We start from the raw sequence: 72,089 nt of genomic DNA, 5'->3' as shown, positions 1-72,089 counted from the left end.
CTATTATTATCTATTTGGGCCCACAAGTTTATATTTTCATCTACATTTTCTGTAACCAGTGTGTTCACTGCATTCTGTGCTATTGTTAGAACTGCAGTAGACACCAGGTCAAGAAGAAATTCAACACTGTTTGATATTTTGCTTTTTGTCCCTCCTTTAAACTCCATAGTTTTAAAAATATATAATTGAATATATATGTGTATGCACACACTCATATATATGAATGATTTAATAATAGGTTTTAAGGGAAAATAAGCAATATTTTTTAAGTCAATATAGTCTTTCAATTCCTAAACTAAGGGTATATATTAATCATAAATTCCACACAACTTTCTTCTTCAAGCATGTTTCAAGTTTGTAACAATTCCTTTTTTTATTTAAAAAAAAATCAGAGAATTCTGAATCCAATCTGGATATCTGTGTTTATGCAAGCAGCATAGTGACAGGCTACATTTCATTATCCTTGCTCAAAACTTTAACAGCTTTTCTGCATTTAGGATTGATAGTGTACATTTGACACGTTTTGAAAATTATTGGGATTTCTTCTACTGTCTCCTTTGAGTTAACCTCATAGCTTCTTACTTAAATGAATTTTATATTGTTCACATTTAGACAAACTTTCCTTAAAAGTAAGTTGGATGAATGGGGATGTGACTGAAAATGGTAGTCTAGTTATGTAAATGCCAATTGACAGCAGCACAGAGCTCCTAGGAAGCCTAGAATTCAAATTCAAACTTGGTCTTGCAGGTGGTTATAAAGTTGTACTTGTCAAGGTAGGAGGCTGGAACACATTTTTATTATAAGACTTTGTGAGTTTGATGTATGGCTTTAAATATTTACACATAGGGCGTATAGACATCCACTTATATAATCCTGGCTGAGGTCTTGAAGATATCAGGGGTCATTCAGGCATAGGCGTCCTTATTCTGAAATTTTAATTTAAATTAACTTTTCATATCAATTAACAAGTTGACATCTCTAAAAATAAATGCCACTTTCTTGACAGAGACTACAATGTGTCTAATTTCTTTCACCTTAATTCAAATTAGTCTCAGAGACTATCAAAGTTTGTTAAATCCAGTGTTTCAAAGATCTGAATATTTTGGCTTCTTTTTCTTCTTACTGCAAGAGGAAGCCATTAGTATTTCATTATTCATGTATATGTCTGTATAAATAAGAGCTGCAGGTTGGTTTATTTATAGTGCGAAGCTGGGACAAACCATGAGAACCCTGGAGATTTAGGATAACCTGAGCATAAAGATTCAATACAGAGAAGCTAAGAAAAGGAAAGATAATTGTGGCTACTCCAGGTAAAGATAATATGTTTTTGTCATTGTTTCAACAATAAAATGATGAAACAAAATCTGCCAAATCCATGAAACTTCAAATTGAAATTCATATTTACTTATGTAGTGAATGAAAAAACTTTAATTTTGGCAAAACGGATTTCCAAAAATACAAACTCAAGACCTTCTTTATAAAATATGAGTCTGAAAAGTCATGGGGTCTTAACTGGGATATAATTACCAAGGGCAAATCTACCCAAGGTTGGTCCCACAGACTACATCATCCCTGATAAATGTGAATTAATCTCAAATTGAAGATAAATCTTGGTTTTGATATACCACTTAATTTTAAGTACATTGTTAGCTACTTGTGTTATTGAAAACAAAGAGAATAATTTCAAGTTGTTTAGCTGCATCCATCCTCTCTTTGGAAAGGAGCTCTGGAAAGAACAATCATATTTCTAATTTCTTATTGATTATGACTTCTACGGGTCATGGATAACAATTATACAAATTTGACAAAGGTTCATCCCTGTTCGTCTGAGCCATTAATAATCAATATATATAATAGTTTTTTATAAGATTATTTGATTGTGTCTTCCGCCAAAGAATGGAGGGTATTTAATTATCATCGAAAAATTATTAATCTTAGGAAGTATTTTACAAAATGCCATTCTTTACTTCATAAAGGGCAAGGACCATATTTTATAAATTTCCATTCATCCGATAGAACTCTAGTGTTTGTAATTGTGTATATAAAGCCATCAGTCTTCTAGAGCCATCTTTAGCTGAGCAAGCCCCAAAGCATCGTCCATTCTGCTCAGATCTGATCAGCATCTTTATAGCTTATCAGCCTTGGGGTTCAATTTTGTTTTGGATGCTTTTATAAATGAGCACAATCACTGGTGAATCTGTTCTTCCAGATTGCAAAGAGAAAAATCGAGAGAGGAACTTTAGCAGATTACTGTGTCATTGAGAGTAAAGTACAAGCACAAATGCACCTAACGTAGTCGCAAGAATGATTTTGTTGGCTGTACATTTTCAGTTTTATTTCAGTAAAATTAGATGATCATCTTAGTTATTATTGTTTGTGAAGTTATGCTCTAACCTCAGGCTAGGGGTACAATCAATGCTCAAACTAAATAAATTTTTTCCAAAGTACTATTTTTTTCTTAAAAGGAAGGAAAGATAAAAAGAAAAGAGGAGTAGCAATAGACAGGAGGTGTAAGAATTGTTTCAGGATTTTCTTCTTCTGGTCAGCTGTATGATGCATTTTATACTTTTTAATAGCTAGATTCAATAGCATGGTTGTCCATATGACCCAAAAGAACTAACAAAAACAGAAGCCAAGAGGAAAAAAATTTTTGATGGAAAATATTTATTCCAACTTAGTTATTTTATGCAGTAGTTTTCCCCTCATAACAGACTTGTGATAACCACATCTTTTAAATCTGTAAATAATGTTATCAAAATAATCTTAACCTTTGAAATCTCACAAAAATTTATATTTTACCATCTACCCTGAATATCAAGGCTGCAAGAATAACACAACATTTCCTATATCCAAATATTTTACAGCTGTACCCAAAAATGGGGAAAAAACCCACATATGCTTGGTTAAGGGCTAAGGTTACCCAGCAGCCAAAAATAAAATAAAATATCCAAATTATTAACACTAATTTAATACAATTATAACTTCAATAGTCACTTTGTCATTGACAATGATTGCTTGAGCACAGAGGTGAGTGCCCCAAGGGCTGATAAAAACTGTTGCTGCAGACCAGTATCTCCTCCTCTGCACTGCCAGCTCCCACCTGTGCATCGCCCCATATATTGTGTGTGTATTCAAAAAAAAAATCTTTCCCACCAAGAGGAAATTTTAATCATATTAATGGCTTACGCTAATTTCTCCAAAAAAAAAGAGTTCAAAATAATACTTAACACAACAGGTGACTTTTTAAGTCTCTAGAACAATTAAAACATAATGTTTAGAGAAATGTTTTGTTTCTTATATTATGTGCATGAAGATATTTTGTTAAATTCAAAGAAGATCGATTAAAATATTGTATCATTTTATATTTTAATAGAAGAAATAAAATTTCAAAAGGTCAGTATATCAAAGCAAGAGCATATTTGTAAATTTGTTAAGCACAAGAAAGACTGTAAGGTAGTAAAAGTAATCCCAGTGTCTGGCCAACAGATAATGTCCCCTTTTATGTGAGAAACTCAGAGGAGCAATAGCAGTGTCAAAAAATCTGAGTCAATACTCTGATTTCTGAAGTTTAAGCCTCAGTCATTATAAACTATGCCTTTATCCTAGAGATTGTTCTCTGCACTGTCAGAGCAACTACTGGCATGATGAGCCTCAAAGAACATTTACTTTTCACACATTTTATCTACTCATTCTATGGCAGGCATCTTTCTTAGAAACATTTACTGCACAGACCTGAAAAATTAAGCATATATTTGTCCTCAACAGAGCCTCTTTCAGAGGTTACCACGGTATACATAAACATTTTGGCTGCCTCTACATTTGAAAGTCACTTTGGTTTAATTATGGACCAGTCAGCTGTAGAGTCAAAAATACCAGATCCACCATCAAGAAGCCTGGTACCCCAGCCCATCCTCTTGTCAATTTTATTAATATATCCAACAGATATCACAAAAGAACTTCTTAGAACTTTGAATGATAAACTAATTTTTAATACCCTTTTTCCTAAATAAGACAAAACTACTTCTGATGTTTCTCTCAAAATTTAATACATTCCATCCCTGCCCCTTCTTTCCTCTTCCTTTGTGAATTCCAAATTCATGGAACCAAGTACGGTTTATTGTAATTAATATGAAAAATACTGAACTCAAAAATAGCCATCATCTTAGGCCAACCACACTGTAGTCAGAAGTTTGCAAAAAAATTTGGCTTTAAGGTAAAATCAGACTATTTTGGGATAGCCAGGAAGATGAAAGGTAAAAAAGAAGGGAGCTTCTAAGAATGCTAGATTTCTGCAAATATCTGAATGAGATAAGGTAATTTATTATCAACATTTGACTAGATGACAAAACAACACCCTTGAAAGAAGGAATTACAGAAATTTACTTTCTAGCTAGTAGATAATCCAACCAATCCTCTCACCCTTGGAGGCAGCGAGTTGGGAGCTTTAAGAGCAACAGTAAGTGGATAAGAAAAACTAAAACTAAAAAGAGGAGTATCTGAGAGGCAAAGCCACAAACAGTGATAGCATCTCCAAGAGGAGATTCTGGGTTAACACAGTAGCAGGCTCATGGATGGAGAGGGACCCCTGATCACTTCTGAGTGAGTCAGGGTGGCTGTCGAGAATGAGGCACAGCTAAGCTCACCAGCCCATCAGTGAACAGTACCGTGAAAACAATAGTGGGTGCCTTGTTTGAGGTCTGAAATAGGTGTGTTGAGAGAAATAAACTAGAAACATCAGCAACTCTGTGGAAACTAAAACAGAAATGTGAGGGTAAATATTGTTAAGGAAGGACTTTTTTTTAAGCTTCTGTAAGCTGTTCTTGATCTGGAACAAGATATTTTTTTAAGATTTATTTAATTTATTTCTCCCCACCCCCCTCGTTGTTTACACTTGCTGTCTGCTCTCTGTGTCTGTTTGTTGTGTGCTCTCTGTGACTGCTCGTCTCTTTTTTTTTTTTTTTAGGAGGCACTGGGAACTGAACCTGGGACCTCCCGTGTGGTAGACTGGCACCCAACTGCTTGAGCCACTTCTGCTACCTTGGTAAGGACTTTTTAATGGCATCAGTACTATCCATTGCTTGTTTGGCCTTTTGGAGAGGTCTAGGATCAAAAAAAAAAATTGTAAATGAAGATCTAAATGGAAGAAAATAACTCCCAGTCTCTATGATAGCCAGAGTTGGAAAACAGATACAAGTTAAAGCCAACGGGGTGAAGTTGCTTGAAGCAGGAGCATGTGGAAATTTGCTTTTAAAATTCAGGTCCAGGTCCAAAGTGTGGATAGATGCTGGCTTGAGGGAACATTGCTAGTGCAGAAGAATAGGATAAGATTAAAGTGCTCATACTCAGGATATCCATTTTTTAGGATAAATGTAAGCAAAGATTAAAAACTCAAAACCCTTCCGTATGCAGCTTATAAGAGACATACCTATTACAATATCAAAAAGAAAGACTGGAGATAATACATAGATTAAAGGTTACCAGAGAATGAGGGAAGAGGATGGGGAGCTGATGCTTAATTTGTGCAGAGTTTTAAATAAGTATGATTGTAAATTTTTGGAATGGATAGAGGTGATGCTAGCACAAGTTGCTTTCTCTTTCCTGTACACAAGGTAAGAAGTGACAAGATAAAAATGGGATTCTCAAATTCTAAAAGCTTTGATTCTCTACCCTCTGGAAACCTGAGGCTAGAAGCTGTGCCTATCTAACGAAGCGGTAAAATCTCACCAAAGAAAACTTAGAGTTGCTATGGACATTATGAGGAAGTTCTAATTAGATGAACTTATTCATCTCAGAGGTGCACTCAAGAAAAAGGCTCCAGAATTAATCAGATTGAATGGTATGCCCATTTAATTGGTACTCAGAGTCTACAAAGAAATTACAAGGCCCTAAATTAGCTTCATTAAAGAATTCTTTACAAAAGGCAAATGAGAAATTAAAAGCTTATGAGAAATCTAGACTTGATGATGGTTCCAAATCCTTGAATGATACTACTCCTAACAAAAAGTCAATGAAACACTTAAGAAATGAGAAGCTGAGACAACTCATGAGGAATGTACAGAAAGTGACTTCCCTTCAACTGTGTCTTCAGTCTAATTACCCTGATTCTACTAACCCTCTTTCCCATTTACCCTTGTACTTGGAAAATGAGGAAGGAAAGGAAACAAGACAGATGTCTTATAAAGGTAAGCCTCCACTGATTCTGGCATTCTGACCACCACCACCTTTAACTTGTGCTCAAAGACAGATTTTAGAGGCATAGTTATTCATAGAGGAATTGAGAATTCTTTTGGATGCACGTGATCTGGGGTTGTCTGACTTTTGTCAGCATATGCACATGTTGTTCTGAATGTCAGTTGCTGAATCCTGGAAGGCAAAATCAGATTGGACTGATGCCTCTTTCCACAATAAATCTGAGGGACAAATAAGCCTAAGGAATAGGACAAAACTTCTATAAGATTACGTATCAGGACAGCAATCTTAAAAGTGTCCACAAATATCGATGGGAAAGTTTTAGGACTCATATTAAGCAAAGAACCAACTTGTCCCAACTGCCAAGAACAACATTCTGATAGAAATGTTGGGGCAAGGACAGAAAGTCAGCTCTTTTATATAAAATAGTCAGTTTCATACTTCTATGTTTTCTATGTTTCTGTGGTTTTACATGACTCATGGTTGAAAATTTTTTTGATAGAAATTATAAACTATATGTGTCTGTACATTTGATGTATGATAGCTTCCTACCCCTGGATGGTATTACCAAATTCACTTGTAAAATTTCTTAAAACACTATTCAAGTTGACTGAAAGATAGATAAGTGTTTAAATATAATTCAATACTGCTACATTCTGAGAAATCAAAGAAACCAAACTTCCAATATTTCCAATGAATAAAGAGTATATGTAGAACCAAACTCAAACGTTTAAAAAAATTCAAGTTCACGTAATTCAGATAAACCTTTGACAAACAGGACTAGTTTAATATTGTTATCTATATTTTTTAAGTTATCAATGTTAAGTAAAATAAAAGCATGCAATTTAATTCTACTTGGGCATCCTCTTCTTAAATTTATATAAGTTTACTGATCAAATAAGCTACCATGATATCTACTAGACCTTTAAGATAATGAAAAATGTAAATTTGTGTTTAACCAAACTGAGTTATTATTCTGACCAAGTTTATTTCAAGAGCAATTGTCTTTTGTAGGTTTTTTTTGGTAACTTAATACTTATGGGATGCAGAATTTTTTTTTTTTAAGGAAAAAGATAGTAGTTTTGTCCTAAAGTGAAATGACTGGTTGTTGCAAAATGAGGAACAGGAATGTGTTAGACAAAATTTGAATGGCTATAGAAAGTAGGAGAAGATTGGCAGAAAAAGAATTTCATTTATCATGATCAAGGTTGGCTAAGATTTTATAGGTTTATAAGATTTTTAAGAGTTTTCTTATAAGACAGTATCTTCATAAAGAGCTAAAATTTGGTTTTCACTCTGTTAAAATGACAAATTTTGAATCAGGATCCAAGGTGGCATTGGAGTAGCTCAAGCAGGACACAATTCTCTTGCAAAATAGGGAAGAAGACATAGAAGTTATCCCAGGGAGCTGCTTTAGAGACCTCTTCAGGCCAGGACAGTGCTGCATGCATCATTCAGAGGGACTGGGAACAAAGAGATGTAAAGGCTACAGTAAAACCATGAGTTAATACTGCTGCAGCTGGGAGAACCCACCCACACCCCCCACTCCCAAAGCAAAAAGCTTTGGTAAAACCTGTGGCTGAGTGGCCAATGGAGAGGGGAAAAGACAGAATCCTCCCCTGGAAGAGGAAAGGTGTGGCAGAGGGCTGAGTGTGGTTTGTCTTTAGTAAAGTTAACTACCATAATTAGCTAGTTCAGAAGAGTTAGTGGAAATTGAAGGATTCATCTCCGTGGAAGGGTTTGCCAGGGAGCGCCATTTGCTGGCCAGCTGGGAAAGTGAAGGAAGACAGGCTGGTTTCTCCCAATTCTTTCCCAGGAATGGTAGACCTAGGCTCCCTAACCCAGTTTTTACTACTTAAACAGGGTAATATTAAAGTTTTAGAAATAATTAATATTAAAAGAAAAGAAAAGCTGTGAAATAAAACCACTAGGCAAGAGAGGAATTGATCAACAGAGCAAAATCACCAATAAAAACAGATGCTTAGGTATGAATAAAAGATAACAACCCATACTAAGAAACAAAGATATGGCCCACTCAAAGGAAAAACGAAGAATCTAGATGAGATTTGGGATTTAAGACAACTAATAAATGATATTTATATAAAGTTCCTTAATCAATTTAAGGATGTAAAGGATGATATGACTAAAGAAATAAAGGATATTAAGCTGACACTGTGTGAACATAAAGAACAATTTGAAAGCCTGCAAAAAAGTATCAGAGCTTATGGTAATAAAAGACAAAATGGATGAGATTAAAACTACATTAGAGGTATATAACAGCAGATCTGAAATGTTAAAAGAACAAATACATTAATTTGAAAACAGAACATGAACTTGAAAAGATAGGAGAACAGAGATAGAAAAGAATGCAAAAAATTGAATAGGGTCTCAGGAAATTGAATGATAACATAAAACACAAAAACATACATGATATAGGTGTCCCAGAAGGAGAAGAGAATAGAAAAGAGTTAGAAAAAATATCTGAGAAAGTCCTGATTGAAAATTTACAGCTCTTATGAAAGACATGAATATCAATATTCAAGGACAATGTACCCCAAACTGAATAAATCCTAGTAGACCTACTCCAGCACATGTACTATTCAAACTGTCAAAGGCCAAAGAGAAAGAGAGGAGTTTGAGAGCAACAAGAGAAAAGCAAAGTACTACTCACAAGGGAGTCTCAATAAGGCTAAGTGCCAACCTCTCATCAGAAACCATGGAGGCAAGAAGGTACAGTATATTTAAGGTACTGAGAGAGAAAACTGTCAGTCAAGAATGCTTTGCCCAGCAAAACTATCCTTCAGAAATGAAGGTGAGTGTAAAGTCTTTACAGACAAACAAAAACTGAGAGAGTATGTTACCAAGAGACTGAATCTACAAGAGATATTAAAGAGTGTGTTACACAGGCCCTGAGCCTCAACAGACTCCAGCTCCTACAATCTGATTTATTGGACTCACCTCACTCAGCTAAGATGGAGTTGAAGAAGGACAACCACCACACCATGGAGCCTAGAGTGCCTACAACTGAAATCAGGAGGATTGCATCCAGTATCCATGTGGAATCTGGGCCTCCTCTTGACATAGAGGTGCAACGGACACAACCAATCCAAGGTCCACAGAGAAAAGGTGGCATTGGAGTGGGAAAAGTGGACATGGTGGCTGATGGGTATGGGGAATGGCAGGAAGAGATGAGATGTGGAGGCGCCTTCGGGACTTGTAGTTGCCCTAGATCGTGCTTCAGGGGCAATCACCAGACATTGTAAATCCTCCCAGGGCCCACGGGATGGAATGGGAGAGAGTATGGGCCATGATGTGGACCATTGACCATGAGGTGCAGAGATGCCCAGAGATGTACTTACCAAATGCAATGAATGTGTCATGATGATGGGAGTGAATGTTGCTGGTGGGGGGAGTGGTGGGGTGGAGGTGGTGGGGTTGAATGGGACCTCATATATATATATATATTTTTTTAATGTAATATTTTTACAAAATCAATAAAAAATAAATAAAAAATAAAGTAATTGTGAAAAATAAATAAATAAATAAAGAGTGTGTTACAGCCTAAAAGTAAAAAACAAGGTAGAGAGCTCTGGAGAAGAGTATAGAAATGAAGAAAATAAGTAAGAGAAACTGAAAGGGTTAAAAGATGGACAATAGTAAGATGATTTATGACCAAAGAAAGCCAAGGGAAAAAATGGATGAAGTAAGCAATACCTTTCTAGTAGTAACACTGAATGTTAATGGATTAAACTCCACAATTAAAAGACAAAGACTGCTAGAATGGATAAAGAAACCAGGAGTCATCTATTTATTGTCTATAAAAGACTCACCTTAGACACAAGAGAACAAGCTGAAAGTGAAAGGCTGGAAAAGATATTCCACATTAATAGCAATTTTTTAAAAAAAGAGTGGATATAATGATACCAGAAAAACTGGTTTGTAAATGCAAAACTCTTATAAGAGATTAAGAAGGCTACTATATATTAAATAAAAGGGACAATTCACCAAGAAGAGATAACTCTAATATATTTATGTACCTAACAGAGATGAAAAAAAAAAACAAAAACATGAGACACACACTGGTAAAACTGAAGGGAGAAATAGATGTCTTTCCAATAATAGTTGTGGACTTTAACCCTCCACTCTAAGAATTATATAGAACATCTGGACATAGGATAAATAAATAAACAGAACTTGAATAATATGATAAGTGAACTAGAATAGGCAGTTATAGAGCATTATACCTCAAAACAGCAGGATGAAAAATTCTTTGGAAGTGCTCATGGATCTTTCTCCAGAATATACCATATGTTGGGACATAAGTCAGATCTTAATTGAAATTATACAAAACATTTTCTGTAAGCATAATGGAATAAAGGTGTAAATAATAAAAGGTAGAAATAGGGAAAATTTACAAATATATAGAGATTAAAAAATACACTCTTAAATAATCAGTGGATCAAAGAAAAAATTGCAGGAGAAATCAGTATATATATAGAGAGAGAGAGAGACAATGAAAATGAAAATACAACATATCAAAACCTATGGGATACAGCAAAGGTAGTGCTGAGAGGGACATTTATAGCCTTCAATGTTTAAATTTTTTTTTAAAAGAAGAAAGAGCTAAAATCAAAAACTTAATTGCATCCCTGGAGGAATTAGGGAAAGAACAACAAAGCAATTCCAAATCCAGCAGAAGAAAACATATAATAAAGATTAAAGCAGAGATAAATGAAATGGGGAATAAAAAAAACAACAGAGAAAATCAACAGAATTAAAGTTTGTTCTTTGAGAAGATCAACAAAATCAATAAACCCTTAGCTAGATTAACAAAGAAAAAAAGAGAAAAGAGGCAAATAAATAAAATCAGAAATGAGAGGAGTGACATTATCACTGACCCAAAAGAAATAAAAGAGATTATAAGAGTATAGGATGAACAACTGTATGTGAACAAACTAGACAATGTTGATAAAATGGACAGATTTCTGGAAACACAGGAACAAACCACAGTGACCCTAGAAGAAATGGAAGATCTCAACAAACCAATCACACATAATGAGAATGAAGCAGTCATCAAAAACCTCTTCAAAATGAAAATCCAGGACCAGATGGCTTCACAGGTGAATTCTTTCAATCACATAAAGAAGATCTAATACCAATCTTGCTCAAACTCTTCTGAAAAATTGAACAGGAAGGAAAGCTACCAAACTCATTCTACAAAGCTCACGTGGCCTTAACACCAAAGCCAAATGCAGATATTATGAAAAAAGAAAATTACAGAACAATTTCTCTAGTAAATATAGATGCAAAAATCCTTCAACAAAATACTTGCTAACAGAAACCAAAAACACATTTAAAAAATTATACACCATGATCAAGTGGGCTTAATATCAGGTATGCAAGGGTGGCTCAACATAAAAAGTCAATCAGTGTAATACAAACATTAATAAAATGAAGAAGAAAACTCACTTGATTATTTCAATTGATGAAGAAAAGGCATTTAACAAAATACAACACCCTTTCTTGATAAAAAAAAAAACTTTTATTTCTGATAGGAATAAAAGGAAACTTTCTAAAGTGCACATATTAAACACCCATAGCTAACATTGTATTCAATGGAGAAAGACTGAAAGCTTTCCCCCTGAGATCTGGAATCCTTACAGGAAGATAAAGATGTCCACTCTCCCCATTGTTATTTAATATGGTGCTAGAAGTTCTAGATAGAGCAATTAGGCAAGAAAAAGAAATAAAAGGCACACAAATATGAAAGGAAGAAGTAAAACTTTAGTTACTCACCAATGATATGATTCAATGCTTAGAAAAAAATCCCAAAAAATCCACAACAAAACTATTAGAACTTATAGATTGCTTCAGGAAAGTGGTGGGATATAAGATTAATAAGCAAAAATCAATAACATTCTATACACTACTAATGAGCAATCTGAGGAGGAAGTCAGAAAAAAATTCCATTTACAATAGCATCTAAAATAATCAAATATTTAGTTGCTAAAAGAAACCAATGATGATCTAAGTAAATGGAAAGCTGCTCCACATTCATGGTTTGGAAGACCAAATATCATTAAGATGTCAATTCTACTCAAAACTGTTTTATAAATTTAACCTAATCCCAACAAAAATCCAACATCCTTCTTTGTATAATTGGAAAAGTTAATTATCAAATATATTTGGAAGGGTAAGTGTCCCTGAGTAGTCAAAAATGTCTTTAAAAAAAAACAATAACAAAGTTGGAGGACTCTCACTTCCAGACTTCAAAGCATATTATCTAGCCACAGATGTAAAAAAAAAACATGGTCTTGGCATGCTGACCATGAAATTGACAAATGGAATAGAATAGTGTGTTCACAAATAGACCTCACGTCTATGGTCAAACCCACTCAGCTCGATCAGAGCAGCCTATTCAACAAATGGTCCTGGGAAGACTGGATATCCATACCTAAAATAAATAAAGGGGACCCTTATCTCATACCTTATACAAAAATTAATTTAAAAAATGTGTCAAGGACCTAAATATAAAAATTAGAACCATGAAACTCCTAGAAGAAAATGTAGGGAAACATCTTCAAGATTGCGGGGTTGGTGGTAATTTCTTGGGCCTTACACCCAAAGCACAAGCAACAAATGAAAAAATAGATAAATTGGATTGCCTCAAAATGAACGCTTTTGTGCTTAAAAATATTTTGTCAAGAAAGTAAAAAGGTAGTTTACTCAATAGGAAAAAATCTTCAGAAACCAATTATCCAATAAAATTTGATCTCAATGTAATATAAAGAGATCACACAACTTAACAACAAAATGACAAGCAACCCAATTTTAAAATGGGCAAAAGAATTGAAAAGATATTTTTCTGAAGAGGAAATACAAATACCCAAAAGACACATGAAAAGATATTGAACATCTAGCTATTAGGGAAATGCAGTTCAATACCACAATGAGATATCATTTCACACCTTATAGAATGGGCATCATTAAAAAAAAAAAAAACAGAAAACTACAAATGCTGCAAAGGATGTGAAGAAACAGGTACACTCCTTCACTGTTGGTGGGAGTATCAAATGGCACATCCTCTGTAGAGAATGATCTGGCAGCTCCTTAGGAAACTAAATACAGAACTTCTGAATGATCCAGCAATTCCACTGCTAGGAATATATTCAGAAGAACTGAAAGCAACAATGTGAACAGATATTTGCACACTGATGTGACATTATTCACAATTGCTAAAAGTTGGAAAACAACCTAAGTGTCCATCGACCAATGAATGGATAAACAAAATGTGGTGTATTCATATGAGGGAATATTATTCAGCTATAATAAGAATTCAATTGGGAAAGCACATGACAAAAAGGGGGAACCTTGCGCATATTATTTTAAGTGAAATAAGCCTAAAAGAAAAGCATGACTAGTGTATGATCTCACTGATATGAAGTAAATACGATGAGTAGATTTATGGAGTTGGACTATGAAGTGTAGGTTGGTAGGAGATGGACTGTGGGGCTAGAAGGTGAGATGATGCTGGATGTAGGTAGAATGTTCAATAAGATCAATTTAAATACGTGGCAATGGTTGAACTTGATGGTAACACATTATAATTCATGTAACAAACACTGTTGATTTATGGATGTGATTGTGGATGAAACCATTAGTCTAGGAAGATTAATGTTAGTTGGAGGACAGCTGGAGGATAATATTGGGAATGTATAACAATACTTTTGGTAGTCGATGAGGATTGTGGTTAATAATATAAATACAGGAATGTTCTGCTACAAGGTATTGTAGCCCAGCTCCTGAAGGGAGGGGCAAGAGCAAAGGATACACTCAGCAAAGTGTCAGATACGAGCTTTATTTATTGGGACTTAGGGACAGGAGAGAGTTTTTGGTGGTGATAGGCTGAAGAATGAAAGTAGCTCTCTGTAAAGAGACTGGAAAATGAGAAGCAATATATAGGGTCTCAGAACAAGGACATTTCCTAGAAGAGTTGCTGTTAGAGTCACATGAAGCACAGGAGTGGGGCGTAATGATGTCATTGTAGGAAGGATTGAACAATCTGGAGAAAATGACAGTCTGTAATACCATACCACCTGTACATTTTTCTCCTGTGAGGAGGTTTGTTACATTTTAACTTGTGTCCTGAGACATGCAGGTAGCTAGGTACAGTGTGCTGAGTTTCCCCTAGGGAGGAGGAGCCAGGACTGGGGGAGCACTGGAACCCCACACAGGGTGTTAAGAATGCGGTAATACATGAGAAAATTATAACTAATCTAAGTTATGAACTATAGTTAAAACAACATTGTAATTTTTTTGTAGCAAAAGCAGAGTTGGTTCCATCCATATTAAGGCTAAAGGTAAAAAAAAAGAATATGGGGTTTGGTTTTTCAAGATATGAATAGGATTAAATATTTTTTCTCTTCATTTGTTGCACTAATAAGGAGATCTTTTTTTTTTTTAAGATTTATTTATTTATTTAATTCCACCCCCCCGCCACCCCCCCACCCCCACCCCCGTTGTCTGTTCTCTGTGTCTATTTGCTGCGTCTTGTTTCTTTGTCCGCTTCTGTTGTCGTCAGGGGCATGGGAAGTGTGGGCGGCGCCATTCCTGGGCAGGCTGCACTTTTAGTAAGGAGATCTTGACTATGTCATTTAACTAATCTGTGTTCATCTGTGTATCTTTCTGAACACTAGAGGAACAATTGAATTAGTAGTTGCAATTAGCCGAGATAAAACTTCCTGGACAGAACTTGTTTTCTTTTTTTTGTTTTCTTAATCTTATTTTTTTTTCTTTCTTTCTTTTTTTAGTTTTTTCCCATAACTTGTTGAGCTTCCTTTTTGTTATTTTATTTTTGAACGTGAAATAAAGTTATTAAGAAATAATAATAAAATGACAAATTTTCTTGGATTATTGGTATGCTTTTTGTAAACTTTTTAAAAAATATATTTTCCTTCCCCCTCCCCCACCCTTGTGTTTTTGCTGTCTGTGTCCATTTGCTGTGTGATGTTCTGTATCTATTTCTCTTTCTGTCTTCTCTTCTTGTCTTTCTCCTCTAGGATTCATCAGGATTTGACCCTGGGATTCCAGTTTCCTGTCAATTGCACCACCTCAGTTCCTGGTCTCTGCTGCCTTCACCTTGACTCTCCCCTTGTCTCTCTTTGGTTGCGTCATCATCTTGCTGCATGACTCACTTGCGTGGGCATGGCTCACTACACAGGCACTCAGCTTGCTGCATGGGCACTTGACTCACCACACGGGCACTCGGCTTGCCACGCGGGCACTTGCACAGGCACTCAGCTCACCACACAGGCACTGGATCACCATGTGGGCACTCACATGGGAACTTGACTTGCCACATGGGCACTCGTGCAGGCACTCAGCTCACCGTGCAGGCTCTTGGCTCACAGCACAGGCACTGGCTTGCCATGCAGGCACACTTCTCTTCTTTTTCACCAGGAAGGCCCAGGGATGGAACCCAGGTCCTCCCTTATGGTAGGTGGAGGCCTTATCACTTGAGCCACATCTGCTTCCCTAATGGTATGCTTTTAATTGGAAATTGTAAAAGGATTTTCTTAGCCATCTGAGATACCTGCCTAGAAAGCAAAGATTCTATGTCTGATCAGAATAATCTCCTCTGCTTTAAACTGAATTTATCAGCCTTTTTTTTAATTTAGAGAAGACTTCTTTGAAAGAACTCTTCCTCTATTTTCTTTTGTTTTACAAATATGTTAACTCCCCTATTTACTTTTGAAATCTCTTATTGTCATTTTGATTAAATAGGGAACCAAATATAGCTTCACAGTGACCCATTTTCTTTTTTAACAAAATGCTCAAACCTGACAACTTTTTGACATTTCAGTTTCACAAAATCAAACTGTAAATGATGTCTTCTTGTCTCAGTCTTTGGGATTAACCAAAGGGTCCCTGAAAAATCACATAGGAATTTTTTCTTTCACCTTGTAAAAAGAGGTGATAAAAATAGTTAGGTTTATTGCCATGGCATGAGTTACATGGGAAGCGTTGTCAAATTCAAAAGAATTTTCTAACTTTCTGTTGGTTAAATTTGTATAGGTAAAATGTTATTAATATAAACATTTCAGAAATTGCATAAAATTCCTAGAGATCTCTAAATGCCTTTCTGTCCATGAGATATCCTAGTACTGTCTGATATTAGACAACTGTATAATGTTATTGGTCATAATTTAACTTATTCTTCAAAAAAAGTGTCACATGTCACAGAAACAACTAAATTTCTTTCTCAATTGGATTAGTTTTGTAATGAAGTTTCATTAGAACTTTCACTTTTGTAAAACAGTTATAATTTAACCATGGCCATTTTAAGTCTTTTTTCATTTACTGCTAGTTTTTATACTGATGCAAACCTGAAAACACTTGCAATCAGCTCCCAGCTGGAGTACTTTGTCTTCAACAAAAAAGTCTGTCTCAGAGATATAGAAAGGAATAAGCCAGGTATTCTAGGGTACGGGCTTTTTTTCATTAATAAGAAGACCTTGACTAATGACTAATCACATTGCTTAAATAAGTGACACCATACCATTGGAGTGAGTCAAGATCTCCAGAATTCTAGTGAAGAAGTAAATGGATTCATGAGATTGCTAACACAAAATTGAGTGGGATAAGGATTAATTATCTAAGACTGAATGATCTAATAAAACATGATTATAGTTTTGCTTGGATTATTGCTGATGTTTAAATTACCTATTTTCTAGATACAAGGAATCCCTTACTCTTTTCCATTAAGCTATGTATAATTCATAAAATATTCATCATTTTCTCCCTGCCTAAGTTTTTCTCCATGCCACAATTTGGAAACTGCTCTTGAATATTCTTATTTTTATGTCAATATATTTATCTGCATAGAGTCGATCAGAATCTGTACTCCTGGTTAATAGGACATAATTGGATACACTGTTTATATAACCAGGGCTTTGCCTGGGATGTCATATTTGAGAATGATGCTCATTTAAGCAGATGACCAGAGATTTTTAAGGAGCTACGGTTGACTTTATGGAGCCAATGCTTACAAAACCCTACTGGAAAAAGCAGCCTGGCACCTGGCTCCAAGGCTCCCAGCCTTACAGGACAGTAATGAAGATTACTTTCTGGCAAGCAAAGGAACCCTATGATACTCAGGGGACCTTGAGAAACAGAAATTCACCCAAAGCTATAGGTATTACAGGGGAAATGTTGTGTCCAGTTCTTGGCTTGGCTTCCTTGCCTCAAGAGGCTTTCAAAAGTAAAATCAATGTTCCTTATGAAGACTATCAGCAAATCAAACTTTAAAAAGGCCTATTTGATAAATTACCATTTGTGCTGCCTCTTTGTAAATAATCAGGCCAAATCTAATGAAACCAGCTTTATTTTATGATCAAGAATAGTGTTTTTAAGGTTATCTGCCATCAAAAAGAGGATGACTACAGAGAAATGTTCTATTTCAATAGAAAACTATAGCACACTCCTGTGGGTGAACAGATTCTGCTCTGGTTCATTATCTGAGCTATTTTGCATCCTTTTGTAAACTGCAGATGACTACATGGTTTTGTTACCTACTTGTAAATTGGACTGGATCCTCTGATCTTGCAAATATCGACTACCCTAAATGCCAGTCTGCAAGCTGACTTAGGATCTTTTTGTACATCAGTCTTCAGCCCCTTGACACACTGTAATACAGGGTTTCGTCTACTTAGGAGCACTTACCCAGGAGCATATGACCTGGAAAGAGCAGTTCTAGCTATGCCCAAGGTTACACAGCACAGTCTTAACTCTCAGTGCTCTTCAGGCCTTCTGGGATGAAGTGGACAGCTCTGTATCAACAGTCTTGAGAAACAGACAGGTTCTAGATACCCTGACCGCCCATGAAGAGTGTTGATTTTATGTTAATAAGTCTGGTATAGTGATAAACAACCAAAATATTTCAAAGGACCTAGTTAAGGCATTTCATGATACTAGTCAGATTCATGTATTTCCTGGCCTAGGTTCCTGGTTTAATAGAATATGAGGATAAATTAGTATGCTTTGGAGTTACATGTTTAACTATGATTATAAGTCCATTTGTTTTTACTTCTTTTTTTAAATATATTTTTTATTTATTTTTTTTAAAAAACTTAGATTACATAAAATGTTACATTAAAAAATATAAGGTGTGTAGAGAGCCGAGTACCCACACTGCAAGCCAGTACCCATGCAAGTGAGTCATGCAGCAAGATGACGACACAACAAAAAAGAGACAAAGGGGAGAGTCAAGGCAAGGCGCAACAGAAATCAGGAAGTGAGGTGGTGCAAGCGGCAGGGAGCCTCTTTCCACATCAGAGGTCCCCAGGATCAAATCCCGGTGAATCCTAGAGGAGAAAAACGAGAAGAGAAGACAAAAAGAGAAACAGATATAGAAGATCACACAATTAATGGACACAGACAGCAAAAAATACAAAGTTGGGGGCAGGGGGAGGGGAAAAATATGTATATAAAGGATTCCCATATGCCCCACTCCCCACACCTCCCACCCTTCCCCACATTAACAACTTCTTTCATTAGTGTGGTACATTCATTGCAATTGATGAACACATTTTGAAACATTACTGCTAAGTACGGATTATAGTTTACATTGTAGCTTACACTCTCTCCCACTCCATTCCGTAGGTTATGGCTGTATATATAATGACACTTATCCATTGTTGCAATGTCACTCAGGACAATTCCAAGTCCTGAAAATGCCCCCGTATTACACCTCTTTGTCCCTCTCCCTGACTTCAGTAGTTCCAGTGGCCACTATTTCCATATCAACAATATAATGTTTTTATTTCTGCTTGTACAAACTTTGTTTCTTGGTTCTGTTCAAATTTCTTGTGACTCTCAAGACAGACGGTTTGATCTAAAGATCGCTAATCTAAAGGAAAATGAGATCAAAGTGGGACTACATCTAGTGGATCCAGACTAAAAATAAAAATAAAAATAACGTACACTCTGCAGGAAAGAGGGCTGTACCCAAGGTCACTGACCTGAGTAAGTTACCCTACCGCAAATGTCTTAAATGAAATTTTTTTTAAAGATTTATTTTTATTTATTTCTCTCCCCTTACACCCCCCCCCAGTTGTCTGTTCTCTGTGTCCATTTGCTGCATGTTCTTCTTTGTCCACTTCTGTTGTTGTCAGCAGCATGGGAATCTGTTTCTTTTTGTTGCGTCATCTTGTTGTGTCAGCTCTCCATGTGTGCAGCACCATTCTAGGGCAGGCTGAACTTCCTTTCACTCTGGGCAGCTCTTCTTACGGGGCGCACTCTTTGCGTGTGGGGCTCCCCTAAGTGGGAGACACCCCTGCGTGGCAGGGCACTCCTTACGCACATCAGCACTGCACATGGGCCAGCTCCACATGGGTCAAGGAGGCCCAGGGTTTGAACCGCAGACCTCCCATGTGGTAGGCGGACGCCCTATCCATTGGGTCAAGTCCGCTTCCCTTAAATGGAATTTAATAGCCACTCAGCAAACCTTACTGCAATCAAGAAAGGACACAAACATGAAAACTGAAAAGGAACACTGGAAAAGGATGCGCCCACTCCACTGCCTAACAAGAAAAGAAAGCAATGTTGGTGACCAGAGCGTTTTGGCACGTTTCCAATTAGATCATTGAAAAAATAACCAAAAGGGATGACCATTAAGTAAAATAAAATGGCCACCTATATTGGGCCTTGCCTGGAGGGACCACTTTCAGAGAAAGGATTTTCCAGAAGAAAAAACAACTGGCCTGCAGGGGCTTTCTGAGAAAATGGGACAATGCAAGGCCCACTACAGACTTGCAGTTAAGCAACATCTGGTGACAAATCAGTTTTCATCCAGGAAAGAGCGCTAATCAGGTTGGACATACCTGTCTAACCAAGGCATATCTACTCCCCACACTTTAGGGGCCCCCTATGTAAAAATGGAAACTTAGTAGTCAATCAAAACATGTCTTCACTTGCTTTTACTCCATAAAATTTTCCCCTTTCTGCTCCCTCAGGGAAGCTCCTTCTACTTTGTGAGCAGGACGCTGCCTGATTCATGAATTGCTCAATAAAACTGTGAGAAAAGTTTTTCTTTTAACACTACCCGCTTTATGCATTTTACACCATGATCTTGAGAAATATAAAGAAATATGAAGCAATATACTAACAGCATTATGAGGAAAAATCAAAATAAAAAAATTATGATGGGATAGTTTAATGCCTTTCTCTCAGAAGCATGCAAAAATTATTGGAAATACAGAGGATTTGCAAAACAAAACAATGAAGCTTGTTAATATATAATTTATCTGTAATAAAATGTATACATATAATTTATATTTAAATAAGTTCTGAGTGAACCATAAAAATACACATTATCAAGCCCACATGGATCATTCATAAAACATGTATCCCACATGGTAGGTCATAAATTAAAACATATTTTATCCCAAAAATCATAGTCTTTGACAAAGAAATGTAAAAAAGAACTCAGTAATGGAAAAACAAACCTCCCCATAAATTTGGAAGTGTAAATAGGCACTTTTAAAAAACTCATGAGTTTAAAAATAATCTCAGTGGAAATTATAAAGCATATCAAATTTGAAATAAAATAAATAAAATCAACCAGTGAAAATACTTATATTAAAAAGCTGTGAAACTATGGAATGCAGCTAAAGTAATACATAGTAGTAAGTGCATAGCTTTAAAATCATTTATTTTTTTAAAAAATGAAAAAAAAATCACCGAAGGAAAAAGTAATAATTTTTGAATTTCAATTAAAAAACTGGACACAGCTTTTGAAAACCGAAAAAAAAATGAGGTAAAACTGGAAAATATAACAAGAATGGAATAATAAATACTTTGTAAGAGTCAAATTAAATGAAACAGAAAACCAACCAACAAGAGATCACCCATAAAACCATTATGCAGCTCATATAAACTTTATACCAAATTTAGAAAAGAACAGCACAAGAGAAGAAAGTTAAACACCAATCTCACACATAAATAGAAATGCAAAAATAGAATATAAAATATTAGCCCATTTATTTTTGCAGCATACAATATATATGTACCTATACATATACACACACAGCGAGAGCTTGTGGTTGTGAGAACATGGATTTTGAAACTAGAGAACCTAAATCTGAGTTCTGAACTATCTACTTACTAGATGAGTCACATAAAATTTGGTGTTTACAATATCTGTTTTGTTAATGCTATTTCAATCAAAACCATTTACATAGTACAATTCAGAGGGCTCTTAATTTACTCACAAGTGTTGAAATAGACTTTTAATGGAATATTTTAGTTAAGAAAAGGACACCTTTGAAGTTATTCATTTGCCCCTAACAATGTTAATGTTGTAACATTTTTGTTAGCTAAAAGGAAATATTAAGTAAAACATTTTTAAAGAATAAACACATCCGAAGGTTGACAACTGAAGGCTGCTTCATTTTGTTTTCACTGCTTAAAACAATCTTCTTGGTGGTTTTCTTTGTGTAAGTTAAACAGGAAATTAAAATACCACTTGTCTTGACATTTCTGTTTGTGAACTCTCACGACTCTAATATTGAAGAACCAAGCACAGTGTACAAACCCACAAACTTGATCCACTGCATCGAAATATTACATAATTGAAGGATGGCAGTGTCCGCTATGACATGCCCTAGTGCTCGAAGGTGATCTTGTGACTTAGTGATGTCAGTTAGGGTAGAACTGTCTTCCTGCATTCATTCCCATAAATGAAGCCATTGCCCTCATCAGCTCATTAGAATCAATACCGTCTGCTGCAAGACTCTTTATAGAGCATCATCAGCCCTCTTCAAAATTTGAAAGCCAAATACTGAGTGGCTTGGGTGCCAGAGGAAATCAATATTAATGAACATATCGATAAAACACAGGTTGATTTCAAGCCAGTTGCCCAAAGTAGGTATGTTGGCACAGTGCTGCCTTCAACTGCCTACACACAGTGTCCATCCACCTGCTGCTGGAAAATCCACCACTTATAATCATCAAAACAAATGTGTTGGAGCAACTTGGTAGAGGTATCATTTATTCTGTTAAAATGTTGCCACCTTAGACCACCTCAGGGCTCTAAAGCAAGTTGCTGATAGTTTTCTATGTAACCTGAGAGTTACAGCCTGGAATTTCCCCACATCTTCTCCTATGGTCTGGTTTCTATCCACCAACGATCTTGCACTTTACCTGTTCATTTGTGTAAGATTATCAGACCTCTCTCAGACACCTGAATATACATGTGGGGGATGCAGGGGAGGTAGGAATTTCTCCTGGAGACAGCATCTCGCGAGCCACTCTTTTTCTCTCTCTGTGAAATCTTGAACGCGAGTGGTAATTAATAATTTGGGTCCAATTGTCTTATCTTAATGACAAGAGTCAGATTTGTCACCATTATCACATAATTTCTTTAAAAACTAACAAGATTACATCATAGGTCATAAGTAGAAAGTTTAGTATACTAAAAGTTCTGTGGTTACACAGTATCACATAAAAATAGCAATCATATTCCCCTCTATAATTTCTGCTTTATCCTCAATAATTTGCATTTTTTACCTTCGCTACAAGAACTATTTAATGAATTAAATCCAAACACTAGAAAACAATGTAGCAAATGTTAAAGTACAAGCTGCTCCATTTTAAGAGAAAAGGTTTTAGTTTTCCAGAATTTTCTTAGTGCTCTTGCAGTGGCAGTGATGGTTTAAATACTTTTAGTCAGTTTCGAAGTAACTTTTGGAGTACTTTAAAAATATTTTTTAGTATCTTTTAGAGATAAAAGAAAGGCCATCATTGTAGCTTAATAAAATTAAATGCTATCATGGTAAACATGTTCTCAGAGGAAGGCTTCTTAGTAATTTTAATATTTATATAGCTTTTTGCCCAGAGGAGTTAACTTTATGCTTAACTTTTTTTTAATTTACAACTTTTAACTTCCTGAAAGAAAAGTTTTGTAATCAGATGACCAGATGAAGTGAGTTTTATTCCATTTTCAATTGCCCATAAGGGACACGGTTTCTTCGGAAAACCTAAACAGCTCCCAGTCCCTATGAAACTTCTTTAGATATATCAAGGAAACATGTTAAAGACAGAGATTTAGAAAGCAAAGTGTTTCCCACCACCATGCCACCCCTAAAATCCGGCTCTCCCAAATCCAGGCCCTGGTCTCAGAAGGAAGACTCCAGAGTGAGTCTCCAACTCCCCAGAGCAAGTAGATGTTAGGGCAAAATACACTGTTTTGAGTGTGTGTGTTTAAGTAAAGATGAAAAAGTACGCTTTAATTCCTCCACTGTAGTGAGTAAAAGAAAGCTTCAAAGAAATAGGGAAGGAGCTGGCAGACAGACAAAAATATTCAACAGCAGGGCGGGTGGGATCTTGCTGCCTTACTTTGTACAATGGTTTAAAGAACTCAACCTATCCTCACCGTGGCTGAAACCCCAACCCATTTACACACAGTTGCTCTTTCCATCCAGGGAACACCAGGCCAGCCTCTCTCATGCCCAGGCCCTACATACAGACCCATAATTTTTCATATGAACTAAGGAAATGCAACTTCAACTCAGGGTTTCCTTTTTAATTGGTCACGGTCACGCTATGCAAATAGGAAGAAATCTGCAACCCATTAGGCATTTTCCTCCAGCATTAATAGTCAGAAAAATTAATTATATTTTGTAGACTTTCCTAGTACTGTTTTTTTTTCCGGTTTGGAAATGTTCTCAGAGGCCTGTGCCTGGATAGCAGCATGTACCGTCTGCTAGATTGTGCAAGAGGAAAAACAAAAGCTTTAAGGAGTTGACAGATTTGCAGTCCGATCAATCCTTGGAGGGACGGTTGGGGGACAATGGAGAAAAATGGCAAAGCGTTTGGCTTACATGGCAACTACCATGAAGTATCTCATAACAGACTGCCCATTCCATAAAATTAATCCCAAATAATCAGCCACATGCTCTTGAAACATTTCAAGCTGATCACGATACGTTACGTGTTGTAATGGCCCATCCTGCCATTGAGCTGTGTTCCCACTGGAAAAAAATGTTAGCTCAAACTTCCTTCCCAAATAACACGGTGTTCTTGGGACAACTGAACGCTAAACCCTTCTACAAGCAGGTCATATAATTATGCACACAAAGAAAAAGTTTGGGAGGAATCAAGTAACTGAATTAAATGCTGGAAACCATTTAAATAATGTGCTATTACTGCCCTTGGTCATTTAACTAGTTCACTTCCAAAAAAACAGGATATTTTATGACTTGGCATTTTCAAAGCTTGTAGACATTTTAGAATTTTAGGGCTGCAGGCAGCCTTACATAGCATCTAATTAAAATTTTTCAAATTTCAATTAGGAAACTAAGCCCAAGTGACTTAATCCAAGTTAACAACTGACTACTGACAGAAAGGGGATGGGACCGCAATCAGTTTTTCTCCTGACAAAATCCTGGTAACAGGAAGGCAGGCAAAAATGAATTTGCTTCCATAACTATCTCTATGTTCTATTTTCTGAAATACATCATGCTATAAATTCAAGACAACATTTCCATATTCAATTTATAATCAGCCACATGCTGATTTGGACACATAATTTGGACACATAATTTTTCATGCATTTTAACATCAAATGGCATATTTGCATGTTTAGCTCTAAGTTTCAGCCACAAAATAAGACAATAGAATATTTGAAAGGCATGATTTTTCCTTGTGATTTATTGCAACATAGTTTCATGCTCTGGGATTCACTATACATCTTTTAACTCATTTTTAAAATTACATAAATGTTACATAAAAAAATATGCTGGATTCCCATATGCCTCACTACCTCCTACTTCTATACCTTCCCACATCAACAACATCCCTCATTAGTGTGGTACATTTGTTACAATTGATGAACCCACATTAAAGCATTACTACTAACCATGGACTACATTATACGTTAAAGTTTACACTCTGTCCAGCACAATTTTGCAGGTTATAACAAAATATACAATGGCCTGTATCCATTATTGCAATGTCATGCAAGACAACTCCAATGTCCTAAAAATGCAGCCATATTACACCTATTCTCTATTGCTCCCCTCAGGACCTCTGGTGGCCACTGCCTTTATATCAATGATAAAAGTTCTTCCATTGCTAGAATAATAATAAGTCCATAGGAGAATAATAATGTCTACTTTAGTCCACTGTTCATTCCCCAGTCTTGAGGATTTGGGGATGGTGATGCCCACTCTGCTTCTAACTGAGAGGGGGCTTAGAGCCCAAGGGGCAGATGGATGGAACTATCTTGCTTGCATTTGCACTCTCTGTTCCTTGGGATGGGCGTTGTCCATCATCATCACCTTGTTAGTTGTCCTGGGTGAGTCCAATGAACTGCAGAGTAGGTGTTGCAACTCTGCTGAAATTCAGGGATCACCTGGCACATGGACAGACTCTGCAACATAGATTTAAGATTTAAGTCTCTGGGACATATGTTTATCAAGGATAGTGCTAATTATAGGTTCCAATAAAAAGGGCATAAGAGCCAGGTGTAGAGAACCTATAAATGAATCTAACTCTGTTGCACTGGGGAGCACAAATTCCAAAGTAAGGCGCTCTGACAGGGTGCCGAATTCCTGAGCTGTCTGTCCTGCTTATAACTTCTGGATGTCTCTAGAGCCCTCGGGAACCCTGCTATGTGAGGCACTGTTTGCCGTGGCAGTCAATGAGATCCTGCTAAGACTTGAATTAAGTGTAGCCTCTGGATGACCTGCTGACTCCTTCCACTTCAAATATGGGCATGTGTTTTCTATAGAGTATCAGGTTACAAGTCAGGAATTACCTTATGATTACTTGAATTTATTATGGTGACATTTAATAACTATTTACAAAGAGGCAACTTGGAAAAAATACCCATTTCCATACATGTAAGTGTTATGGGCATAGCAAGTTATGATTTTTCAAAGCATTTTCAGTTTCATAGCAACCAAAGAACAGAACTGGCACTTGGATTCTAGTCTTTTGTGTCTTAATGATTTTTAAAAAAGTGTATTAATAGCAACATGAAAATGATCAACTTCTGGGGACAGCACCATTATTTTTAACATAACTTAAACACGCAGGTTGGACATGTGGCTCTCTTCTCTTAGTTCCCATGGTATGTGCAGCTAAAGCCCCTTCCTCCTCCCCCACCCCACCAGACTCTCTTTATCTCCCACAGGTACGTGGACTCATGACGCAGACCTAACTCGTAGACCCCTTCCCCTGGTCAGCAGCAGCTTGTTTGGCGATAAATCCTGAATGAAGTCCTTCCATAAAACTGAACCCAGAACTTTCACTGGAACTACCACAAAAGAGGTTTTCTTTTCACTGTTTCAAAGACATGGTTTGAGAGCAGCCATTTTGTCATCTCATGAGGAGGGTCTGTTGAGAAAACAAAGTCAGGGGGAGGAGAGGGGTGAAGAGATGGAGATGCCGCGTCGCCTTTGGATTAAGTCACGCCAGAATACAGAACACCCGTGAATGTCAGTGACACCCATGAATGTCAGTGACATGCACCAACAAGCCCCACCCCCGCACACACTTTTACTTGTCTGTGCTTCAGCTAGTATGCTGGGGTTTTCCCCTTGCAGCTAAAAGACTTTTAACTACTTCTCAAACTTCAGAGGCGAAAACTAGGAAGGGGTAGAAATCTTGACGTTGTCCTTTCAGCTAATTTTACCCCTTTAAATGAAGGCAGGAAACTGTAAAGCTTTAGGCGACTGGGGCTTCAAATTGTAAGCCCTTAAAATTTTCTCCATCTAAACCCTGCCCTTTCTCACCACCTTCTGCGCACTTTTTTTTTAAAGATTTATTTTTTGTTTATTTCTCTCCCCTTCCCACCCCCCCCTACCCCCCAGTTATCTGCTCTCTGTGTCCATTTGCAGTGTGTTCTTCTGTGTCTGCTTGTACCTTGTCAGCGGCACCTGGAATCTGTGTCTTGTTTTGTTGCATCATCTTGTTGTGTCAGCTCTCTGTGTGTGCGGCGCCATTCCTGGGCAGGCTGCACTTTCTTTCACGCTGGGCGGCTCTCCTTACAGGGTGCACTCCTTGCACATGGGGCTCCCTTACGTGGGGGACACCCCTGCGTGGCACAGCACTCCCTGCACACATCAGCACTGTGCATGGGCCAGCTCACCACACGGATCAAGGAGGCCCTGGGTTTGAACCCTGGACCTCCCATGTGGTAGGTGGATGCCCTATCCATTGAGCCAAATCTGCTTCCCTTAACATTCACTTTTTGAGGTGGTCTTCTGGTTCTTGAGAATCCCAGAAAATTTTGAACAAATGGATTCCTCTTCTTCCCATGAACAGATTGGTTAGCCCAAAGAGAAGCATAAGAGAATTGCCCTTGTCCAGTGGTTTCTGCAGAGCTGACCCAAAGACTTAACTGTCTTACCCAAATAGGAGGATTTAGGAACTCTGATTAGAGTGCCAATATCAAGAAACATGAACATGAAGGCCGTGACAGTTAAGGTTTTTCTTTTTTCCTTTCTATAACTATGTTTGGAAAAGGAAAGAAGACATGGGCATATGTCTGAGTCCATGATTTTTTTCTAGTTGGTTAATAATGGTCTTAATGCAGCTGGTGTAAAAAATGTGAATCAATTATTTTAATTCCAATAGTATTAGACTCAACTTTTTCCAAAGTTTCCTCTAGGTCTGGACCCTGAAAAGTTTTCAGTTATCATGATGTTGATGTTTTCTTGCCCCCTTCCTCATCACCATTTGAAGAAGTAAAATGACCAAAGTCATTATTCAGGGATAGCATATCATAATGTGATTTAATATTACTCTTTTTTAAAAGATTAGATAGGGAAATTGGTACACTTGACAAGTGTTAATATCACAGATATGACTCATATTTTCTGCCACATTTTTAATGTTTCGAATGTACCTGAGAATAAAAGTTTGAAATAATAGGCTAATTCTGTAAGAAGCCATAAAATGCCAAAGTGAGCAACAGAAGTTTTTATCTCCCTTTAGATACTTATGAAAGTTATTGTTTTTATAAAGTAACAATATATTATGATTATATAGCTCTGTTAGTTTAGAAATAATCTCAAACACTCAATAACCCTATAAAGTAGGCAAAAGAGATATGATTCCTTCTCTATTAAATAAGAAGAGGCCCCCAGTAAGGCCACTCGTAAGTGTTGGTCTTGGGTGTTTTGAATTAGTCTGATACCTTTGAACTGGTTACCTAGGAAGCATAGGCAGGAGCAGTTGCTATCTAGCCATCAACCCAGGGTATTCTCTGCTTAACCACCAACATCATGACCAAATGGCCAAACCTGAGCTCAGGTATCACTGCTAAATCTTACCTTGGGGCTTCAAAAGGAAGGAATTAATTTAGAAAAGCCAAAAACACTGTGCAGATTAGCGCTGGAATATAGGTCCCATGGGGGCTACAAGACGTTGTCCATCATGGTTTCCTCTCCAATGCCTAGAGCTTGATCTTGCCTAATCACTCAAAATTGTCCTCCAATGCATTCATTGGATCCGTCCAACCTAAATAATGACCAAGAACCAGATTCCACACAGTTAGAGCACTATTGGACACCTCCAAAATCAGTATAACCTCAGGCAAAAGTGAGTGTAGGGCAACCCCAACTTAACTGGCATTACGTATCCGCTACTCTGTTGAGATTGTGCTCAAAAGTTTAAGTTGATTTGTAAAATATAAAGAAAGTTACATATCTCACACACCTGAGTTGTGGATGGAGATTCATACCCATAGGAAACTATAGCTTCTCCAGGTAGTCCAGGGGCAATAGGGTTATGCTTAATATGCAGAATATCCATAAAATATGTCTAAGGTCACAGAAGAAATCTTTTTTGTAACTTTTCAGTCTTTCAGTTCTTCTCCCTCTACATGAGGGTTATATATATTATATATATGTGTGTGTGTGTATATATATAATTTTTTTTTTTTTTTTGAGGTACTGAGGCCAGGGAATGAACCTAGGATCTCATATGTGGGAAGCTAGCGCTCAACCACTGAGCCACATTGGCTCCCCTGAGTTGGTTTTTCTCATTTGTTTGCTTGTTTTTTGCTTCTGCTTTCCTTAGGAGGCACTGGGAACTGAACCCAGTACCTCCCATGTGAGAAGCAGGGGCTCAACTGCTTGAGCCACATCAGCTTCCTTGCATATTTTAATACATGAATTTAACTAATTCACTCAACATACATGCACTGAGCAGCTCTTATGTATAAGGTGCTCTACTAGACACTGTGAAAAATACAAAGTAAGATAAATACAACATCCCTCGAGGGATTTATAATGCAACAAGGAAGATAAACTATTAATGTAGTATATTGGCATGCACAAAAAGATTACTATGTTCAAAGTTGTGTGAGTTTAGAAAATTGAAAGATTGTTGTTCTGGAATTGTCAAGGAAACCAGCACTGAGAAATGTTTTTGAAAAAATGGGTGACGATCCCTTGTTGGTCATGAAATCATTCTGGGGAGTTGTAACCAGTATTTTAAAAAAACAGAATAGATTATGGAGGGATAGATTAGGATAATTAGGATAGGGGAAGGGATGAAGATGTATCTCATGAACTAAGTATATAATTTGATAAAACCTTTTTTTCGGATGTCTCTATGTGTGTTTTATGTTCATGGGGTCATGATACAAAATGTATTTCTTGTTGTGGTTAATGGGCAAGTGTTTTAAAGCCACTATCACATAGAAGGTAGAAATTGAACAGCTACTTGAAAGATGGGCGGGACTCTAAAAGTAGAATAGTGGTGGGAACCATAGGATCCCGTTGGAAATGAGTAAGGAATAAACAATAACCAGAACGTTTAGTAAGAAAGTAGGTAGAAGGATCATTACCACAGAGAGACTTCTGGAAATGCAAGTAAAATTTCTTCCTTTTTTATCTAAAGACTAATTCCCACTAGAACTCTTTGGTGTGCTGAACTGTACCACTCCTCTGAAATCAAGTTTTGGTGTGAATATACTTTCAGTGCCCTTTGAGATAAACTCTTTCTTCTCTACTACCACTCATAAGTCCAATAAAGCAGACTTCACACACACACACACTCACACACACACACTACCTTGTGGTTCTAGATATAGATGGAAGTCAGCATAACTTCCCCTACTCAGGATACCCCCAATACTCAAAACCACCATCCCCTTGGCACTTAAACAGGCACCATCCTAAATCCTCCTCTGTGACTTAAACTGCATCAATACCATCCCGTTTCAAAGCATATTCCCTAGAGAGCAGTGGAACAGGAAAGGGGCAACACTGAGAATACAACAAAGAGCATTTTTCATCACAAACTCTACAACCCATGCAAATGTTTGCTGATGGGGCTGTCAAGGTGTCTAGTAGTCAGGGAAGCAGACTTGGCCCAGTGGTTAGGGCGTCCGCCTACCACATGGGAGGTCGGTGGTTCAAACCCCGGGCCTCCTTGACCCATGTGGAGCTGGCCCATGCGCAGTGCTGATGCGCACAAGGAGTGCCGCGCCACGCAGGGGTGTCCCCCACGTAGGGGAGCCCCATGTGCAAGGAGTGTACCCCCTAAGGAGAGCTGCCCAGCGAGAAAGAAAGTGCAGCCTGCCCAGGAATGGTGCTGACATAACAGATGACATAACAAGATGACACAACAAAAAGAATCACAGATACCTGTGCCGTGGACAACAACAGAAGTGGACAAAGAAGACAGAAGACACAGCAAATAGACATAGAGAACAGACCACCAGGGTGGGGTGGGGGAGGGGAGAGAAATAAATAAATCTTTTTTTAAAAAAGGTGTCTAGTAGTCAGTAACCACTCAGCAGGAGGAAATGCCATGAGTCTTGAGAGGAGAAACTGGAATGGTCCCAGGACCTTTTTGCTTTTAACTGATAGACATATTTCTATCTTTAGCTACAGGTGATGATATAAAGTCTGAATCAGGGGGAAAAAAAAACGTGTGTGTGTGTGATGCCCTGCTGTAAGTTTTCTGAAAACACCAAGGAGTTAACCAACAGAGGGAGCCCTAGAGGTCTTCCCACAATGCCTGGAGGCCGGCCATACATAGAAAATGAGGACCTTGGAAAAGAATGGAAAGACATTCTCATGAGAAAAAGTCAAATAAAATCACCACAATTCCATCAAACTCCTACTGTGTGCAAGACTAAGACATCATTTCAAAATAGTTTTGAGAAGCCAACAGGGATGTCCAGGGAGGGAATTCCTTTTGGATTTGTTTTCTGACAGATGATGTTACACAAAATGCTTCTTGTCATATGCATAGACAGCCTCAGATGAGGTCTTGGCTTCTCTCACCTCATCATCTCTGGGAACCTCACCAAGGGATTTCATAGACTCTCTCCCAGATAAGAGGAGCACTGCTCAATACCAAGTTAACGAAATTTTTGTGGTCATTGCCTCCACATGCATTTTTTCACTAAAGACTGTGGATGTTTTAAACAATCCCATAAACTTCTATTCCTTAAGAAAGCACGGTAAAGTTCTTTAAATTTTTTCCTGGTAAGTATTTTATCTGTACAAACCCTTCTAGGCTCTTCACCATTTTTATAGATGTAATCAGTTATTACAGTCAAGCAAAGTACACTGCCAACTTTCCAGATTTCCTAGCATGATTTTAACTACCAGCTTGGGGTTTTATTCAGTATGAGCATAAAAGTTATTATATTCTAATTGCTTGTGATTGTTACTACATTGAGATTTATTTTGGGTGGTTATTTCAAGAGACTGTTAAAATGAGTTTAGTGACTTCGCTCTGGTTTTCCTGATAGATTCTATTATTAGGACGGTGGAAGCCTGGGGCCCTTTGGCCTTGCTGAACATCTTGAACAATTTTTTAAACAGTCTGGGTTTGGCAAAACCTATTTTGCCAAGAACATTGCCCTTAATTTTTAAAAACCATGTGCATTTTAAGGAAAATATAACCCATATGGTCCTAATTCCTCTGTACTAAACACATCAAAATGTTTTGTAAGAACTGCTTGATTTCCAAGAAGCTTAGGACCCTTCCTTATAAGTCCTTTTAAGTCATTTTCTTTTAAAACAGGAAGTCACTTTTGCCAAGGATAAAGTTATTTAGACACCAACTGTTTCAAGAAACTCATGAACTAACTGCACATATTTTATGTTTCCCTGAAATATGTTCCCTGGATAAAATGGTAACAAAAGAAAACAAAACAAACCTTTAAGAGCACCTGCTTCAAAGGAGTTTGCTGAGAAGAAAGGTGCTTCGTTTTGTCTCTTCAGCTCTGGAGAGGTTGTTGTAGAAATTTACATGAAGGTCTATTTTCAAATGTTACCAATAAACTTCCCAGAGGATCTGGAAATCTTAATTCAAGCTATTTCCATTTTAATATTTCTATTTCTAATCCTATCAGTAAGAATTAAGAGAATGTTAGCAAACCAGTATGTCTGTGTACCGATGTATATGTCCATGTATAAACGTGTGTATATATAAAGTGTGTGTGTGTGTGTGTGTTTGTGATCCTAGATCTTCTGGTGGGTTCTCAGGTAGTGTCGACCTCACTCATTAGTCCCTGAGTCCCATTCATTGATAAACCTGTAAAATTTAGTAATCATTCTTCCTCTTCTAGATCCATGGTCTTGTGTGTCAAGCGAAAGTCTGGAACGTTCAGAGGGCAGTGTCTCCCCCCAGAACTCCCGTGGAATGTCCAAACAAGAAATCTGGCACATTTCTAGCTGGATTTCTCGGGTATTATTTTATCTAAGAAGACTTTCTCGTGCCTCGGGACTCACCTTTTCACTTTCTTCCTTCAGAAACACCCCATTTTGGAATATCCTGGCAGCAGAGACCCCGGTCCTCCAAGGCTCTTGGCTGAGCCTCTTCCTTCCCTGTTGCCACACTGCCAGCCTGATGGATTGCAACTCCTATCTGGAGTTGTCAGACTGGCAAATCTGACTCTGTGATGCGCCACGCATTCAGGAGGAACCCAACAGAGACCACAGCAAAGCCTTTAAAAAGGTGGGACTCTCCTGATTTGTGAACACCCATGTGGTTAGTGCTCAATGATAAGAGAAAAGTTATTGTTTGGAACTGTCATGAAGACAGTGTGAATATAATTCTTTATACTATCTTAAATATGTATAAACAAAAAACACAAAATGGACAAATCACTTTCACCTTCTCTGGGTCTCAGTTTCCTCATCTGTAAAGCGATAGAATTGGATGGAATGATCCTTAAGGTTATTCCTCCACATATATGTTATGAATCTATTTATACTTTTAAAAATTTACTTGAGAAGCTGTATAGGTTTAAAGAAAATTCATGTGCAAAATACAAGAATTCCCATATACCACCCTATTATTAACACCTTGCATTACCGGGGGACATTTGTTACAAGTGATGAAAGAACCTTTTTATAAGTGTACTATTTGCTATAGCCATGGTTTACATTAGGTGATTCTATTTATTCTTAACACACTGACTTGCCAGCAATTCTGAATGTAAAGAATAAGTCATTTGTAGTTATTATTCAAGGCACATAGTGCTTTCTGTTTGAAGTATTTAAGAGTTCAGCCTTGAGTTCCTGTTGCATGCTAGAATTAATAATATAAAGAACAAAGAACAAAACAGATTCATCCCCCATAGATTTTAAAAGAGTTTAGAGAAATAAGCATCCAAAGAGCTGTTACAATGCCTGATGAAATTTTTCATTGATAGAAAAGAAAAATATAGGCTAAAAATTCTTTGCACTTGACATAGAGATATAAAAACAGGGATGCTCAGTCTCAAGGGAATGGTTGCCAAAGAAAGCATGTTGTCAGGACAACTGTAAGAGCTGATCAGAAACAAGGCTGAATGTCCTAAGGAAAGGGTAAGAAGAGGCTCAGACATACTTTTAAAAGCCATGTAATACAAACAATGTGATTTAATTTTACTTATTTTGTACACAAAACGTACTTTTTTAAATCACTTTTCAAACAATAGAAATACACAGTGTTTGAATTCCCCTTTTGTAAATATCCCTGTACTAGTTGGGATATGTATTTCAATGTGATGCTTTTCTTTCAAGTTCTCTATCATTCCAACGTACTGCAATTGTTGCAAGAAGTCAGGATGATAAAGAGCATCACAGAACATTTATTAGAATGAAATTCAAAACCTGATATCTCATTAATACAGAATCCTGGCTTTTCCAGGTCTAGAACACAGCCTGATACTTTAGGTAGGTATCCATATGAAGGTCATGGGGGAGCTAGAGGAGGGCTATGAAACAAGGCAAAATTTACTAATGTAAGAAACTGAAACATGGGAAGGCATTTTTAAAAGTAGGACTCTTTAATCTGAAAATATAAAAGCAAGATCAAATTTAAAATAACGAACAGTAATATTAGTGGGGTCTTCCATTTGTGTTACACTCATTAAGGACCGAAGAATTTTATGAAAAAAATCTGCTTAAGTGTTTAAAATAGTAAATGGCAGATCAGTCTATAATTCTCTATTTAACTTCACCTAAAGCTTCTTGAATGTACTTAGTTATAGATTCAAATCCCAAACATGCAAATCATCTATTGGTTACCTCATTAGATGCAGACCCACACTGTCAGTATGACTCAAATGAAAAATGAATTGGCTTTAATAAAGGACCTGAAGCCTCAAAACTGTATCAGATCTGCTAATATGCTGCAATAGTCCCAAAATTTTTCATGGTGTTTGATGTTTTCTTTCACCTGCAGCTTTTGATTACGGTTCAAGTGGGAAGGAGAGAGAATTAATTTCCCAGGGCAGAGTAACAGGGGCATGCAAGGTCATCTCTTACTATTCCTTATTTGCTTTTGTATTTCACAAAATCAATCAATAAACAAATAAGGAAAGCCAAAATAAAAGAAAAAATCCAAACAATTTATGGTAGTTTGACACTGCATGAACCCCAGAAAAACCTGTTCTTAAATCTAGTACATTCCCGTGGGTGTGGACATGATTGTAAGTAGGAAGTTTTGATGAGAGTGACTTCAGTTAAGGTGTGACCCACCTCATTCAGGATGGGACTTAATCCTATTGCTGGAGTCCTTTATAAATGGAATGAATGCAGAAGGGAGGGAGAAAGTCACTGAAGCAAGAAGCCAAAATGAATGAAACCTGGAAGAGAAGGGAGAGACCAGAAGGAGCCACTATGTGCCCTGCCATGTGGCAGAGGAGCCAAGGATCTTTGGGAGCTGGTCTTCAGGAAAATAGCGTCACTTCGATGATGCTTTGGTTTGGATATTTTCTCAGACTTTAACTACAAGCTAATAAATTCTCAACCCATTTCTGTTATCTGTTTTCAGCAGCCTAGGAAATTAAAACACAATGTGAGTGTTCAATATATTATGAAATGGAACAATCAGTCTAACCAAGTTGAACTGCAGTATTTAGAAACTTTTGTTTGAGAAACATAGGAACATAGGAGGGTAGTGAATGACATTAACAGAATTCTAGCTGTCTGTAACTCTATGCCTTGACATGTTTCACTTTAACCTTACATGGGTACAATTTATCTTGAAGTTCTCTCTGTGAAGGAATTAAAGGTAATGTGGTTAGGAAAATGATGAAGTAAAGGTGGGGAAAACATGCTTTTGATCAAAATAGATTATTTGAATGCAACTTTTTCTAATGAATAGGATTTTTAAAAATTGAGAGATACTTACCTTATAACTGTGAAATGGGCCATTTTATTTTTGAACCATTCACAGTAATTTTGAAAGGTAAAATTAACTATATTTGAAAAGCTTTCCATTAGTAGAGAAGTAGTCAAAATATCCACAACTAAACTTGTCTGTCATTCTAATGTATTTGGTCAACCTTATCTTCCTTTTCATTAAGCTGTGCTTAACCAATACTCACTTTACCAACAACCGACCACCAATTCATTGCAATCCTGCAATGAAATCTGCCTGAATTGCTGGTAGCAGTAATAACAGAAAACCAACTTTATTCTCTTTGAAGATTGTGAGTAAACAATAGAATTCATGAAGAAGCAAATTGTTTACCCATGAGAAGTGAATGAGCTTTACCAGAAGAGCAGAATTTAGTGTCTTCAACGGGACAATTTATTAAACAGAGCTGAAAGTGTGCATTCATTTCACAGGTATAAAAAGAGCAAAGGTATTATCATTTAAACAGTTACTTTAGGGCACTAGGACTTCTGTATCAGGTATTAGGTAAACGTTATTTGTGCATGTACCCAGTCCTCCCAAGCAGTAACAGCAACATGATGATACATGTTAGACCATTTTGTAATGTAATCACATATAAATAGTAAGAGAAAAACAAAGTCTGGGAGTTGGGACATCTCAGTTTGCGTAACCTACCATGGACAAAACACTTAGCTTACTAATCTGTAAACATGGCTTTTAAACAAGATGATCTCTAAAATCTCTTTCAACTCTAAAATAAGATAATTGATTGGCTTCCTTCCCAATATGTTAATTTATTTATGCAAAGTTATAGTAAAAACATTTTTTCATTTCTGCTTTCTCCCCCACTCACCACAAATATACACATGATTACTTTGAATCAAAACAAGATTTAAAGTGCAATATTCTCTTTCCTCTCTCTCAAAACATGTGGAAGAAATGAAGGCAATGCAAAAACTGTTTTACAGTTGTGGCAAAATGGTTTACCAAATAATTTCCATGCCCAAATATATGAGTTTTGACCAATAATCTCATTTCTCACCTCCTCTATTTTCCATCCCCAAATTAGATGATTTCTTGCTCATTTTATAAAGTAAGTGTTAAAAAGTTTTCTTGGACATTGATAAAAGGCAAAGCGGAGGTGCAAAGCAAAACTTATTTTATATATATATAAAATTATATATATATAGTAGATTATATATATATATGGTTTCAAAACTTGTAAATCTACTAACTTGATTGGTTCAGTCATCAGGTATTTTAAAAAGAAATGAGTGTAGAGGAAGATCATGGATATAAAAACTCAAGGCAGACTGACCAGATAAAATTAAATGTTGGAGGACTTACAGGAAGATGGCATTGGAGTAGGCAAGCAGGTCTCAACTTTCTCACAAAAACAAAGGAGGATGGGCTAAAAGCTATCCTAAGGAGCTGTTTTGGGGATCTTCAGACCAGGAGAGTGCTACACATCCTCTAGGATGGTGAGGGACAGAGAGACAAAAAAGCAAAAATGAAAGCCATGAGTTACTAGCTCCAAGGCCAGGAATGACAGCCATCCCCTATCTTCAAGGTGAACAGCTGGGATAAAACCTATGGCACACAGCAGCCAAATAAAAGAGAAATAGACATCTTCCTCCCTGGGAAGAGGGAGGGTATGGCAGAGGGAGGAGAGAGTTTTTCTTTAGGAAATTTGGTCAGCAGACCCCACCTTGATTCTTGGGTAAGTAGGGGTTGAAAGAGACACATCTGTGGAAAGATTCACTGATGAGAGTCAACTTCTGTCCAGCTGGGAAACTGTAAAGAGAAAAACTGCTTTCAGGAGCCTTGGATCAGAGCTGCACCTCACGAGTGAATCCCTGGCCCTATTTTGATAGCATAAGCAGGGCAATTTTAAAGACTTAGAGCCAACTGAACCAAAAATCAAAGAGGAGCTGTGAAATAAAATCACTAGGCAAGAGAGAGAAGTTGATTGTCAGAGCAGATTCACCAACATATTCATATGCCTAGACATGAGCAAAATATTATAAACCACACAAAAAAACAGGAGGAGATGGCTCCCCCAAGGATCAAACCAAAAATCCTGATGCAAACAGGATTTAAGATAGGTAATCAGTGATAATCACACAAATCTAAATCAGTTCAAGGAGTTAAAGGAATATATGACTAAAGAGATAAAGGATATTAAATACTGAGTGAGCATACAGAACAATTTGAAAGCCTGCAAAGGAAAGTAACAGAGTTTATTGGAATGAAAGACACAATGGATGAGATTAAACATACATTAGAGGCCTATAATAACATATTTGAATTGGTGGAGGACAGAATTAGTGAATTGGAGGACACAGCATTTGAACTTGAAAAAATAGGCAAACAGAAAGAGAAGAAAAATTGGAACATAATCTCAGGGAAATGAATGACAATGTGAAATATACAAAATGTGTTATCAGTGTCCTAGATGGAGAAGAGAATGGAAAAGAAGCAGAAAGAATATTTGAAGAAATAATGACAGAAAACTTTCTAACCCTTATAAAAGGCATAAATATCAATACAAGCAGGATAGCACACCTCAAAAAGAATAAATCTGAATAGACCTACACTGAGACACCTACTATTCAAAATAACAAATACCAGCCATAAAGAGAGGTTGTGGAAGTAGCAAGAGAAAAGCAGCATATCACATACAAGGGAACCTCAATAAGACTAAGTGCCAATCTCTCATCAGAAACCATGGAGGCAAGAAGAAAGTGGTATGATGTATTTAAGGTACAGAAACAGAAAAACTGCCACCCAAGAATTATTTATCTGACAAAAATATCCTTCAAAAATGAGGGTGAGTTTAAAGTCTTCACAGACATATAAAAACTGAAAGAGTATGTTACTGAAATACCAAATTTATAAGACATATTAAAGGAAGTGCTGGAGCCTGAAAGGAAAAGACGTGGGCAAGAAACTTGGAGAAGAATGTAGAAATGAAGATTATTAGTAAGGGTAACTAAAAGGGTAAAAAGACAGATTATAGTAAGTATGGCAACATAATACCAAGGGAAAAATGGGTGAAATAAGTAATGCCTTAACCATAATAACATTGAACATTAATGGATTGAACTTCCCAATCAGAAGGCATATACTGACTGAATGGATAAAAAAATATGAGTCATCTATATGCTGTCCACAAGAGATCACCTCAGACATAAAGAAACAAATCAGGTTGAATATGAAAGGTTGGATAAAAATATTCTATGCGAATAGTAACCAAAAAAGATCTAAAGTAGTACATTAGTCAGGATTCTCTAGGGAAATGGAACTGATAAGAGATTTTCATAAGAGAATGAGATTTTATAAAATTATCTCAGGTGACCATGGGAATGCACAAATCTCAATTCTGTAGGGGAGTCTGCAAGCTAGGGACTCCAATAAAAGTACTTGGTGAATTCTCCAGGATTTGCTGTCTGTCTAAAGTAGACATTAAAAATTCTCTCTCTGAATGCTGAAATCACTTCTCCTTTTATGGCCTTAGACTGATTGGATAAGATGTCCCTCAATGCTGATAGCAATCTCCTCAGTAGATTGTAGATGTAATCAGTCATATATGCAATCAACTCACTAATGATTAAAGTCCGTGAAATGCCCTGTACTACAATTACAAGTTCTTGCTTGATCAAACAAGTGGGCACCATTACCTGGCCAAGTTGACACATTAACCTAACTATCACAAGTAGTGAAACAAATATCAGACAAAATAGATTTTAAAAACAAAAATGCTATGAGATGAAAAAGGTCATTATATATTAACAAAAGAGAAAATTAGCTGAGAAGAATAACTATAATAAATATTTATGCACCTAACCAGGATGCCTCAAGATACATGAGGCCCACACTGGCAAATGGAAAGGAGAAATAGATGACCATACAATAATAGTTGGAGACTTCAATCCATCACTCTCAGCACTGGACAGAGCATCTGGACAGAGGATAAATAAGGAAACAGAGAACTTGATTAATATGATAAATTAATTAGCTCTAACAGATACTTATAGAACATTATATCCCCAAAAAAGCAGGATATACATTCTTTTTAAGTGTTCAAGCATCCTTCTCCAGGATAGAGCATATGTAGGGTCAAAAGACAGATTTCAATACTTTTTAAAAGATTATGCAAACACTTTCTCTGATTATAATGGAATGAAGCTAGAAACCATAATAGATGGAAAATCAGGGAAATTCACAAATATAGAGAGATTTAACAATACACTATTAAATAATCAGTGGGTCAAAGAAGAAATTGCAATAGAAATCAGTAAATATCTCAAGATGAATGAAAAGGAGAACACAGCATCTCAAAACCTATGGGTTACAGCAAAGGCTCTGCTGAGAGGGAACTTTATAGCCTCCAATGCTTACATTAAAAAAAGAAGAGAAAGGTAAAATTAAATACCTAAATGCACACCTGGAGGAACTAGAAAAAGAACAGGAAACTAATGCCAGACCAAGCCGAAGGGAAGAAAGAGTAAAGATCAGAGCAGAAATAAATGAAATTGAGAACAAAATAGCAAAAGAGAGAATCAATAAAACTAAAAGTTGGTTCATTCAGAAGATCAACAAAATCAACAAACATTTTGCTAGACTGACAAAGAAAAAAAAGGAGAGAAGATGCAAATAAATAAAATCAGAAATGACAGGGAGTCATTACCACTGACCCCAAAGATGTAAGGGAGATCATAAAAGGATACTATGAATAACTGTATGCCAACAAACTACACAACATAGATTAAATGGGCAAATTCCTAGAAATACATGAATAACCTACACTGTCCCTAGAAGAAAGAGAAGACCTCAAGAAACCAGTCTCGAGTAAAAAAATTGAAAGTCATCAAAAATCTCCCAAATATGAAAAGCCCAGGACCAGATGGCTTCAGAATCTAATTCTACCAATCACTCAAAGAAGATCTAATACCAATCTTGCTCAAACTGTTCCACACAGGAAGGAATGCTACCAAACTTTTTCTGCGAAACATCACCCTAAAACCAAAATCAGATAAAGATACTTTGAAAAAATAAAATTACAGACCATTTTTCCTAATGAACATACATGCAAAAATCCTGAGCAAAATGTTTGCAAATTGAATCCAAGAGCACATTAAAAGAATTATACAACATGTTCAAGTGGGATTCATCACAGATATGCAAGGGTTTTTCAACAGAAGAAAATCAATTGGCGTAATAAACCACCTTAAAAAATTTAAGAAGAAAAATTACATGATCCTTGCAATTGACACAGAAAAGGCATTTGGCAAAATACAACATACATTCTTGATAAAAAATAAAAAAAAACTCCAGAAGAGGGAAAGAAAAGGAACCTTTCTCAACATGGTGAAATGTATATATGAAAAACTCATAGCTAACATTGTACTCAATGGCAAAAGTCTGAAAACTTTCCTGATGGGATCAGGAACAAGACAAGGATGCCCATTATCACTACTGCTACTCCTTATTGTGCTAGAAGTTCTAACTAGAGCAATTAGACAGGAAAAAAGAAATAAAAGGCATAGAAATAGGAAAGGAAGAGTAAAACTTTCACTATTTGCTGATATGATCCCATAGCTAGAAAATCCTAAACAATCCACAAAACAAAGCTACTAAAACTAATAGACAAGTCCAGCAAAGTGTGGAATACAAGATTAATATGCAAAAATCTGTAACATTTCTCTACATTTCTGATGAGCAATCTGAAGTAGAAGTCAGAAAGAAAATTCTATTTACAATGCAACTAAAAGAATCAAGTATTTAGGAATAAATTAAACCAAGGATATAGAGAGGAATTATAGTTAGAAAACTACAATACATTGCTAAAGAAACCAAAGAAGACCTAAATAAATGGAAGAGCATTCCGTGTTCATGGATTGGAAACCTAAATGTCATTAAGATGTCAATTCTACCCAAACTAATTTCCATAGTCAACACAATCCCAATAAAAATCCCAACTGCATTTTTTGCAGAAATAGAAAGCCTCTTACCAAATTTATTTGGAAGGGTAAGGGGTCCCCAAGAGCCAAAAATGTCTTTAAAATGAATCAATTTGGAGGACTCTCACTTCCTGACTTTCTCATATCACTTTGCTACAGTGGTAAAAACAGCATGATATCAGCAAAGAGATAGAAATATTGGCCAAAGGAACAAAATCAAGAACTCTGAAATACACCCTCATATCTATGGCTATGTGATTTTTAACAAGACCGTCAAACCCACCGAGATGGGCCAGAACAGTCTACTCAACAAATGTTGCTGGGGTAACTGGATATTCATATCCAAAAGAAAGAGGACCTCTACCTCACACCTTATACAAAAATTAAGTCATACTGGATCAAGGCTCTAAATATAAAAGCTGCAACCATAGAACTCCTAGAAAAAAATGTCAGAAAACATCTTCAAGATGATGTGGTAGGTAGTAGTTTCTTAAACCTAACAACAAAAGCACGAGCAACAAAATTTAAAAAATAGATAAATGGGACCTCCTCAAAATTAAACACTTTTGTTCTTCAAAATACTTTGTCAAGAAAGTAAACAAGCAGCCTACTCAACAGGAGAAAATATTTGGAAACCACATATCCAGTAAGGGTTTGATATCTATAATATATAAAGCAATCATAGAACTCAATGATAAAAAGACAATCAAACTAATTCAAAAATGAGTAAAAGACATGAATAGATATTTTTCCAAAGAGGAAATACAAATGGCCAAAAAGCACATGAAAAAATTTTCAACAGAACTATTAGGGAAATGCAGATCAAAACAACAATGAGATACCATTTCATACCTTATACAACGGCCATTAGGAAGAAAAACAAAAACAGGAATTTACAACTACTAGAAAGGATGTGGAGAAACAGGAATACTCCTTCACTGTTGGTGGAAATGTAGAATGGGGCAGCCTCTGTGGAAGACAGTTTGGCAGTACCTCAAAAAGCTGAGTATAGAAAAGCTTATGATCCAGCAATCCCATTAGTAGAAATACATTCAGAGGAACTGAAAGCAAGGATATGAACTGATAATTGCACACCAATGTTCACAGCAGCATTATTCACAATTGCCAAAAGATGGAAACAACCCAAGTGTCCATCAACCGATGAATGGATAAATAAAATGTGGTATATACATATAATGGACTACCATTTAATTGTAAGAAAAAACTAAATCAGGAGGCATGTGACAACATGGATAAACCTAGAGAATATTATATTGAGTGAAATAAGCAAATATTGCATTGTCTCACTAGCATGAACTAAATACTATGAGTAAACTCACTGAGGTAAACTCTTGAGTTTAAGCTACTAGGAAATATAATGCAGGTTGAGAATGGGAGATGATGCTTAATGTATGTAGTACTCTTATTAAGGTTTCTTGTGAAAGTGTGGAAATGAATACAGTTGATGGTAATGTATTATCGTGAGCATAAATAACACTGCTGATTTATAAATGAGATTGTGGCTGAAAGGGGTAGTCTGTGGATGTAAATGTCAAATGAAAGGAAGCTAAAGAATAATCTAGGGACTATATAACATGGTGATTTCAGCCAGAGAGATTGTGGTTAATAATATAAGAATGTTTTTCTTTTATAAAATGTTAAGAATATGGTGATACATGGGAGATTTACAACTAAAATTACTTATGGATAATAGTTAACAGGAATATTGCAATATTTTCGCAGTAATGGCAAACAAGATATAACATTCTAAGGGAAAACATTGGGGGGTATAAGGGGATTGGGGATTTTTCCTTTTGGAGTAATGAAAATGTTAAAAAATTGAGGTGATGACAGTACCACTTTGTGATAAAAAGAAGCTCTGCTTTATTTTTCTGTCTTCCAGCACCTAATGCTGTACACAAACATAATAGGTGATCTGTAAAATTGTGTTGCATAAATATAAATAACACATTTGATATATTGTTTTTTTATGGTAGAGCCCAAGAATTGAACATTAGCAAAAGGACAAAAGACTTATTTTCAGTATGCACTTTACATACTTTATCTTTAATCCTAAAATTCCCCTTTGGGGTATCATTATCCCCATTTCACAGAAGAGGACATTGAAGTTCCAGGAAGTTAAGTAAATTGCCCATGTTATATAATTAGTCATTGGTAGCCCAGGACTCAACCCCAGTCTGTCAGCCCACTTTCTCTCCTCAGTCCCCGCTGAACACAAAGCCATTGCTCTTACCTGTGATGTGATGAATACTGTTAGAGAAGACTATAGAGAAAAATGCACCTCTGCTTCAGGACTAGCTGATATCTTCTAATGAGATCTCCAATTAATAATCCGTTTATCTTGTCCCAGGTAATTTTTTTTTTCCGTTTTATCAAAATGTTTTTAAAAGTGTTCCCGTCAGAAAGAACGCCTGTCTGAGGAAATACACATATATCAGTGCAAAAAAAAATCAAGGAAAAGGACTATGCAGTGTTCCAGATGAGCTCTACATTAGCCAGAGGAATAAGTGGGGCAGGAGGAGAGCTGGGAGAGGAGAAGGATAACTACGGCAGTCTTCGCCAAGTCACCACAGGAGCCAAGGGAACCGCGTCCTCAAAACTCAAGCTTTTTGGCCAGAGGGCAAATCACTGGAGGTCAGGGGACAAAGAATTTCCCATCCTCCTTAATTCCTTGCTGGTGTCCTAAGATCAGGCATTCTCACGGTCTGGAGACACCTTCCTCAGACTGCAGGGGAGGAAGGTTGTGTAGTGATGGTGACTTGCCGGTGCTAGACCCACCCTCGCTCCACATTTCAGTTACTTGTGTTGGGAGGATATGTAGAATCACACTGGGTCTCACAGAATCACCCAACAAGAAGAGGTGAACAGTAGCAGCGCTGGCCTTTGGCCTGGGTTCTATCTTCTACAGAATGATTAATAACTCTTATCATCAGCTGTGGGGCATGATCTGTATGGGTTGCACATACTCCCAAAGATAGTTACTTTATCCTGTCATTTCAGCTCGCTCATCTCTAAGGCTGCCGAAACCAGGAACCACTTGTCCTGCCCTCAAATTCTTCTTTCATGCCATAGCTATGTTTGGTTACCACCAAACTCTAACGCTTACCTTCTTAAAAACAGTGTATGCAGAATAGAAATATTCTTTTTATTTTATTTTCTTTTTTCAGCATCTAAGATGAAATGATCATAAATGAAATATGACTTATCTGATTCACTAAGTCTAAGTTTTACATTGATAGCTAGCTACTATGCATACAGATGCATAACAAATGTCACATTCTTATTTGTCATAATTGTATAATTAAAATCTTTTCCAAAGATTGTGCAAACTTTTCTACATAAATTACTGCATTTAACCCTCACAGCAAACCTGTGATGTTATGATCATGGAAAATATATAAGGCTCAGGAAGATAAGGGTGCCCAAAGTTATATAGTTATTTAAACAAACTTAATAAACACAACTTTATATACCTAGTTAAATACATGACTCTCTAATCCATTTGAATAAATTAATTCTATCTCCTGAAATATCAAGAATTTATCTAAATCACTATTTTTGCTCTTATCAAATGCTGATTTATAGGGGTAGTTTTAGTTTCCATGGCCGTTCAAACAATTCCATGCAATGGGTCAGCTTAAACAGGAAATTTTTAACTCACAGTTTTGAGGCTAAGAAAAAGTCCAAATCAAGATGTCATCCAGGTGATGCTTTCTTCCCAAACACTGGTGTCCTGTGCTGGTTGCCGACGATACTTTGTCCTTGAGTCCTCTGTCACTTGGCACTACATATGGCAGCCTCTCCTGGACTCTCTGTTCTTTTCTGGGTTCCACTGAATTTTAGCTTCCCTCTTTCCATGACTTTCTCTCTCCATGTTTGATTCTTCTTATAAAGAACTCCAGTAAAAGGAGTAAGACCCATCCTGAGTGAGGTGCTCACACCTTAACTGAAGTCATCTCATCAAAAGGTCCTACATATAATCGGTTCACACCCACAGGAATGGAATAAGTTCAAGATCATGTTTTTCTGGGGACATATATCTCCAAACCATCACAGTAGTCATTATTTTTGTATCTAATCATAAATTTAAAGTCTATAAGCTTCTTAAGACTATAGAGTCTCATGAAAGCTATGAACTTTTTCCCCAGAAAAATGTGCATCCATCCATCCACCTCGTTTTTACCCTAATTTCAGGCAGTTGGAAGATCCATGCATGCTAGAGAATGGGAAGCCCCAGGCTTAGAGCCTTGCTCACTGTGTTTTATGCAACTGCCTGTTCCAGAGGTCTTTGCTTTGGTGACATTAGGTGTTTAAGAAATAGACTAACGTTAAAAGAGAAAGACACTTGCTATAAAATTTGAAACCTTGACAGTCCAAGAGGCTATACATATGGATTACCAGAGAGCTTGCTTTTCTTTCTGAATATCAAATTCTTGAAAACATAAAACCCAAAAAAGAAACGGCTGTAATTTGTGCTCTCTGAACCATGACTTTGGCAAATACTTTGGAAACAGACTCCCCTTTATTCAACTGCTGTTGTCCTACAATGTCAAAAGCACTGATAGCATGAAGAGCCACATATACCTACACAGACTATTTCATTTTGTAGATATTTATGGAGGTGTTAGATTGGACATTAGCATTCTTTTTCGGCAAGAAAAGACTTCTGGCTTGAACTCCATGAACGTTTAAAACTTAGCAGACAAAAAGATGAGATTATATTCCAAATAGGTTCCCTTGGTAAAAGCTAAAGTTCAGTTGTAAGATTTTAATCTAAGCATAAAATTCACATTTCGTTATTTCATTTTGTTTGTTCCTAAAATGTTTAAGTTTGAAACATTCTCTTTGCTGTGGGTTCTATAGCAGAAATACCTTAAATCCAGCCTCTCTGTTCCATCCTTTGAGATTTAATTCTGATCATTCTATCTTCCCTGGGTTTTTAGAATATCTTCTTATCTCATAACTCCTTGACCAGGTTCCACACTGACATTAGGTATTTTCCTAATGAGTAAAACTGATTGTGTCTCACTTGTGCTAAAATCTCTTCTGGACCCATAGTTTATAGGATTAGACTTAAATTTGTAAATTATTGTTCCCAAGGCCTTTCTAATATAGCTCTGGCCTAAAATCCCTGTGCCAAATCTATTTAAACTCCTTCCCACTTCCTTCAAGCCACCAACACCCCCCTAAATTCCAGTTATACTAAAGCTCACCATTTTCTAAGCATGTTAACACTTGCCACAGTAACAAGATTGCTATCTGCTCTGCGTGGAAAGTCCTTCCTCACCTTCCCCAATTGAAACCACTGACTCATCTTTTAAGAATCAATTCAAATGTCATATTTTCTTTGCACTTCAATCCCATTTTCATCATAATTTTGGTGCCGTTGAAAGTGGTATGTGTGATTATCTGTCTCTCCAGCAAGAATGTGAGTTCTTAGGGATTAAGCAAATTTCTATGATTTTTACAGACCCATCCTCAGACCAATGGTTGGCATAGGACATTAGCTCAGAATTGTTTGAATAATCAATGAATACTACAGTATAGTGGATCTGAGAATAGTTTTTGATTTATTACTAACCATTATCTAAATTGGAAGTAAAGAAATTAGAGTACAAGTCTTTGGACATTTCTAAATTAGTATTATAAGATATGTAAACAGATATGAAAGGATAAAGGGAAAGTTGAATTTATTTGAATCTTGTGATTGCTAGGCAAGGATGAAATATCACAACCTTAATTCCTAGGATGTGTTTTTATTATTTAAAGAGGAAAAGGCATTTCAGGAAAATAAGCTTGGACTTTCAGATCATAAAAACATTTTGGAACCAAAATATTCAAAAGGCAAGAGAGAAACGGTGACAGCAATTCATAAACAATGAAATAACAGGAGTTATCATAGCCCTGAAGCTTATAAGAGGAAAGTATTGATCAGATCTTAAAGGAATTTGTCCTGCCTGTTACTGGATACATTCCCAGCAATGGATATTTATCTTGCCCTTTCACCAAAAGAAAGAAGTTTCTTGCAAAAATAATGCTAAATTTATTTGTACCCATCCATCTTCTGTTTGCCTCTGGCATTTTCCTCTAAATCAAGGCTCTGTGACTGGTTTACTCCTCCCTCAATATATCACCTATTCAGAGGTATATTTAACATATTCAGACTGATTAGGTTCTTGGATTAAGAAATTGTTGAAGCAAGAGTTGAAACATTTTTCCAACAAGTGAAATTTCCACAATATTCTAGAGAGATAAAAAACAGTTCTCTATATTTTCTCTTAGTTATGTTTGAGAAAAGAGACTTGAAATACAGCAGAAGTTAAGTGGAATAAATTATTACAAAAAAGTTTCTACTAAATATCACTTTAATAAAGCTTTGACCTCCTTCTCCTTCCCCTTCCCCTTCCCCTTCTCTACAATCCCACAGGATGCCTTAAGTCTATCAGGGATTTCTTCATCTTCTTACATGTCCAAGACATCCTCAAATCCCCACTTATGCAAATCACAATTGCCCTCCCCCTAAGTCAGCCTCCACCACCTACCACTCTGTTGCTCTTGCCCTCCTTATGCCCTACCCACAACCCAGCAAAGCCCTACAGCTAATCCATATGGTGACTGTGCTTCTTCAAGACATGTGCTGGAAATTTTTTACCATAACCAAATATGGGATGACTATGGTGTAAATAACTCCCCAAAGTTGCACAATCTGCCCGATTCTAAGCAGTGACCCACACATGTGTACACACATACAGCTACCAGGAACACTAGATTTCAAATATCAATGTATCTCTGGTGGAATTTCAAAAAGGTAAATTTTTCTGGACTTAATGCTAAAATCATAAATCATAAAATTTCTAAGATTAAAAATTAAAGTCATTCAACTTACTCCATAGCATTCAGGAACATGTCTTAGACAGCTTGTGGGTCCTACTGGGTCTGGCAGTTGATGAATGAGAAAAATGTACACTCTCAGTTCTAAGAAGAATCTTCTTCCCTTCGACTAGGAAGTAAGACAGAGGAGGAAAGAATTAGGTCAATAGGAAGCGTCCTACATACCTCTTGAGAGATCACTGGGAGAAAAGGAACCCGGCCTGCCTACTTTCCAGTAAAACGTGCTCACAGTCCAAGTCTACTTGGGACCCCTCAGGCAAGGGGTATACCTGCTTATAGGTACTGTGATCAGGTCTAGGGGATTTACTGTGAGTCCTAGAATAAATCTGGATGAGGAACTGGGGATCACAGCCTCTAAAATCAGTCTAAGAATTAGAAAACATTAGGTGAATGTATGTGATTGTTTATCCAAACCAATGATAGGAAAAGAGTTGTAATATGGTAAAGATAAAGGAAAACAGGTGGATTGTGGGAAGATGGCCAAGTAGGAAACTCCAGGAATTAGTCTCACCATGCAAACAACTACCTGAATCAACTACACAGGCAGGAACTCTGAATCAGCTATTTCAAAACTCCAGACTACAGTAGAACATTGTGCTGCATCCAGGTAAGAGTGGGAAGAAGAGGCTGATAAATTTCAGTAAATACAATTGAGTTGCACTCTCTCTGTGGCAGTAGCCATTGACCATCTTCCAACCACATGGCAGACATTGGTAAGGTACACTGGTGGAGCTTACTGGTGTCAAGAGCGGGACCAAAAAAAATTTCCCAAAGATCTGAGGGTATACAGACTGAAAACTGATCATTTTTTTGATTAGATACTTCAGATTACTGGGGATCAGCTCTGAGGGCAACCATTGCTCCAACCTGCTCTGGACCAAGGCAGCAGAGGAGACTTAAAGACAATATACTTCCTCAGAGCTGCAGAGGGCAGTTGAAGAGCTACATTCACTGGGCAGGTACTGAGGCAAGAAAGCACAGCTCTGGGGAGCCTTGGAGGAAGAGCTGCCTGCCCTTTCTGACTCTTCTTTCATCTCCTTCCTGGGGCAATTCAGAGTTGACCAGAGGTCTCTTTGTGGGTCTTTGGCCTTGTTTCAGCTGGGAAAGACTGGCTTGGGAAACTCCTCTCCACTGTGTAACCCCTGCCAGAATTTGCTCTCCAGGGAAAAGCAGCTTAAGGCAACAAAGAAGGAACAATTGATTATGCTGGTCTGCAGCAAAGGCTTAACTGCTTTAAGACATGCAGAGGAACACCTGGGAAGGGAGAAGGTGTGTTTCCTGGGGAGTAGAGGGGGTATCCAATTTCCTGTGAACAGAGAGAGTCCTGAGGCCACTAGCAATAACAAGGCAAAGGAAATATGCAAACCCAGAAAAAACAGAGAGCACCCTGCACTTCGCATTCACCTTGGGCTGACCTTCCTGAGAGGAGGACTGAACTCTGAAGGAGGCCACCAGCCAATGCAAAGCCAATTTGCAAAGATAGTGAAAGGTATATTTTGCTTAGGTTTGTTTGGTTTCATGAGCTCTGAACACTCAAAAAAAAAAAAATATCTACCATCTCACTAGATAGATAAAAATTCTGATAACTCAGGGAATAAATTCCAAAGTTAATATTTTAAAATACTAAAATGTAGAGTGTACAACAAAGATTACAAGACAAACAAAGAAATAGAAAATGGGCCATACAAAGGAAGAACAGAAAAATCCGGAAGACACCAATGAAGAAAACCAGAATGTGGACATACCAGACAAAGGTTTGTTTGTTGTTTTTTTTTTAAGTATCTTCAATATGCTCAAGGAGATAAATAAAATACAGAGCAAGAACTAAAGAATATCAGGAAAACAATCAACATGGTTAAGTGTTGCGGTGCCGTCCAGCGGCTCCGCCCCCGAAGAGGTAAGGATGAACAGAGCAAGACAACACACAGTAACCGCTCTGGAGATGCGGGCCGGTGGCACAGGTCTGATTTATTGAGGAAGTGTAGTAGCTAGACCATGGGGCAACGTGCAAGCAGCTTACCGGCTGTGCTAATATTTTTAGTGAGGCTGATTGGTTTATGCGCTCTAGTTGCTGGGAGGAAGGCAGATTTCCAAGGGACATGCCCCGGCATGCCCGGGCATGTCTGCTGCATGCCTCGGCACCATCTTTTGGGTGGAACCCCAAAGGCCTTATAGTTAGAGAGGTTTTCCTACATCTAACAGGGCATCGGCAACTTGCCCACAGTTAAGTAGATGAAGGAAAATTTAGAGAAAGAGCTAAAGGATATCAGGAAAACAATGACTAAAAAATATGAGTCTCATTAAAGACATAGAAAGTTTTAAAAGGAAACAGAATTATTGGAATTGAAGACCACTATGGTGGCTTCAAACCATATGTACCCCAGAAAATCATGTTCTTTTTTAATTAAAAATCATTTTATTTTTCCCTCCCCCTCCCCCTGCCCTGTTGTTTTTGCTGTCTGTGTCCATTCGTTGTGTGATTTTCTGTATCTATTTCTCTTTTTGTCTTCTCTTCTCATTTTTCTCCTTCAGGATTCACTGGGATTCAATCCTTGGGACCTCTGATGGGGAAACATGCTCCCAGTCATTTGTACCACCTCAGTTCCTGGTTTTTGCTGCACTTCACTTTGACTCTCCCCTTCGGCTCTCTTTGTAACTCACTTGTGCGGGCACTTGGCTTGCCATGCAGGCACTCAGCTCACCCCATAGGCACTCACATGGGCACTCAGCTCACCTCACAGGCATACTTCCTCTTTTCCTTTTTTTTTTTTTCCACCAGGAAGCCCCAGGGATCAAATCTGGGTCCTCCCATATGAAGCCCTATCACTTGAGCCACATCTGCTTCTCAGAAAATCATGTTCTTAAAGCTAATCCATACCTGTGGGTGTAAACCTATTGTCAGTAAGGCCTTTTGATGAGGTGATTTCAGTTAAGGCATGTCCCAGGGTGGGTCTTAATCTTCTTACTAGAGTCCTTGATAAATAGGATGAATACAGAGAGAAAGCAAGCCATGGAAGCAAGAAACCGAAAGTAAGGAAACCTGAAAGAGAAGGAAGAGAGCAGCAGATGCCACCATCTTCCCTGCCATGTGACAGAGGACTCCAGGACTGCCAGCAGCCAGTCTTCAGGAAGTAAGCATTGCCTGACAATGCCATGATTTGGACATTCTTATCAGCCTAAAAGATGTAAGATTGTAAGTTAACAAATTTCCATCATTAATGCCAATGCATTTCATGGTATCTGTTTCGAGCAGCTTAGCAGACTGAAACAAAGACAATAACCAAAATGAACATTTCCCAGGAGAGTTTCAAGAGCTAGTTGGAGCTGGCAGAAAAATAATCAGTGAACTCCAAGACAAGACAATTGAAATGAGTCATGTTAAGAAGTAGAAAGAGGGAAACGGACTTTGGCCCAGTGGTTAGGGCGTCCGTCTACCATATGGGAGGTCGGCGGTTCAAACCCCGGCCTCCTTGACCCGTGTGGAGCTGGCCATGCGCAGTGCTGATGCGCGCAAGGAGTGCCGTGCCACGCAAGGGTGTCCCCCGCGTGGGGGAGCCCCACGCACAAGGAGTGCGCCCGTGAGGAGAGCCGCCCAGTGTGAAAAGAAAGAGCAGCCTGCCCAGGAATGGCGCCGCCCACACTTCCCGTGCCGCTGACGACAACAGAAGCGGACAAAGAAACAAGACGCAGCAAACAGACACCAAGAACAGACAAACGGGGGGGGGGCGGGGGAAGGAATTAAATAAATAAATAAATCTTTAAAAAAAAAAAAAAAAGAAGTATAAAGAAAAAAAGAACTACGAAAAGCAAAAATAGTCTAAGAGGCCTGTGGGACACCATCAAATGCTCCAATATAAGCATTTTGGGAATCCTAGAAAGAAGAAATAGAGAAAGAACAGAAAGAATATTCAAGAAGATCATGAAAGAATACTTCCAACACATAGCAAAAGACATTAATATGCATATCCAAGAAACCCAGAGAACACCTAGGGTAAATGCCAAATAGGCAAATCACATATTGCTTCAACAGTCAAATACAGGGAAACGGACTTTGGCCCAGTGGTTAGGGCGTCCGTCTACCATATGGGAGGTCCGCGGTTCAAACCCCGGGCCTCCTTGACCCGTGTGGAGCTGGCCCATGTGCAGTGCTGATGCGCGCAAGGAGTGCCATGCCACGCAAGGGTGTCCCCCGCGTGGGGGAGCCCCACTTGCAAGGAGTGCACCTGTGAGGAAAGCCGCCCAGCGTGAAAAGAAAGAGCAGCCTGCCCAGGAATGGCGCCGCCCACACTTCCCGTGCCGCTGACGACAACAGAAGCCGACAAAGAAACAAGACGCAGCAAATCGACACCAAGAACAAACAACCGGGGGAGGGGGGGAAATTAAATAAAATAAATAAATCTTTAAAAAAAAAAAACAGTCAAATACAAAGGACAAGGATAGAGTACTGAAAGCTGTTGAAAAGCATTGTGTTATATACAAGAGAGTCCCAATTAGATTAAGTACAGATTTCTTATCAGAAACCCTGGAGGCAAGAAAGCAGTGGCCTGAAACACATAAAATGCTGAGGAAAAATAATTACCAGTCAAGACTTTTATATCCATTGAGACTTTCTTTCAAAAGTAAGGGAGAGATTAAGATATTACCAGATAAACAAAAACTGAGTTCATTACCACTAGACCTGCCCTACCTGCCATGCTAAAGGCGGTTCTTCAGACTGAAAGGAAAAGATGCTGGCAGTGGTTCAAAGTGGAAGAAATAAAAACCTCCAGTAAATGTAACCATAGAGGTAATTATACAGGACGATACTAGTGTACTGTATTTTTTTGGTATATAATGGCATTTCTTACTTCTTACATGTGTCAAAATGTAAATAAATAGAGCCTAATGATAACTTGAGGAGTGTGGAGCTGGCCCATGCACAGTGCTGATGCGCGCAAGGAGTACCCTGCCACGCAGGGGTGTCCCCCGCGTAGGGGAGCCCCATGCGCAAGGAGTGCGCCATAAGGAGAACCGCCCAGTGTGAAAGAAACTGCAGCCTACCCAGGAATGGTGCCGCACACACGGAGAGCTGACACAGCAAGATGATGCAACAAAAAGAAACACAGATTCCCATGCTACTGACAACAACAGAAGCAGACAAAGAAGACGCAGCAAATAGACACAGAGAACAGACAACCTGGGTGGGTGGGGAAGGGAAGAGAAATAAATAAATAAATCTTTTTAAAAAATGTACAAAAATGTAATGCGTATTTAGTACAAAAAAGGTGGGGGATTGGAGGGGCATAGGAACAGTGTGTGTATGCAGTTGAAGTCAAATTAGTATTTACTAAAAATGATTTTGAAATATTTAGCATGTTAAATTTTAGCTGCATAGTAACCACAAAGAAAATAAATGAATAATATATCCACAAAGAAATGAGAAAGGACTCAGTATGGCACAATACAAAAGTAGACATTTTGGAAGAATCGAGGGACAAAAATTGTATAAAATTTACAAAGACTGGGGAAACGGACTTGGACCAGTGGTTAGGGCATCCGTCTACCACATGGGAGGTCCGCGGTTCAAACCCCGGGCCTCCTTGACCCGTGTGGAGCTGGCCCATGCGCAGTGCTGATGCGCGCAAGGAGTGCCCTGCCACGAAGGGGTGCCCCTTGTGTAGGGGAGCCCCAAGCGCAAGGAGTGCGCCCCATAAGGAGAGCCGCCCAGCACAAAAGAAAGTGCAGCCTGCCTAAGAATGGCGCTGCCCACATGGAGAGCTGACACAAGATGACACACCAAAAAGAAGACAACGAAGCAAATAGACACAGAGAACAGACAACCGGGGTGGGGGGAGGGGAGAGAAATAAATAAATAAATCTTTAAAAAAAAAAAAAAGACCATGTCTGTAAAAAAAAAAAAAAATTACAAAGACTAAATAACAAAATGTCAGAAGGAAATCCTGCATTATCAGTAGTGCCTTTAGATGTAAATGGATTAAGCTCTCCAGTCAGAGATTGGCAGAATGGATGAAAATTCCTGACTAATTGCATGCTATTCATAAGAGACTCAGCTTAAATTCAAAGATGCAGTAGGATGGAAGGAAGGAAAGTCAAAGGAGTTGGAGTAGCTATACTAATGTCAAACGAAATTGACTTTAAGTCAAAAAATTTTATGAGGGAAAAAGAAGGTCATGATATAGTGATGTGAGTATCAATTCAACAAGAAGACATAACAATTATAAATACATTATAAACATATATGTACAATTATAAATATATATTTTGGCAGAACCTCAAAATACATGAAGCACATATTAACATATTTGAAGGGAGAATGAGATGGTTCTAATTTAATAGTTCAAGACTTTAATAAACAACTTTCAATAATGTACAGAATTTTCAGACAGAAGATCAGTAAGGAAAAAGAAGACTTGGCTGATACTGTAGACCTAACAGACCTATATAGAACACTTCTCACAACAGCAACAGAATATGCATTCTTCTCTACTGCACAGGATGATTTTCCAGGACAGACCACATCTTAGGTAACAAAGAAGTCTCAGTAAATTTAAAAATATTGAATACAATGGATCTTCTCTGACTATAGTGAAGTAAAGCTAGGAATCAATAACAGGGGGAGAAGTGAAATGTCCAAAAATATGTGGAAATTAAACAATGTACTCTTAAAAAATAAATGAATGTGCTAAAGAGGAAATTACAAGAAAAATTAGGAAATATCTTGAGGAAAATAAAAATGAAAACACAACATACTGAAACTTATGGAATGGAAAAATGGTAATGCTAATATATGTTACAGTTTTAGGAAAACTAAAAACTGGGACTGTATAAGATAGTAAAACCTCATGTAAAATACAAATTTGGTTGATATCACATACAGAAGACTGTTTTTACAAAATATAAATACAAATATACTAAAGAGAAGGAAAAAGAAAAGTAGCTATATACAGCAGGGGAAGCATAAAGAGATTGAGGGGTGTTGAGTTTTGTTTTATGTTTATTATTATTGGAATAATGAAGGTGCTTTAAGAGTGATTGAAAAGTGATGAATGCACAAATACGTGATTACACTGAATACCATTGATTGTACAGTTTGGAAGGATTTATGTTTATTAATATGTATCAATAAAATTGATTTGTTTTAAAAAAGGTAATACTGGGAGAGTTTATAGCTCTAAATGCTTAGATTAAAAAAATAAGACAGATTTCAAATCAGAGACCTAATCTCAAACTTGGAGGAACTAGAAAAAGAACAAGTAAAACACAAAATGAGCAGGAGGAAAGGCATAACAAAGATTAGAGCAGAGATAGATGAAATAGAGAATTTAAAAATACAATAGAGAGAAGGAAAAAAAAGTAGATTCTTTGGAAAGATTAATAAAATTGGCAAACTTTTAGATAGACTGGGGAAAAAAAGAGAATACAAAACACTAAATTTAGAAATGAAAAGGGGGCATTACTACCAACCCCACAGAAATAAAAAAGGAATATAAAAGGATACTATGAACAACTGTATGCCAAAAAATTTGATAACCTAGATGAAATGGACAAATTCCTAGAAACACACAAACTATCAACACTTACTCAAGAAGAAAGAGAAGATATCAGCAAACCACTAACTAGTAAAGAGATTGAATCAGTAATCAAACTTTCTCAACAAAAAGAAGTCCAGGACCAGATGGCTTCACAGGTGAATTTTACCAAGTATTTCAAATTAATACGAATTCTCCTCAAACTGTTCCAAAAAAGTGAAGAGGAGGGGACACTCCCTAAGTCGTTCTAAGAAGTCAATGTCACTCTCATACCAAAGCAAGAAAAAGGTAACCCAAGCAAGAAGGAAAATTACAGACCAATATATCTTATTAATATGTATGCAAAAATACCAAAAAAGAAAAAAAAGAAAAACACTATCAAAATGAACCCAAGAACATATTACAAGAAGCATATACCATGATTAAGTGGGAATTATCTCAGGTATGCAAGTTTGGTTCAAGATAAGAAAATCAATTAATGTAATGTACCACATTAAAAGAATGAAGGAAAAAAAAAATACCTGATCATCTTCATTTATGACAAAGTCTCTAGAGCAAAGCAGGAGGGTATAAGATCAACACCAGAAAGTCAGTAGTGTTTCTATACACTAACAGTGAGTTATCAGAAAAAGATATCAAGAAAAAAATTCCATTTATAATAGTAACTCAATGAATTAAATATCTAGTCATAAATCTAAGCAAATCTAGGAATAATCTAATCAAATACCTAGGAATAAATCTAACCAAGGTAAAGCACATGTACACAGAAAACCATAAAGTACTGCAAAAAGAAATCAAAGGAGACCTAAATAAATGGACGCACACACCATGTTCATTGATTGAAAGAATGAATATTGTTATCACATCATTTCTACCCAAAGTGATTTACATATTTGAAGCAATCACAATAAAAATTCCAATATCCTTCTTTACAGAAATAGAAACATCAATCACAAATTTATATGGAAAGGTAAGAGGCTCTGAATAGCTAAAAACATCTTGAAAAAGGAGAATGAAGTTGAAGGACTCATACTTCCAAATCTCAAAACTTAATACCAAGCATGTTACTGGGACAGGATAGACATATAGATGAATGGAATGGAATTGACAGCTCAGAAATGAACCTTCACATTTATGAATAAGTTATTTTTGAAAAGGGGCAAATACTACTCAACTGGAAAACAATAGTCTCTTCAATAGATGGTGCAGGGGAAACTGGATTGGTGGATCCCTACCTCACACCATACAAGAAAACCAAGTCAAAATGGATCAAAGACCAAAATATAAGAGCAAGAGCTATAAAACTCTGAAGAGAAAATATAGGGGGACATCTTCAGGACCTGTGTTTAGGAAATGGTTTACTTAACTTTACACCCAAAGTTCAATCAATTAAAGAAAAAATAGATGACTGGAGCCTCATGAAATTTTTTAAATTTGTACCTCACAGGACTTTATCATGAAAGTAAAATGACAGCCTACACATGTGAGAAGATATTTGGAAACCACATATCCAATAAAAGTTTAATATCCAGAAAATGTAAAGAAATCCTATAATTGAAGAATGAAAATACAAACAACCCAATTAGAAAATGAGCAAGACTTGACTAGATATTTCTTCAAAGAAGATGTAAATATGGCCAGAAAGTACATGAAAAGATGTCCATCCTCATTAACATTAGTAAATGCAAATAAAAACCACAATGAGTTATCATGTCACACCCAGTAGAATGGTTACTATTAGAAAAATGGAGGATGATAAGAGTTGGAGAGGATGTAGAGAAATAGGAATACCCATTCTTTTTTGGTGGGAAGGTAGAATGGCACAGCCACTGTGGAAGACAGTCTGGCAGTTCCTCAGAAGTACAGAATTACTATATGACCTGGCAATCCCATTCCTAGGTATATCACTAAAAGAATTTAAAGTAAGTGTGACAGTTTGAATTTTGTGAATCCCAGAAAAAGATTATGTTCTTAAACTAATTCATTCCTGTGGGTGTGGGACCCTTTGGTTGCATTAAATTCAGTTAAGGGGACTTTGATTAGATTACTTGATAAGATTGATTTCTGGCTTTTGATTGGACTACATCAGTGAGTAGTCAGCTTGGGTCTCAGTCCTCTGGCTGAGTCTGATATAAATGGAGACAGAGAGAGTGACACACACAGAGAAAGAAAGCTGCCATTTTGACCAGCCATCAGTCAAAATGAAAGAGGACTCAAGGAACACTAGCAGCCAAAGCTTACACATGAAGTCTCCAAGAGGCTGGGCCCACAGAGCAGCTCAAGGCTGAAGAGATGAGCCATATGCCTGATAGTTCACAGCTGATCTCAGGAAGAATGCAGAGCAGCTGAGACTGAGAGAGCGGCCTGGTTTCCCACACCTAAGCTCTGAGAGATGGTAGATTATGGAGGGAAAGGAAGCTACTCAGCAGAGATCAATGGCCATTTTCACCAGTTGGCAGGACCCCAGAATCACCAGTACCTGACTCTGGGGAGAAAGCATCTCCACTGATGCCTTGATTTGGACCTTTCACAGTCTCACAACTGTAAGCTTGTAAGCTAATAAATCCCCATTGTAAAAGCCAACCCATTATTGGTATATTGCCTTTGGCAGCTTTAGCAAACTAAAACAACATCCAAATGGACATACTGAATAGACAATTATATGTAAATCCAGTGAGAGGTAGGATCTGGAAAAAAATATTTGGGAGTAATCAGCAAATAGATGATATTGACCCCATAGATCACTTAGGAAGTTAGAATAGATGGAAAAGAGAGAAGAAAAGGCCAAGCACTGGAAATTTATATACAGAAGAAAATAATAAAAATTGCTAATAAAGTTTTTAATGTTAAACTGTACTAAAATTCAAAGAAATTCTAATTTAGGAAGAAATGAAGGGAAGCAAAATAGTAGCAGAATACTTTTGAATCTACTCAAATCCTTCCATGAAAGTGGAAAAGAGAAGTAGATTACAAAAGAAAAAGCCAATAGATAGCATTATCAACAAAACTAGATGATCAAATATCACCCACAAACTTAATATGAGCATACAGGGTCAAACCAGGAACATCAGAAGAGCCAAGTGTGACCAGCAGCAGTGAGAAAGCAGACAGAGAAAACAATGTTCATGAACACTGGCTATCCCAGAAATTGCTACTATTTATCCCCAAAAGGAAGTGATTTGATCAGGGGAGAAGGACTCAGCTGGTAGGTCTGAGTATGCTTTGTAAGTTCCAATTTGCAGATGAGTTCAAGAAGAACACAGGAAGGTCTCATGACGTAAGCAGAATCCTAAGCCACTGCCAATTATTGGATTTTACACAAACAAATAAAAACATCTTGCTAAGCCACTTAGATTTCAGGGTTTATCTAATACTGCTTAGTTAAATAGAAATTGGTACCAGAAATAGGAGTAAAAACCACATAAATTCTGTGATACTTACAGAAGGAAACTAGGGAACTAATAACAGAGGCTGGAAATATGGAGACTCAAGTTAGGTAGTGGGAAAATAATTAGTGATGATGATTCCGCTGATATCTTGGAAGGCAGACCATGGCCCTCCCTAATGTATGGCTTTGGCAAAAAATATTGGAAAACTGAATTGTGTTAGCATGCATTGAATATTACTAGCTTTATTAAGCAAGCTATTGGAAGAAGAAAAAACCAAACTAAGAAACTTTCCAATGTGCCTGGAAAATGAAAGGAAATAAGAAACCATCTAGAAATTTTAAGTATTGAAAAGTTGAGACTGCTTACTTCAAACATTAAGAGTATTAGATTTTTTTTTAATGTGTTGAATGGTCCTAAGATACAGCTAAGTGGAAAATTTCAGATTGATTCTAGCCTTCAACCCAATCCTGCTGACCTTAAAATAGCTGTCATTGAATTGAGAAAGAAAAGTGTGGTGATGGAAAAGGAAAATAAATTCATCAGCCTTAAGATATATGTCTAAGAAAGAATTTTGGGTGTGGCTACTGGCATATTTAACTGATTGGAAGAAAAGAAAAGAAAGGCTTATTTATTTATCATGGGAATTGAATTGCTAAAGAAAGGAGGAAAAAACAACCATGAGGTGAGACTTAAAACTCTGACTGAACATTAAAACAGCGTTTAGGCCACCAAACTTACCTAGGCAGGAAGCAGACAATAAACCTCCAGAGTTCTCAAAGCCCACTTCATTTATGGCCATTGCAGATAATGTATTAGAAGATATTAAGAAAAAAAATTTCCTTTCACAAGAACAGCTAAAAGAATCAAATACTTAGGAATAAATCCAACCAAGGATGTAAAGAACTTATACACAGACAAACACAAAACATTGCTAAAATAATTTAAAGAAGACCTAAATAAATGGAAGTATATTCCATGTTCATGGACTGGAAAACTAAATATTATTAAGATGTCAATACTACCCAAAGCAATTTGTAGATTCATTGCAATCCCAATCAAAATTCTAACAACCTTCTTTGCAGGATGGAAAATCCAATCATCAAATTTATATGGAAGGGTAAGGGACACCACATAGCTAAAGTCACCCTGAAAAAGAAGAATGAAATTGGAGTACTCACACTCCCAGTCTTAAAACTTATTACAAAGCCCCATTAACTTAAAAAAAAAGAAAAAAAAGAAAAAGACTAGTACTGGCACAAGGACAGATATAGATTAGTGGAATCAGACTGACAACTTAGGAATTGATCCTCACATTTATGGCCAATTGCTTTTTGACAAGGGGGAAACAACCACTCAATGGGGAAAAATAGTCCCTTAGACAAATGGTGCTTGGAAAATTGGATCTCTATATGCACAGAAAAGAAAGGGGACCTCTACCTCACATCATATATAAAAATCAACTCGAATGGATCAAAGACCTAAATATAACAGCCAGAACTATCTAACACTTATAAGAAAAAATAGTGAAGCATCTTCAGGACCTTGTTGTAGGCAATGGTAACAGATGAATGGGACCTAATCAAAATTTAATAATTTGTGCCTCAAAGGACTTTATCATGAAAGCAAAATGGCAACCTACACAATTGGAGACAATATTTGGAAACCACATATTTAATAAGGGTTTAAAATACATAATACATAAAGAAATACTTCAACTCAACCGCAAAAAGACAAACAAGTCAATTTAAAAGTGAGCAAAAGATTTGATTAGATATGTTTCCAAAAAATAGATACAAAGAGCCAGAATGTATATAAAAGGAGGCTCAATTTCATTTGCCATTAAGGAAATGCAAATCGAAACCACAGTGAGATAGCATTGCTATTAAAAAATGGAAAATAACAAGTGTTAGAGAGGATGTGAAGCAATAGGGATACATATGCATTGCTGGTGGCAATGTAAAATGGTGCAGCCGCTGTGGAAAACAGTTTGGCTGTTCCTCAGAAAGCTAAAAATAGAATTACCGATATGACCCCATAATCCCACTGCTCGGTATATAGCCACAAGAATTGAAAGCAAGGGCTCAAACAGATATTTGCATGCCAATGTTCATAGCAGCATTATACACAATTGCCAAAAGATGGAAGCAACCCAAGCACCTGTCAACTGATAAATGGTTAAAAAAAAATGTGATACATACACCCAATGGAATATGATTCAACCCTAGAAAGGAATGACATCCTCGTCCATACAGCAACATAGATGAACCTTGAAGACATCATATTGAGTGAAATAAGCCAGACATAAAAGGACAAATATTGTATGATCTTGTTGATATGAAATAATTAGAATGAGCAAATTCATAGGGCCAGAATCTAGAATTATGTTACCAGGGAATGGAATTAGGATATGGAAGGGGAAGTTGAGATTTAAATTGTACAGAATTTCTATTTGGGATGATGGAAATGTTTTGGTAATGGATGGTGATGATGGTAGCACAACATTGTGAACATAATTAACATCACTGATAGATATGTCTTAACATCACTAAAAGGGGAAATGTTAAATTGTATATATGGTAACAATAAAAAATTTTTAAATGCATGGAATTACAGTAAAAAGACAGTGAACCATAAGCTAATAGTACAATTATAAAAATGTGTTATCAATTATAACAATGCTCCACACCAATGCAAGGTATTAATAGTAAGGTGGTGTATGGGAATCCTGTATTTTTTGCACGATTGTTCTGTAAACCTCTCTAATGAAAAAAAATTTTTTAACTACCTTAGTTCATCTTGCTGGTCTCTGCCTCTTTCCCAGCCTGACAACACCTCTTTCACCTACCATCAATACCTAACTGAAGACTTCATAGTTCAACGACTTCTGAGTTAATTTTTTCAAGGGCCCACAATACAACATGAAGGAAAGAAGACTTGCAACTAGGAAACCATCCATCGTCTTAGTTTAATTTCCCCCAGAAGCAAACCCTGAGACAAAGATTTGAATTCATGTAATTTATTTGGGAGGTGATTCCAGGAAACACTGTTCAAAGATTGAAGGAGAGATATAAGGAAGAGCAGGAAACCAATAAAAGATTCTTCCTCAAGCAAGTGACAACTAGAGGACCGTAGCTTTATCCCACTTAGGTACGTGCACATCAGTGTCATTCCATCCACTGGATGAGGGAACGCCTCTGGGTCCAGGACTGAGGGTGGCTCCTTGAGGGCATGATTTCACCAACACCTCCAGACTGTTGTGTATCCAGAAAAAGCAGGCTCTCTAGGCCAGAGAAAGCCCTCAAGTGAAGAGACGCAGGTACCAGCAGTTGGAAGTCAAACCAGATTGTACCAAAATGTAAGGACCAAAGTTAGATGGGGGAACACTGGCAGTATAGACTCTATCCTCCATGGGTAAGAAAGTATAGTTAGAAATAGCTCAGCTTAAAATGTTAGAGACTACTTTTCCAACAGCCTGCCTCATGATATTCAGGAAATATTGTCACTTAAACCTCTATCTAGGATTGTTTCCTAGCAATCTTGGCCTTTCAGGATTCAGGTGAGAGGAAGAGTCATTTCTTATTATTAATATATTGGCAAACTATTCTGATGCTTTATATCCAGAATAGACTCCAATATCTAGCTTCCAAAAGAACTCATAATACCTTTTCTCTTAGTAAAAATGAGGTTGTCATCTCCCTCTAGTTTCGCCTATTCTGAGTTTATACGTGTAGTAAGTTATTTTACTCTACTTATGCATAGCATATATGCATTTCTGAAAGTGCTAGATATTCCAATAGTTTGTCTATTGTCAGTTTTCAAGTAGCAATATTACTAGAAGGGGGAAAGGACATAGTTAAGCCAACAAGTTATCTATGTTTGGCTCCACTATGAAATATTTCTATGAACTATAGATCTTCTGAATTGTGTTGATCTTAGGTTGATATTTTTAAATTTTATCTTGTTTTAAGAAACACAAACAGTGTTACAGGAGAGGATGTAAAGGGGAAGAGGCTTAACTATATACTGATTGATATAATTCAATCGTTCTGAAATTTTGTATGTCAACTTTAAAATAGATAACGTGTGTGTGAATAAATGAGAAATCTTCGCATTGATCCTTCAGGCCAGTGCTGTTTGTTTTAGATGATAAACTCCTGGAGAATAGGGATAATTTTTGTTTGCATTTTATGGACTAAGGGTTTGTGCCATACCATGCACTTAATAAAAGCCTATTTTTAATTTAGGTATTAATATTAAAAAATTCTTCTAAGATTTTATTGCAGTCAATGGTACAGATTGGGCTAACATTTTTTTAAAGTTGTGGTGAGAAATATATATACTCTCTATTGAACATCATGCAAGATATTCAGAAGTCATTTATAAACTAAATTCTGCCAGAAATATTCTGCAAAACCACAATCTAACAATTTAATTTAAGGACCAGCTTGCTTCTAAGAGAGAAGTTATCTATGGTAACTGTTCATGTTGCTCACTTTTACCACATTCTATTCTCCATCCGGGCAACTGGTGGAACTGAACGTCCTCCTCCCATATGTTTGGGGAGGGCCTGGAACTAGTTGTGAGATATCATGGGTTATTTTAAGACTGAAGCATTTAATTGCTTATTTGAGACCATCAAAAATTCTCTTTCCTTCTACCAAAGCACCTAGCAATATCCAAGTAGATGCCTGTTCCATTTACTTGGTCCTGAATGACAACTGGTAGAACAGAGACATCCCTCCTGCAATAAATGGAATTACTTTCTCCAGAAAAGACAGTGTTGAAATCTAAATCTGCGTTCCTGTGGGTATGAAGCCATTTGTAAATGGTATCTTTGAATAAATCAGAGTGAGCCAGCATGTGGACTTTTTGCACGAATAGGATCGTCCAAAGTTCTATTTGGGTGTAGCCAACTGAATCAGGGTGGGTCTTAGTCCACATTAATGGAGGCTTTATACAGAGAGAAAATTTGACTACAGAAGAAAGAGAAGTGGAAACCAGAAGAGCATATCTGAAGAGAGAGGTTGCCTTATGTCAGGGTCAAAAAATGCAAGCCAAAGAACTCCAAGGACTGTGGAAAGCCAACACCAGAACACTACAGAATTCAGGGGGAAAGCATGGCCTACCGATGCTGCAATTTTGGACTTCCAGCTCCCAAAGTCAATAGATTCCTGTTGTTAAGCCAACCCATGTGGTGGTAGTTGCCGTAGCAGATTTGGCAAACTAAGATACAGGCCCCTCCAACATATCGGACACGTAGCATAAGTAAAAGTAAGCCTTTGGGATGTAAGCCACCAAATTTGAGGAGTTGTTTGTTACTGCAGCATAACTGTGATGGATAGCTTCCATTTGTTGCACCACCACCACCACCAGGTCCAATCTCCATTCTACTCTGCTGCAGGAAGCCAGCCTGGAAAGAGTATATCAGTCAGGTTTCTTGCTCTCTGGTTTCTTATTAGGTTCATTAGACAGCACTGGCAGGAGATTAGAGGGAGGGCAGGTTTCCACCTAATTGAGTCCCTCCATCAAAGTCATGGCTTTTCTCAAGATGACCCCTCCATAGGGTTCTCTTTTCAGGTAATAGCTCCCTTCCCTCAATCCTTCAGACCTAGAGGTAGAAACAGCCCAGTGTTACTAGTCTAGGATATTACACTCTCTCGTGTGATTTCCTTATATCCCACCAACATCTTTGTAAATAATCCCTTTATTAAATATTCCTTGAATTATTCTATTGGAGTGAACAATCTATTTCCTGCTGGGGCCCTGCCTGATATGCTCTTTTAGATTATAATGTTCTAGTTATTCTATCAGAAAATGTTGCTTTGTTAAATATAGCACTCTTCCTGAGCCACTGTGGTTTCCTTGCCAAAATCATTCAACCTTGCCAAAATCAAGGAAGAGGCTGGGATGTCTAAATACCACTGTCCCCCCAACATTACTTGCGCAATAAAATTCTTTCCCCCAGACAATTATGCCTTTATGACTGTGAAAACAATAGCATATTAAATTACAAATGTGTTGCCCCATTGTCCAAGTTATTTTTCAAATGCAGTACTGATTTTTTAGTACTTTAGGGAAATTTTAGAAAGCCAGATCTTTGATATTCTCCTTCCTCACATTACCTCTCTCCATTCCTCATCCCCAGGTTGAGTTTACTTTTACACAAAGTGTTGAAAGGACAATTACCATAAGAATACTTTCCATAGAGAATTTATTAATAACTCCAAATTCTGGGTCTTAGTAGTAGATAAGCACTGATGTGCCTCTAGCATGTTAATAAAGTAATTCACTCAGGGAAGGTAAAAAGCGAATAGATTATTTAATTACCTGGAACCAGGGTAAAGTTGTTTCATCCCACACACAAGTATCTGATGACATCATCTAGGAACATCATGAAAGGATTTCAAATATATACATTAAAATTTCAAAAAGAGAGAGAAACTAGTAAATTATAGATTATCATCCATGGAATATGTTCAAAGCACTGTTTAACAAGCCTATATTTTTAATTCTTATAAATGAAAGTGATTTCACCATTATAGGTAATTTATGGCTTTTGGAAATGTCTTACCAAATCATCCTATAGAACTCCAATCCAAGTTTGTTAGATTCAGATAGATATTTTCTCCCACTGAAAAGCATTTTTTGTTTCTTTCCTCCTGGGCAATGCTTTTTTATCCTTGAGTTCTAGTATTTATATAGTGTTTCACAATTTAAAAATTCTTTTCATATACAGTGGTAATTCTTAAACTTTTTTAAACTGTGGAGTCCTTTAAAGATCTGACAACAATAATGAATATGCTCCGCAGAATTATGGATATAACACCAGACATAAACTACTGTATAGAATTTTGGAGGGCCCATTGATACCCTGATGCCTTTCTCAAGTCAATAACTCCTGTAATCTAGAGGTTATTTCTCACAGCACCTCCGCGAGAGAAGGATTGTTATATCCTTTTGTTTCAATTAAGAAAATTAAGCCACAGAGTAGTTAAATGATGTGCCGATATCACACAGCAGGATTGGTTATTAAACTCAATCTGACACTTTGTAAAAGCTTTTCCCACTGTGCTATGACTGCCTCATGTATTTGTGTTTTGTTTTGTTTTGTTTTTATTTATTTATTTCCCCTACCCCCCCACCCCGGTTGTCTGTTCTCTGTGTCTATTTGCTGCGTCTTCTTTGTCCGCTTCTGTTGTCAGCGGCAAGGGAATCTGTGTTTCTTTTTGTTATGTCATCTTGTTGTGTCAGCTCTCCGTGTGTGTGTGTGTGTGTGTGTGTGTGTGTGTGTGGCACCATTCCTGGGCAGGCTGCACTTTCTTTCACGCTGGGCGGCTCTCCTTATGGGGTGCACTCCTTGCGTGGGGGGCTCCCCTTTGTGGGGGACACCCCTGCATGGCAGGGCACTCCTTGCGTGCATCCGCACTGCGCATGGGCCAGCTCCACACGGGTCAAGGAGGCCCTGGGTTTGAACCTTGGACCTCCCATGTGGTAGAGGGATGCCCTAACCACTGGGCCAAGTCTGCCACCCCCTCATGTATTTCTTAATGTGAATCATCACTTGTATTCCACTAAAAAGTATTTTATGTAATTAAGATAGAATCAAGTTTATTGAACAAGAGTTCCAGGATATCTAAAGCTTCTTGAATAAATCCATGACTAAATATTCCATCTGATCTTCAGATCATAACTCCATTTCTTTAAAGACTGAGTTTAATTTCTGATCTAAAAAATTCGCTCACTCAGAATCATTTACAGATTATCCCATGATGCCATACAAAATTAAAAGCAAATATCTATGCCTAAGACATAGATGTGACTCATTATTTAAAGACCTTTCAGTTTCTTTTGTTTTCCTTTCAGCTTTCATAAGCTGCCTACCACCTTGGACTCTGAGCCTCCTGCCTCAAGCTTCCCTTGCCTGGTTTTTCCTAACTTATCTTCCCCGGGCTCTCAGTTTTCCTAACCAAGGGTGCCAATGGCCTCTATTTTCTATTAGATTGAGTCATATAAAATTTCAGTTTGTATAGATTAAAAACAGTAGAATATTATCAACTGAAAATCATTCCACCTTATTTAGTTTAGTGAGTTGTCCTTTTTTGTGTGTCTAAGTCTTGGTTGGCATAGGGAAGAGAATGGCAAGGGCACTTGACCAATCAGAAGAAGACCTAGTTCTGATCTATTTTGCCACTTGCAGAGGAATTACCTTAGGTGTATCACTTACACAGACTCTCAATTTTCTGATCTGAAAATGAAGGTGATACAGTTCATGTCTATATCATGGGTTTATGGAAAAACATCAAACAAAAATAATATTGACTGGGAGAGAAAGTGCTTCAGAAATTTGGAAAGCACCATATACATTTAGTCGACAAAGAAGCTTCAATCAGAAAAATTGGCATCAGTTTTTTAAGGAGAAATCAGTGACATCATATGTCCACTAAATTACTCACTGCGCATGTCCATCCACACTTATGATATCCCTTGTCTTAGTTTGTTACAGGGCTGCCAATGCACAGTACCAGAAAAGGGTTGGCTTTTATAGAGGGGATTTATTTGGAATAAATCTTACAATCCCAAGGCTGTTAAATATCCAAATCAAGGAGTAGCCAAGATGCTTTTTCAGGGTCCTGACACATGGCAAGGTCTCTGCCTTCCCTTCCAGAGTCTACTGTCTCCCTGAGCTCAGCTGTGGACAATCAAACATCGTGCTTGTCTCTTATTGGGCCTCCTCTCTCAGTCTGGTGGCTCTGCTTTCCTGCCAAGTTCAGCTGTGAGCCATCAAGCATAAGGCAGTGCTTGAGCCTTGAGCTGCTCCATGGACCCAGCCCCTCCGGGGCCTCTTGCAGTGCCTCTGTGCTCTGCTGGTTCCAGACTCTGGGACCTTTCTCAGCCCCCAGAGCTTCTCTGTTTTCCTGCAGTCCTCTCTCACACATGGCAGGGTCCATATGGTGGCTTCCTTTTTCTCTGTGATTCTCTCTCTATGTCTCCTTTTATATCAGCTCCCACAAGAGGGCAGAGACTCAGCCTGAATCACACCTTACTAACATAGTCCATTCAAAAGCAACCTAATCAAGTGATCTAAAGTGAATCTGATGCAATCAAAAGGTGCCTCGCCCACAGGAATAGATTAGTTTAAGAACATATCTTTTTGGGATTCATGAAAGAACTTTAAACTGTCATATCCCTTAGTTTGTATTGCTTTATTACATGATAATGACCACATTAGAATGACTTTTCTGACCAACTTCTAAGAGGAGCCAATGACTTGGTTCCTCACTGAGGACAAGCCAATTCATGAGTCATTTAAGAGGCTCAGTGAACTTGCATGGTGCTTTCATTTACACACTGAGATTGCATGATATTTTCAGATGGCTTCATCAGAAATCACACCAATCTAATGGTCTTAAAAATTAACCTTTAGTGCCTACTTAAAAAAGAGGGGTCAGTTTATTATAAAGAGTACATGTGGGATTAAAAATATATACTATAAAATTGGTTTAGTAGATTTTTTCCAAGATTCTTAATGCAGTAGGGCTCATTTTTTGGCTAACTTTCCTACAGCCTAATGTCTGAGTAAGCAGCATTTCAATATGGCTTTCAGCATTGGGATCAAGCCCTTCAATAAATGCAGCCATAATAAATTATATCCTTTGACTACAAAATGTGCAAGGCAAATGCAATCCCATGGGTAAAAAACCAAATGGCAGCAGGGAAGACCCTTCAGCAGTGGTTCTCCAGGCCCATAAAACCCACTTGGGGATATTGGCTCAGAATAGTTACAAAATAATTAAATTCCTATTTTATAGATATTTTCAAAGAATAAATTAAACTAAAAAGGAATTCCTCAAAAAGGCCAGTTTTATGATGATTTTAAATATAATCTACATTCTTAAGCAAACAATAACTCTAGTCATTTTGGTGGCCTTTTTCAAGTATTTAATAGTAAAATGTCTATGAATTTTTTAAAAACTGGGAACACACATCTCAGACCTCAAATGTGTGTGTACTAAGTATTTTAACTTTATCTTTTCTACAACAATTAATTGCTATTTTGAGTGCTGTGGCAGTTTGAGATTATTTTATGAGTCCCAAAATGAAAAAGTTTATGTTTGTAAAGTGATCTATTCCTCTCAGTATGAGATCCTTTGATTTCACTAAATTTAGTTAAAGGACCTTTGATTAGATGGCTTGACAAGATCATTTTAGGGCTTTGGATTGGACTATGTCAATGAGGTGTGACTCAGGCTGAGTCCCCATCCCCTTGCTGGGTCTGATATAAATGGACTCACAGAGACAGAGAAGGGAAGAAAAAGGGAACTATGAGAGAGAGGACTGATTAAGCACAAAGTCTCCAAGAGGCTGGGCTCACAGAGCAGCTCAAGAAGAGACCAGCCCTACTCTATGCCTGATAGCTTATAGCTGAACTTGAGAAGAAAGCAGAACAGCCGAGAGTGATACAGGAGGACCAAAAAGAGACAAGCCGTATGTCTGATTGCTCAAACTGAACTCCAGGAGATGGTAAGATTCTAGGGAGGGGGCAGGGGCTGTTTACCACATGCCATACCAGGATCAACAGTAGCTGACTTTGGTGAGAAAGCACCTCTGATGGTGCCTTGGTTTGGACTTTTTATGACCTTGGAACTGTAAGATTTTACCCCCAAATAAACCCCCTTTATAAAAGCCAACACATTTTATGGTACTTTGCATTGGCAGCGCTTAGGCAAACCAAAACAAGCCCCATTCCACCCAGTGCTCAAATTCAGGGTCAATCAGTCATTGCAGTATTTTCTCAGGTTTTAACTGGCCTGAAGGTTTTCTCTACTCACTCATTATCCAGTGTTTGGCATCTTTGTTTCAGGGGGCTTACTTAGTGCTGCAGTATCCATGGGGAGGAAGGGCATCTGACCCTCAATTGTCATCTTCTCTGCATTTGATCAGATGGCAGAACATTCACATTTTGCTTTATCTCTGGTCATTGGAATGATCCCCTTCCCCTCCAGTTTTATATCATTGCTCCATGCCAGTCACTTTACATCCCCTAAAATTCCTGCTATGAGGTTTACCAGCTCTCCATTACTTATTGGGCCCTCAAAGGCCGGAGTAGTGGAGAACAGAATAATGTAGGATGCCATGTATTTGTTGGTATGTAGATTATTGAAAGAATCTCTACCCTAAAGGTGATTCCAATCCAAAAAGAACATAAATTTAATGCTGCTCTCATAGTGGCCAGACAAAGCTCTACCAACTTGTGTATGGACTTCAGATTCAAACTGAGTTTAAATCTAAGCTCCACCCCTTGGACAAATTACTACTATATTACATTAGATGCTTCATCTAGAAAAGAAATATAATAGCATCTACCTCATAGAGTTGTTGTAAAGATTGAATAAGTTAACTAATGTAAAAATAATTAGAACATTGTCTTACATGTAATAATCACTCAGGACATGTTATAGATTGTCATCATTGTTTCTTCTCCTCTCCATTTCCTGCTTCTGTTTCTCCCACTCACAGGAGTACCTTGATTTTCATGACTCCAGTGAAATAACACTAAAGTTAAATCATTGAGTAAAATAAGAGTGGAGCATAATGTTGGACAGCCAAGAGAAGACATTTTTACAGTATCCAAAATGCTTTACTCAACCCTGTCGTGTTGGCCCACCTAAGTGTGCTGTATTCCATACTGCATTGTAGAAATCCCTCAAATGCCTAAAAGATATCCTTTTATGTAGGTATACAGGACTCATATTTGGATCCAGGCATCAATAACTTTTTCATTTTATAACTACAAGCTGGGATTGGAGAACAGGATGAAGTCTGTCAGCTTTCATCTATTTCCATTCATGAAAGGATGCAATTTTCGATCCAAAGAACCAGTTCTCCCAAAGTATTACAGAGAAAAAGTGCCAAAGATTAAATCAATCCAGAATCACCTCATGGGTAACTAGCCCAGTAAGTTAATTACAGGATTCTTTGTTGCTCTTTTTATTGTGGGTAAGAGTTCTTGATGCAATATTTGGGTTAATTGAAGATTTTCTTTAAAAGTATGCGAGACAGCCAGCAAATAGTGCATTTATGTATGTAATAGAAATGGTTGTAATATATCATTAGGGCACTTCGGGGCATGTTTTATTGGTTCATTAATACAGTACATGCCTTAGGTGTATTCAACCACTCGGGGCCTATATTAATGGACCAATAAAATGTACCCGGGAGTGCCTTAATGCTACCCTAATATGGCTAAGTTTAAATTAATTTTTTCAGGCTTATCTTTTTAAAAATAATTTTTCCCTACTTGGAAAGATAGATTCCTTTATGGGGGTAGGGAGTTCATAGTGACCGAATAAGAGGAAGTGGGATAATAAAAATCATTTTGTTTCATCAATTTTCTAAAACAGTTCATCCTTCCAATGGTTCTCTTTCTAATCTCCAGCATTCCACTTCTAGTGTCTTCCCTCACT

At 37.3% G+C, this 72,089-nt stretch overlaps 1 long non-coding RNA gene across 1 annotated transcript; it reads left to right on the top strand.

Moving 5' to 3' along the window:
• The first annotated feature begins 26,233 nt into the window (after positions 1-26,233).
• On the top strand, positions 26,234-63,028 carry LOC131275228 (uncharacterized). The gene is made up of 3 exons (XR_009182640.2): positions 26,234-26,320; positions 32,973-33,177; positions 62,447-63,028. It is a non-coding gene; the product is annotated as an uncharacterized lncRNA (long non-coding RNA).
• Positions 63,029-72,089: the final 9,061 nt, after the last annotated feature.

The sequence above is a fragment of the Dasypus novemcinctus genome, chromosome 22 (genome assembly GCF_030445035.2).
Source record: "Dasypus novemcinctus isolate mDasNov1 chromosome 22, mDasNov1.1.hap2, whole genome shotgun sequence".
Taxonomy (NCBI): Eukaryota; Metazoa; Chordata; class Mammalia; order Cingulata; family Dasypodidae; genus Dasypus; species Dasypus novemcinctus.
The sequence above is the reverse complement of the archived record's forward strand: the minus strand, read 5'-3'. Positions and strand labels throughout refer to the sequence as shown.